General features: G+C 46.2%; 2 protein-coding genes, 1 long non-coding RNA gene and 2 other non-coding genes across 5 annotated transcripts; 3 read left to right on the forward strand and 2 right to left on the reverse strand.

The window, feature by feature from the left end:
• The first annotated feature begins 217 nt into the window (after positions 1-217).
• On the forward strand, positions 218-16,062 carry Gclm (glutamate-cysteine ligase modifier subunit). The gene is made up of 7 exons (XM_020154489.2): positions 218-369; positions 4,949-5,014; positions 6,933-7,017; positions 9,742-9,801; positions 10,659-10,861; positions 12,238-12,352; positions 14,326-16,062. The coding sequence occupies exons 1-7, from the start codon at positions 244-246 to the stop codon at positions 14,493-14,495; spliced, it is 825 nt and encodes a 274-aa protein (XP_020010078.1). The 5' UTR covers positions 218-243; the 3' UTR covers positions 14,496-16,062.
• Positions 16,063-21,145: 5,083 nt separating this feature from the next.
• Dnttip2 (deoxynucleotidyltransferase terminal interacting protein 2) lies at positions 21,146-32,047 on the forward strand. Its single transcript, XM_020171836.2, has 7 exons — positions 21,146-21,290; positions 21,976-23,597; positions 24,720-24,855; positions 28,202-28,297; positions 29,320-29,484; positions 30,741-30,850; positions 31,812-32,047. The coding sequence occupies exons 1-7, from the start codon at positions 21,219-21,221 to the stop codon at positions 31,903-31,905; spliced, it is 2,295 nt and encodes a 764-aa protein (XP_020027425.2). The 5' UTR covers positions 21,146-21,218; the 3' UTR covers positions 31,906-32,047.
• A 1,859-nt stretch (positions 32,048-33,906) lies between these two features.
• Positions 33,907-39,221, reverse strand: LOC141414973 (uncharacterized). The gene is made up of 2 exons (XR_012440007.1): positions 37,665-39,221; positions 33,907-36,005 (listed from the first exon to the last, which is right to left on the reverse strand). It is a non-coding gene; the product is annotated as an uncharacterized lncRNA (long non-coding RNA).
• Positions 37,249-37,355, forward strand: LOC141415178 (U6 spliceosomal RNA). Its single transcript, XR_012440193.1, has one exon. It is a non-coding gene; the product is annotated as a U6 spliceosomal RNA (small nuclear RNA).
• Positions 38,594-38,678, reverse strand: Trnar-ucu (transfer RNA arginine (anticodon UCU)). Its single transcript is given in 2 exon segments — positions 38,594-38,629; positions 38,642-38,678. It is a non-coding gene; the product is annotated as a tRNA-Arg (tRNA).
• Positions 39,222-70,567: the final 31,346 nt, after the last annotated feature.

The following is a 70,567-nucleotide window of genomic DNA, read 5'->3' on the forward strand; positions in this document are numbered from 1 at the left end:
TGCCGCGGGCCGAGTAACGGTTACGAAGCACTTTTTCGGCCGCGCTTTCTGCTTCGTCATCGTCTCCAGGAAACAGCTCCGCTGTGCCGAGCCGCCGCCGCCGCCGCCTCCGCCCGGCCGCCGGCCTCCTCCGCCAGCGCACACCGAGCTCCGCGCGGGCCGCGGCCTCGCGTTCCTCCCGCCGGCCCGCGTCCGGCGCGGCCGCCGCCGCCTTCCCGCCTTCCCGCCTCCCGCCCGGCGGCCATGGGCACCGACAGCCGCGCGGCCGGGGCGCTCCTGGCGCGCGCCCGCACGCTGCACCTGCAGACCGGGAACCTGCTCAACTGGGGCCGCCTGCGCAAGAAGTGCCCGTCCACGCACAGCGAGGAGGTGAGCTGCCCCCGCCTGTCCCCGCGGTCCAGCTAGGCCAGCTCTGCACGGAAAGTCAGTCCCGGATGTGCTAACTTCACACCCCATGGGTCCCGGGGGCCTGTCCCTCCCCACCTGTCCTTCCCCCACCCGTCCAGCTAAGGGACTGTTAGCGTTCAGAATGCATCAGCCATACACCCCTTCAGGTTTTGGGGTCCTGGCCCTCGCCCCATTTCTTGGTGCCACCTGTCCAGGTAAGGGGATATTACACAGGGCAGCATCTGACAGGTGAGATAGTGTTCAGAATGCATTAACTGTAGACCCCTGCAGGTCCCGGCGGTCTGGCTCTCCCCCATCTGTACTTCCCCCAAATGTCCAGCTACGGGAGTATTAGACAGGTCAGCGTCATGTACAGGAAATCGTGCTTAGGATGGGTTAACTTTACACCCCTGCAGGTCCTGGGGTTCTGACCCTCTCCCCACTTCTTGGGCCCCACCCCCACCCCCGGACTCCTACACACACGTCTGTCAGTAAGGGTATATTACGCAGGTCAGCATCTGACAGGTGAGAAAACTTTACATCCCTGCAAGTCCCAGGGTCCTGGCCCTCCCCCATTTGTCCCTCCCCACCTGTCCTTCCCCCACCTGTCCAGGTAAGGGAATATTACACAGACCAGCATCCATCAGATGAAATCGTATTCGGGATGCATTTTTTGGAATGTTGACACTGGTTTCTGTATTGCAGTAAATGATTAAACTTTCAGATCTGGTTTGGGAGCAGGTACACTCTTTTCTTACTTCACATTAATCTGCCTTGTTTTATTTGCCTGAAGATTAATTACTAGTTGGAGGTGGCACAGAGGAATCAGAATTAGAAACTTTTACACATTTGCTGCTGGCCAATCCTGAGTCACTTGTTAACTGTAACCTAATCAGGCATATTGGTAGTATGGAACAGTTTTAGGACTTAAAAAGATTCCCAGTGAATATGTACACTTATTATGTGTTGTTAAAGATTAAAAAAAACTTCTACAAAAATAATAAATAAACAAGCCTTTAATTATAGGAGAAAGTTGCCCTCTGTGTGTCTGCATAGCTTTAAAGTTGGCTAATACCTGCCTCCTGAGGCTGTGAGGATTACAAGATAGTATGAAAACACTCAGCACACAGGTATTTATCTCCCTGTCTCCTGGTTCACCAGAAAGATAAGCAAATGTGATTAAAAGAACATGTTTCCTGAATGCTGCCATATTGCAATGTGATCAGCAGTATTCAGAGAGGTTTCTGCTCTTTTAATGGGAGAAGTGGCTGTAGACTAAGCACAGCATCTAGCACCCCTCTGAGGCAACCTTGGGAGCCCTGGGTGGTACCTTTAATAGGAACCAGAATCCTTATCCTGTTCTGTCTTCAGGCTCCAGCTCAGTCTGTGTGCTTTGTTTAAACCACCCCACTTTGACTATTTTTTCCCGACAGTAGTTCTGTATTTGGTATATAGAGCCTTGCTTTCTTCACCACTCATCAGTAGGATTCAGGGTAGCATTTGCCTGTGGATTGGCAGCATGGGGTAAAACCTCTTATCTCACCACACACACTCTAAAGAGTAGCTTTCACAGTTATTGACTGCAAACAGTAAGAAACGCATCTTACCCACCAGGTGCATAGTTTTATATTTATGTGTGTGAACATCCATAAGTCAGAAACAAAGGTCTCACAGAGAGATGGTAACCCTTACATACTATGTCTTCTATCTTGTTTTATTTTGTAAAAATTTGATTCTTAATGCACTAATGTGCAGTTTGAGAGCATTGTTCAAAGGACTAACTGTGGTGTGTAGTGTTTTGTTTAGGGTGCGTCATAAGAGTAGAACAAGACTAAGGAAGCTAGGAACCACTGGGGAGAGCGCCCAGGGAGTGGCAGTGTCCTGTAGGAAGCTTGACCACTACTTAGAATTAGACAAACAAAGAACTTTTAACAACCAGAGCTCCACACTGGGATGTGGTTCTCCACACAATTCAACCTTGAAAAAGAGATCAAGGAAACTGAAAACCTTCTCTCACCATTAAAACAAAATTACACTTCAGATAGAGAGTTCAATTAAATTTCTTCAAAGGTCTCTTTAATTGTAATGTGGGCTTTTTTTGTTTGTTTTTATTCTGTGACCTTTGCTGACATGTTGTGTTTCACTAGAATTTTATGAACTCAAATGCTGAGTTTTTTTAACATGTATTTAGTTTTATTGTTCACTTTGACAGTGCTGAAGGTTTAAGCCAGAGTTAAATATTGTCTTTTTCATCTTAAGATTTTTCCTTTCTTTGTTGGGAGGGTATTCAGCCACTTGAATCATGTGATATTTTTTAAAAATTTATTAAACATGTACACTAATGTGTGCTAATAAATGGGTTTCATCATGATATTTGCATACGTACTTACGATGTACTTTGGTCAAACTCACCTGTCTATTGCTCTGTGTTAGTCATGTGGTATTTAAATTGTTATGCAACTCCAGGTCTGATGATAGGCCAAGTGTAGTGATATTTATCTTTAGTGATATTGTGTGTAGTAAGAATGAACAGAACAGGAACCAAAAGGGCAGGTTTAATGTTCAGTCAGTATAGGTAATATGTAATTTACAGATTAAAAATCACTAGGTTGTGATACACTCAATGAATTTCTCAAGTAATTAAATAACTTTGGACTTTTTCAATAATTTCTCCTGTAGAATCCAAGATTAATTAAGGAAATGATTGCAGGAAAGGGGCCAATTCTCTAAAAATATTCTTACCTTCCTAAATTGAGGAGTTCATGAAAGCTTTATGTAATAATGAGTCATTCTTCCACAGGAAAATTTCTTAGAATTCTGCTCAGATTTGAGCCAAAGCATTCTTGATAGACTTGCTAACTTCTCAGCTTCTACTAATTTTTAAATTAATGATTCTGTCAGAAGGATTACCAACGGGAGGCATGGCTCAAGTGGTAGAGCGCCTGCCTGGCAAGCTCCAGGCCCCAAGTTCAAATCCCAGAACAGCCAGAAGTTTAGTCTGTCCTTGCCATTGAGAAAGTGCTTTTGCAGTTCAGGGAGTTGCTTCTAGTTACTCATTCTAGTTACTTTTTCATTGATTACCCAGTGTGACCTTGGTCATTGTTTTAAACCCTGCTCGAGCTGGCTGGTCAGTAGTCATAAATGACTCAAAATATTGAGTCGTGGAACAGTATATTTTTTCTAATTAATAGAATAGAAGCCACTAGAGCATACTATCATTTTGTGAAATTTTCATTCTGTTACGTGAATTTACGTCTTCACTCAATGAACAAATCACTATCAAGTAAGTTTCAAATACACTAATGAGGTAAAATAGGAATAAACACTTCAGTGAACTTACAACATACTATAACATTAGTATAAAAATACACTTACAAAGATGGATTAGATGTGTACCTAAGTGTTAGAAAATGATATGTTCTTTTTATTTTTTTGTCTGTATTTGTCTTAAACTCAGAGCCATCCTGGTAATTCATTTGAAGACTTTACAGTACATAGGAGTTACTTGGTATGCCTGTTAACATGAAAAGTTCTTGCTGCTCTTGGAGAGAGTTCATCGGGTCTAGGATTAAGCTGGGGAGTGAATTTTTTATTTGTTTTTTTCCGGTGCTGGGGAATAAACCCAGGGCCTCACCAATGCTTGGCAAATACTCTACCACTGAGCCACACCTCCAGCCCAGGATCTTGAATTTTTAACAAACAGCACATATGAATCTAATGTAGCAGTTCCTCTGGCCACACTTACTCTCTGTCATTTGTTTGTCTTTGAGGAGTGTAGCATAGGGCTTAATCCAACTTTCTTTTTTATTTTGTTTGCTTGCTTTTGTTATTGTTTTTTGAGACAGAGTCTTGCAGGTTGGCCTCAAAGTTGGGATCCTCTTGCCTTCACCTTCCAAGGCTGGAATTCCATAGGTGTGTCACCACACCTGGCCCAAGTTATTTTATAACCTTATTCTTAAAATAATTTTTGTTTCTTTTTTTTGGAGGTTATTGGGGTTTGAATTCAGGGCCTCTGACAGGTGCTGTATTACTTGAGCCACTCCACCAGCCAATTGTTTGTTTCTTATGAATGTTTTAATGTCTCAAAAGTTAAAAGTTTTGTTTTGTTTTGTTTTTGATGGTACGGGGTTTTGAACTCAGGGCTTCTCATTTGCCAAGCAGGTGCTCTACCACTTGAGCCTTCCTGCCAGCCCTTTTTTGTGTTGGATATTTTCAAGATAGGGTCTCAAGAACTATTTCTCTGGGCTGCCCTTGAACCGTGATCCTCCTGATCTCTGCCTCCTGAGTAGCTAGGATTACAGACGTGAGTCACGGCACCCTGCAAAAGTGAGTTTTATTGGTATAAAACACTATAAAATAGACTACTATTTTAGATCAAGAATGTGTGAAAATTAAGAGTAGAATCAAAATAGGTCTGAGTTTATGTTGAAGTTAACAAAAACCTTGTAGAATGGATTTGCATGGTTTTTCCTATTGATAACTATTCTTCTCACTTAACTTGTACAAATATGAGAATTGAAGAGCCTTTGATGAACAGTTTCAAAATGCATTTCTTTTGCAGCTTCGAGATTGTATCCAAAAGACCTTGAATGAGTGGAGTTCCCAAATCAGCCCAGAGCTGGTCAGGGTAAGTGGAATGTGAGTGTGGAAATCTTGCAGGTCAAAGAGGAAGTGAAGAAAGCAGGAAGCATTTATTTTGTGGCAATCACTGTCTAGCTACTCCTTCTTTTGATATTTCATCCAACTTTTAAAGAAGCCTGTGAAATAACTGCATCCCATTTTACAAGGGAGGGAAGTCAAACAGGTTGTTAGCCATCAGCCTCTGTGCCTCTTTTGTCAGGATGGCCCCCTGGTCTGTAGGAACAGGCAGAGAATAGAAGGATCTGGCTCTTCAGGTAGGACTCCTCTGCTTAATCCCAAATTTCCTCACGTGACACATAGTCTAGCAGAGGGATGGTTATCAGACACATTGGTTGGTAGACTGCCTTGGTAGAATATCACCCCCATAATACAGTGGCTAAAATTCTTTTTAAAATGTCAGTTTCTGATGAAATAATAAGGAATTGTATTTCATTAGACAGCAGTATATGACTGAATCATGAATATTAATATACAAAATGTCTGTGAAATCCAACTCAACCAAAGGCTCATATTAAATTATAGACTACTTTAAAATTATAAGAGGACAAGTGCTGGATATAGCAAGTTTTTAATTACAGCTGCTATATAGACATTGATTAATGTCTTTGATTTTTATTCATCTGAAAAGAGCATTGCATGTATGCATGACTTCATAAACACTAAGCTCCCCGTTCTTGCTAGGTGTTGTAATGTGTTCACAAATCATGGGAAAGACACTGCTGTTTACTTTGTCAAATCTTGTTATGTAAGTTAATGCTTCTGACTGATATCATTGTCCTCATAAATTACTCATTATGATGCATTTGGATGGCACTTTTTGGTCACTTAAAAATGTTTGTGATTACAAACTATATATGCTATTGTCACATGATCCAGAGAGCTTGTTCTTAGGTATCTGCTCAAACAAGTTGAAATGTTATGCTCACAAAAAAACTGCACACAGACATTTATAGCAGCTTTTCTCACAATTGCCAAAAGTCTGGAGCAACCAAGACGGCCTTCAATATATGACCTATGGTGCATCCAGACAATAGGATATTATTCAGTGCTAGAAAGAAACGAGCCTTGAAGCCATGAAAGAACTGAGGAAACTTAAGTGCACATTACTAAGTGAGAGAAGTCAGTCTGAGAAGGCCACATGCTGTATGATTCCAGCTACTTACCACTCTAAAAAGCTGAACTGTGGAGACAGTGAAAAGATCAGTGGTTGCCAGGGTTGGGTGGAAAGGAAGAATGAAGGTAGACGCAGGATTCTTGTGACCAAGCTACCATGCTGCTACTCACTGATGCTCTAATGGTGGGCTCATGTCATTTACACATAACAGTAACAAGCATGACCCCATTGATGTGTCATCAAATGACACTGATGGGGGAGCAGAGGGTAAAGGAGAAATCTCTGTACCTTCTGCTCAATGTTGTTGTGAACCTAAAACAGCTCTACTAAAAACACACCTAAGTCCACTTACAGGTTAAACTTCAATGACATTAAAATCCAAAGGAACAGAAACTTTTTATAAAGTTTGTAATTAGTGTAGAAGGTTTTTACCATGTCGGTATTCAAGTGCATATTATTTTCACTGGTTTATTTTTAAGTAAAATTGCTGTGCTAGTGGTTTTTGCTCCTCATATCTCCCTCCCCTGCTTGTTTTTTTGTTTCGTTTTTTTTTTTTATCTTTTGGTCATGCTTCCTGCTGAGTCCTCAATCAAAATGAGTATATTTTTTTCAGAAGATGGAAAGACACACACATGGGTTTTGCCTTTACGTCAGGAATTAACACCCTATGAAACCCACAGACCTCAAGTTCAGAGTCCTCTTGTCTTAGGTCTTTGTGGACAACAGGGAATTTTACAATTAATCAGAAACATTGATTTGATGTTTATTGTCGATGTCATGTTCATTACAGGAGTTTCCGGACGTCCTGGAATGCACTGTATCTCATGCAGTAGAAAAGATAAACCCTGATGAAAGAGAAGAAATGAAAGTTTCCGGTAAAAGTCAGCCTTACTGTTCACTCCCTGTACAGTTGGAATGTGGCTTTGTCAGGCGTGGGAATAGCCTTTCTTTGCTCAGTAACAAACAAGTGCTTCGGTCACCAAGTGTGAGAAACACAAAGACTTTTTTAATATAGTTGTAACGTCACCTCCTAAGATGGAGTGATAGGAAATCATTGCCTACTCCTTCAGAGGAGTCAGAATAAAGTTTCAGCCTGCTATCCTTACGTCATGTAATTCATGTGTGTTCAGAGCAACAGAAAGGCGAGGGTGGAAGAAACAGCAAGGACAAAGGGGAGGCTTGGAAGCAGTGTCTCTAGAGCAGATACAAGTCCTCCCTCCTGGAGAGGTAGTGGTAAGCCATGCCCAAGGTGGCCTGGAAATAGTGGAAGGAAGTCTGGACTAGTTGCATGGAAAGGAAGGAAGTACATATTAGACCCATTCAGCACATGTAGTGACTGCTGCATTCCAGAACCAAAGGTGAGAAGCCATGCTGCCCTTGCCCTCAGCGTCCAGTCAGCAGGACAGAGTCATTGACGTCTTGAGCTTGCTTGATTGACATTCCTGTGTATGCAGAGAACCGGCTGCTGTCTTCCTGGGCTAGCAAGTGTCTATCCCTCTGGGCCTTACATTCCTCATATGTAAAATGGGATGCAGTCATTTCACAGCTTCCTTATACATTGGATGAAATATCACAAGAAGCATGCAGCTAGACAGTGACTGCCACAGAGTAAGTGCCAGGTGGCCATTACTTGTTGCCATGTTGTGTTTTGGTCATTGAGGCAGACTTGTGATGAGATGGGGCACTTTCTTTTGATTCTAATAATAACTACTATTTATTGAGTCTTACTTTATGCTAGGTACTGTACTTGTCATTTTATGGTGAGATTTCCTCTTGTAATTATCAAAACTAGCAAGATAGATCTCATCTCGTTACACTAGTGACATTAAATAACTTGAAAGTTGTCATACAGCTGGGTGTGGCAGCACACACTTGTAGTCTCAACTACTTGGGAGGCTGAGACAAGAAGATTGCTTGAGCCCAGGAGTTGGAAGCCAGCCTGGGCAACATAGTGAAACCCCATCAATTAGGAAAGAGAAAAGAAAGTTGTCATACAACCAGTAAGTGGTTGAACCAGATAAGCCTGCTTGGGGTATGCCTGACTCCAAAACCCATTTCTTTTTGTTAATTTCACATTGCTGACTGTAAGAAAGGAAGTAAAGTCAACTTTGTGTATGTGGTTGTTTATAATTCATCCTGATGGAGATTTTTCTTGGATGACTTACAAGTTGTCCTCAGTTCCCGAAGGGCTAAGATCAAAAGTCTCCGTACATAAGGAACTTTGCACCTTCTACGTATCTAAAAATGGCTTCTCTTTCAGAGGAGACATTTCAGATGGCCAAGTTCTTGGACCAAGGGATAGTGGTGGGGAAGGATTCCACACAATGTAATTATGGTAGCCAGCGTTGGACCAAATGGTGAACATTGACTTACCTGATAGGGAGTAACATGAAGAAGCAGCATTTCAGGTAGACCACCTAGCAGTAGACAGGAAGGGACAGACATAAGAAATGTACAAGAACCCATGTGTCAGATGCCGAATGCTAGTCACCTTTGGTAAAATTTCCTCCACTCTCCTTTCTGAGGGAGCAAGAAGCTCTCCTACTAGTCCTACTGTTTTTCTGCTGAGTAAATTTGGATATTTGAGCAGTGAGTTTATATAAAGTAAACATGTACGTATGAAACTGAGTTTAAATCAGGCCAAAGCCTCAGTCTTACCTGTGTTATAAGCTTTCTATATCAGGAGTGACTCAGCTTTCCTGGTAACCAAAGAAACACCAAATAATGTGGTCCTGGACAGGTACATAGTATACCTACTAAATTAAAAAAAATCCCTTCAGGATAGATTAAATATCCCTTACCCTAAATACTTGGGAGCAGAAATGTTTTAGACTTCAGAGGTTTTCAGATTTGGGGGCACTGGTTGAGCATCCTATCTTGTTAGGAGAGCAGTTGTCACTGTTGGTGGTCTGGTCACCTAGTGACATTGTTTATAAATTAAAAGGTAACAAAATGAAGAAGGCTTACAAGAAAGGTCAAATCCTTTCACTCATAATCACATTTCTGACTATACAGCCTTGGGAAATTGCTCAGTATAAACCTGAATGGGTAAAGTTACCAAGATGTTTTAGAATTATATATGTTACTAGGAAGCTGGAACTACTAACTTAAAGTTCAGTAAGCAGAAACTCATTTGGTGAACTATACTCTATCAAAATTACAGAATTATCTTCAGGTATTAAAAACGAAAGCCAGGCTGGGTACCTGTGGCTCACGCCTGTAATCCTAACTACTCAGGAGGCAGAGATGAGGAATATCTCAAGGTCTAGTTCACCTGGGCCTCCATAATGAGTTCCAGGCCAGCCTGGGTCACAGAGTGACCCAAAAAAACAAAATATAAGCAGTTTACGTGCATCTATCTCCATATTTCAAATACTTGATCTGAGCTGCCTCGTGGTAAGTGAAAAGTTAGTATTTGCTTTTGTTCTTAAACATACTTGTTGGCAGATAGCATATCATTTTAAAATTACAGGGGAATATACTTCTGTCTTAAAGTTATGTGACTAGGACAGGAAACTTGAGGGTTTTCTATAGGTTGATATTGTCCAGTTAGGCTGTGCCCAAGTGTAGTGATCGACTTTGTTTTCCTCACCACCCAGCAAAGCTGTTCATTGTGGGATCAAACTCCTCGTCTTCAACCAGAAATGCAGTTGACATGGGTAAGCAAAGCTTTAGCTTCTTTACATGTGTTACAGCTTGTGCCAAGTCTAGGCAGAAAGAAAATGAGCTGATTTAATTTTCAGAACTCCAGCCTGAGTTCAAACACCTTCTGTAGAATCCTCTTGACTTATTTAGGGTCATATTTAGATATATAAGAGAAATATAAAAATGTAACATTTAAATGCTAATCGTGTTTTGGAATAGAAGTTCTGCATCATCATAGTCTGAACCTTTTAGTACTGTAGGTGACATAACGAAGCAACAACAAAAACCATGTATCTTGTATCCAGTTTTAGCACTTGGTTAGGTTACTATGGTATTTTCTTTTAGAACATTCTTCCAGTATTTATATATGTTGAATACTTAAACCACTGGTCCTTTAATGCAACTGTAGAGTGAAGAGTAATCATTTCGAATAAAGTCTTAAATTCTTTTTTATAGAAATTACTAAATTATCTGCCTCTGTAAACACCGACTTAGTTCTCCAGAGCCTTAACTATGATTACCAGTTACAGAATATTAAGGAAGCATTCTCACAGTCATCCATATGGAGCACCCGTGAGCAAGTAGACCTGGAGGGAATGTAGATGGAGAGGACCTATAAGAAATGAGAAGGCGTTTGTCCCCAGAAAGAGAGCCTGTTGTGGCTATGGGCTCCCAGTGATGAGGCCGGTCAGAGAAACAGAGAGGAGGTGAATAGGTACTTGCATTGTGCTAAAGATGGAAACATTCTAAATGAAAGGTGTTGTGTAGGACAACAGTAGACGACTGTCTGGGCAGGATTTAGTGGACACCTTGAGGACATTAGTTGCACTTGTAATAAGCATCTATCCTGTTTGCCTCTCATTCTTGTCAGCTTGCTCAGTCCTTGGAGTCGCACAGCTGGATTCCGTTATTATTGCCTCGCCCCCTATTGAAGATGGAGTCAATCTGTCCTTGGAGCATTTACAGCCTTACTGGGAGGAACTAGAAAACCTGGTTCAAAGCAAGAAAATTGTTGCTATAGGAACCTCTGATCTGGACAAAACACAGTTGGAGCAGCTGTATCAGTGGGCACAGGTGAAGGACGTGGACCCTGGGCCCTGGGGAGGGACCTGCACTCTGCAGCTGTGGGCACAGAGTGCTTGCTCACCACTCCATGACTACTACAAATGTGGGGGTTCTCAGGCAGCATTATCTCCAGGAGCAGGGGTTGAGTTTTTAAAAATATGTATATCTAATTGCACTGAGTATTAATCGCATTTAAAATGACAGAATCAGTATGGCACAGTGGTGTTTGGGAGATGGAGATTAGGAGGATCACGGTTTGAGGCCTACCTGGGCAGAAAAGTCAAGACCTCTATCAACTGGTCACAGTGGGCATGGTGCATCCCAGCTACATGGGAAGCGTAAAGAAGAGTCACTGTCCTGGCTGCACGAACATAATTCAAGATCCAATCTGAAAAATGACTAAAGCGAAAAGGGCTGGTAGAGTGGCTCAAGTGGTAGAGTGTCTGCCTAGCAAGCATGAGACCCTGAGTTCAAACCCCAATACCACACACACAAAGTGAGAAGAATACTAGAAAATATGAAAGTTTTCATGCCAAATGAATTTAGGCTTTTTCCTTCAGTTTTATATATGTGACAAAGATGTTGCAGTTTTCTTTAGGTATTATGAGGCCATACATCTAATTTCCTAAGCAAGGAAACATTGTATAACAAATATTTTGCTGACTCTTATTTAAGGATGCATAAGACTCGGTGTGCACAGCTTGATATGCACTGGTATCATAAGTCTCTCACCCCAACTGTGCTCAAATAACCCACAAAATTAGAAGGGGAGTGGTTAGTATTTTACCTTTACTCTGTATTTTTCTTCTTTCCTTTACTTCATTCCTAGCCTTCTTTTCAGAGTGTTCAGAGTTTCTTACGGGTAGGAAGACCATAGAGAAACTATGGCCCCTTCTTCCTTTGACATGGTTGGTTGGACATGGCCAAGAAACTGGGAGAGGCCTGGGCAACCCAAGATGTGTTAACCAGGATGTACTGACCAGTGCAGCTGCTGGACGCCACTGAGTCCTCTGTCAGAACGTGTGTGATTAGTGGCCATATTTTATACTTGACATTAAGTGCACTTACTTGGATTATCCTCCACTTTAAGACACACTCCTGTTACTGACACCATTACACTTAGAACGGTGCTTGTTTCCAAGGTCGATGCATTAGATTGCTGCCTGGTTCCAGCAGGAAACTTGGTTTTCCCTCCTTCCCTCATTACCACTAGGATGGGCTAGAGAAGCACCTGTTGACAGAGATAGTCACATAGAATGTTTGTAGACTTGAATCATCACAGAGGGTGATTTCTCATGAATTCTGGAATTAAGTCCTTTTATTGTGTATTACTTTCTGTATTACTTAATTTTGTAAAGCTGTCATGATTTTATTTTCACTTCTAGGTAAAACCAAATAGTAACCAAGTTAACCTTGCCTCCTGCTGTGTGATGCCACCTGACTTGACTGCATTTGCCAAACAGTTTGACATTCAGCTCTTGACGCACAATGATCCCAAAGGTAGGGCCTATACTTTAGATGGGCCCCAAGCTTTCGATTTTTCCTGTTTTTTTTCTGAATGGTTAACACAGTTGAATAAATTTTAAAAGCATGTAGTTAATAAGTAACATAGTTCTCAGATTGTGTGTTGTTTTTATTTTAAGCAGCCAACTTGTAAAACATTTATCTTTGCTTGTTATCTAAAATAGAGTTGATTTATACGTTCCCTGAAGGCCTCTGCTCTAAAGTGGCCCTTGTCCCTCACTTTTCGTTGTCCACTGTCTTACGTGTCACAATGATGACTTAACCCAGTGGGGCACAATCAGATGCTGACTTCAGAACTGCTTCATTTGCTTTCCTTTCTGCTTCCGGCAAATCTAATCTACATTTGCCCTACTCCCTCGGGGTCCTCTTCTTGTTAAGGTCTGTGAACAATTCCAGTGAATGTTGCTTTTTCAAGGAGACATTTGCATTCTGTTAATGAAAAGTTTTTACCAACTTTGTGACCTTGACCAAGTTATCCCAAGTTAACATGTGGGTTAAATGAATTCATACATGGAAATTACTCAGAAAAGAGTCTGTACATGGTAATTGGGCTAGGGGCATGACTCAAGTGGCAGAGTTCAAACACCAGTACTGCCCAGTTAAAGAAAAATGAAGGGAGGGAGGGAGGGAGAAAGGGAGGGAGAAGGAAGAGGAAGGGGAAAAAGTAGCTAATGTTAGCTATTTGATTGATGATAGTCAAGTAGATAGCCATTTATTTGGGGGCAAGTGGGTCCTGAGACACCCCAGGTCACACTGTGATGGTCTCTTCCTTCCTGTCGTGTGGTTTCTCTGACCCTCATGGAATCTCTCCATCTTGATGGATTCATTCCACAGACAGGTGAGCACCTACTATGAACCTGGCATTGCTCTGGGTACTAAGTCTGAAGTCAGACAGGCAAACCCCACCTTCCTGGAATTTGCATTCTAAGGGGAAGAGACATAATGAAATCAGTGTGGGAAGTGTTAAGTGGCCATGTGCACAGGAGGAAAGCTGGCTGAGGGCAACAGTGTCTGTCTAGTCAGGGGTGGTGGTCCTTCGCAGGACAGTCAGCGAGGACTATGCTAAAATAACATTAAAAGCAAGCCACCTGGATGTTAGGAAGACGAGATACCAACAGAGATTTTTAGTGATTGCATGTGCTTACGAGGGTGTAGAGAGCAGCCTGCCAGAGCCTGTGCAGAGCCTTGGGTGCACATGCCCTCTGGGGATTGCATTCCGGGATGCTGATTGCAGCGGGGCTTTCATTAGCAGATTGGTCTGGGAAATGATAAGGAAGTGAGTTAGAATAGATCCATAGTACAGTATTGGGGGCCTAGTGGTGTGGCTTCCAGTCATACTTTAGCCAGGCACATTGGTGCATGGCCGTGGGTATGCAGTCCCAGCTGCTTGGGAGGCTGAGGCAGGGGGAATCACGAGTTCAGTTCTGGGCTGTCGTGTGCCCTGCTGCACTAGGCTCAGTGTCGGTTGTGTGGACCTCCCTAAATGCAACTGCAGGTTGCCTGAGGAGGGAAAGAGCAGGTCAGTTCATTGTGCAGTTACGGACTGCTTCACCTGTTTTCATTCCCGTCATGAACATTCTCTCAGGTAACGAAGTATTTTGTGAATCGGTTTTAACAATTGCCCACATATAAAGGGAGCGATGCCCACACACCTAGAAAGAAAGCCATGAGGAAGTGTGTGGAGTAGAAATGCTGTCTCACCTCTAACTAGTGGGGTAGGAGTGAGTTTTCCCTCTTTCTTACTCCCTGTGTCTTACAGGCTGCAGGTCAGACTCCTCTAGAGATCTTCAGAAAATACAAATGCAGCTTTGCTGCTGGAAGTCAGGAATCACAGTGGGACCCAGGGAGACATGCCTCTTAAACATTAGAGGTGCTCATCCCGCTGTGCAGATGCTCACCTACGTGAAGTGCGCTTGCTTTCCGGTGTAACTGGGTTTTGTCTGTTGCAGAACTGCTTTCCGAGGCGACGTTCCAGGAAGCCCTTCGGGAGAGCATCCCTGACATCCAGGCGCAGGAGTGGGTGCCACTGTGGCTGCTACGCTACTCTGTCATCGTCAAGAGCAGAGGCATCATCAAATCCAAGGGGTACATTCTGCAGGCCAAGCGCAGGGGCTCCTGACTGCAGCGTACCTCCTCGGTGAGAGCGGACCATGCTGTGCACGTCCAGCTCTGGTACCCAGGTGCCCCAGGCTCAGTCTCCAGTTCTAGTGCGTTTCCATCAAGGTCTGAACACTGGCCTTGCCTCCGTCAGTCCACTCACGTGAACCATACCTTTGTTTTCTAATTGAAATTGTCTATAAAGAAAATACTTGCAGTATATTTCCTTTATTTTTATGAGTAATAGAAATCAAGAAAACTTGTTAGATATATTTTGGCTTAGATATCAGGGTAATGTATATACATATTTTTTATTTCCAAAATTCATTAATTGCTTCCTACTCTATTGTATAACTAAACAATTTAATTACAGTCATTAAAACAAATACTGGAAGATATTTTTTCTGTCACTGATGAAATAATTATATCAGAATAACTGGAGCAGCTGGGATCTATGAGTAAGCTAAATAAAATTAATTCTTCAATGTGAGTGGAAACATAAATTTTCGTGTGTCCTTGCCTGCAGTTCAGCTGTGATGGTTTAACCATGTATTGTGCCATATTTTCTCTTTCCATTATTTCTAAAGACAAACCAAAGTAAACTTGAAAAAGGGTCTAGAAGCTTTGAATGACTGTGTTAGGGTCTGTAAAAGCAGCTACTTTTGTCTTTCTAATTCTTTTAACCTTTCCTTCAGGAAAATGTCCAGTTGCACGCAGGTCACGTGATCAGCACTGTGGGCTCTGTGGAGAGGGGACACAGAGCCAGTTGAGTAAAACATAATGTTTGTTCCCCATTAATAACTGACTTGGAGACACTAAAGCCAGAAGAGGCTGGGAGACCTTTGATGGTTCAGAGCCGGCACTGTCTGTTTAGACAAAGTGTTTGAGATGTGGTCTTTAACTTGCTTTATTTTATTTGGTGCTGGGGATTGAATCCAGGGCCTTGTTCATAGTAGGCATGCTGTCTACCACTGAGCTGCCCCTGCCTTGTCTTACCTGTTTTAGAGCAGAACTTTGAAGCTAGAAGAGAAAGAGGTCTTCAGCTGTGACCAATGTATACTGAGGGTCTCCTTAATTCTGCAGGTTAATACCTGTGACACAAATGTTTGAAAGCTTCTCTTAAAAATCTCTTGTATCTCAACATTTTCAAACCACAGACCTATATAAAACTAATTTTGCTCAAATTTTCTCAACTCTGGGAAAAGAACTGTGGTTCCATATTCAAAGTAGATTTTGCCTAACTAAAGCTTTGTGGGTTGGATAATTTGGTCTTCAGAACTGTGAAATCAGCTGGTTTACCTTCTAAAACTTGTTAGATCGTGAGTGTCTGGAAGCCTTCTAGCCTGTGTGTTCATTGTTTGTAGTGTTGTTAAATGTGTCAGTAACTCTTTAATTTTACACACATATGAAAAATACACATTTTTTCATATAACATAAGTCTTCAAATGCTACTGTACCCTGAGTCTGTGTACTGAACTGGCTGGGCTATTTTAAAGGGGTCTTTCACATCACATTTGTTTAAACCCCAGTACTTAAAACTGGGTCGTTTGAAAATAAAAAACATTGGTTACCAATGTACCCAAACTTCAGCAGAGTTTGCTTGTTTGTTTGTAATCTTCCCCTCCACTCTTGACAAGGCAGCAAGATTAGATTCATTTTGTGAAGGGGACCATGTGTGGAATTCTAAAATTAGTGGTTTTGTTCACTTTATACCCTCAATTTCTGTTACCGAATAACCTTAAAAATGAGTCATTTTAAAGGCCTTATAATTTTTCAAGCTGTTTCACATCATTTTTTCATGAGTTATCAGAATATAATAAGTACTCTTCAAATATTTAAGGATTTAATGCCTTAAAAGCCACAAAATTAAAAGGGTAATGTTGTAAAATAATGGATGAAGACTGATGCTAAGTTGTCAGTAGTGAACTGAACAGGTCTGTTTATTGGGAAGACATGAATCCAGTGACCCAAGGTAGAAAACTTACATAAGTTTCCAGTAAATACAAAAGGCAGCTGTAGCTTACTGCATTCCCAAGTGCTCTGGAGCCTTCCATTAGCACAACTCACTGACTTGGGATCATTTGTGATGAAACTGCCTTGAATTCCCTTCCAAGAAACTGGTCACCAGAAGGACCATTGTCTTATAAAATATGTTCACATGGCGTAAATTCTGAAGGTCACATTCTGAAGGTGCCAGGACGTGAATAGAATCCATTTAAGATAGCCAGTGCTAAAATGTGAATCACAAATGATAGCTTAAAATTTTCAGCTCTCAAAAAATGATCATTAGGATATCTGTGTAAAAAACAAAACTAAAAAGTTATCCAGTCTATTTCACATGAATGGCTCAGACTTTTCTCTACACCAGCCAAGCAGTAACTGACACGGGATCTTCAAGGCTCATCTAATCACACCTCTGAGGCTTTCTTCCTCGGTTTCCCACCCAGGATTTGTGCTCGCTGGGAATATGAGTGGCTGATACATTCACTGTCTACTGGCTGACTATTCATCTTTCTGCCAAATGTACACCTACAGAAAGGTGAGGCTCTTCTGATGTACTTTAATCCTCTGAGCCACTGTGTTTTCAACTTAGATATACCAGCCTATAACTCTGAACCTGTGTTTTCATCATTAGCTTCCTAATAAAACTTGAACCTCTTTTCCCCATAAAATTGTTGATGGGATTTGTCAGTTTGATTTTTGAAAAATATGTAACATGACTTTCACTGATATTTTTATAGTTTTCAGAATCAGAGCTACACTTGGGAAGGGAAGTGTTTTAATTAGATCATTCTTTTTCTTGTGTGCCTGTAGTGGTATACTAGAAGCTAAAACCAAAATATAAAGTGTTCTTAGTTAAGTATTCATAATTTTACTTCTGCCTATACTGTGAATTTAGCTAAATAAAACATGAACTGTATGTTTTTACATTGAGTTATTTCAAGTTGGGTGCATCCTGGAGCATTACATTGACTTTAAACTTAAACTGAGTGTGATTTGAAATTATGAGTAACTTAACTATCTGAACCATAAACCTGTTCATCCCTCCACAGAGTCTGTTGAGTGTCACTGTGTACCTAGGTGCTACAGATGGGCAGAGAAGAGTCCACATGTCTGCAGAGCAGAGGGAGATTAGTGCAGTGCAGAACTGCAAGGGTGACAGCAGCAGAGGGAGGGCGGGGTGTGGAAGGAGGTGGGCCTGTGGCAGGGAGAGGACCAGAAAGGCCTCAGCAACAGTGGGTCAGAGAAGGCATGGTGGGCACTGTGGGAGAGGTATTTGATTGTCTGGTTTGTAAATATCATTTAATGGACAATGAAGCAATTTATCTGTAAACGTGTAACTCCAACAAGAATGAGAATGTGTTCTTCAAAAGCTTGTTCCTACAGAAAGGAGTGGCTTCCCATGAGGCCACAGTGGGTCAGGTTGGAAAAGTCACATTTTATGAAAGAGGCTTGTAAAACTTGCCCACCTCCCCTAAAAATACCAGAATATAGACATGCACAGATCCACTCCAGAAAATTCAAAATGTGTGTGTCACAGATGACTGCTGTGTCTGTTCATCCATATCTTAAGAAGGAGTACATTGTACAATAAGGTTGTAATTCTGAATCAGATCTTTTTATTTATGTATTTATGTATTTTGGCAATACTAGGGATTGAACTCCAGACCTCATGCTTACTAGGCAGGTGCTCTTAAAGCTTGAGCCACTCCATTAGCCCCTTTTGTGTTGGGTTTTTTTGAGATAGGGTCTCAAACTATTTGTCCAGTGCCAGCTTCGAACCATGATCCTCCTGATTTCTGCCTCCTGAGTAGCTAGGATCACAGGAGTGAGCCACCAGCACCCGGCTTGATTCAGTCTCCTTTCCCTCCTTCTTGGCTCACTGTTGGTTCTTGCATTCTACTCCTTTTAAGTTCACTGTTTTCTTAAGAATGTTCTTAGTAGTTCTTTCACCACAGGTCTGTGGGGTAGTGTTAAATGTCCCCCAAAGATTCATTTCAAAGACTTGGTCCTGATGATGGTGCTATTGGAGTGGTGGAACCTCAGGAGGTGGGCCTAGTGGGAAAAAAGTCACTGGGGATTTAGGCACCCTTGAAGGGAATAATGGAACCCTGGTCCCTTCCTCTCTCTCATCATAGCCACCACAGGTGAACAGCTTCACTCTACCAGCTGCTTCCTGCCATGATGTTCAGCCTTGCCACAGACCCAAAGTTAAAAGAGCCAAGCAACCATGGACTGAAAACGTGAGGCAAAATAAGTATTTCCTCCTTCTAAGTTATCTCTGGTGTTTTGTCCCAGTGACAGAAAGCTAACGATCAATAAACTTTTTAGGACACATTTGTTTGAAAATACCTTTATTTTGCACTCAATCTTTGGTGTGTGTGGTACTGGGGATTGAATCCAGAGCCTCACACATGCTAGGTAGGCTCTCTACCACCAGGCTGTATCCCAGCCCTGCGGTCAATCTTAAATGATCGATGACATCATAGAATTCCAAATTCCTAAATACTCTCCTTCAGTATCTGGAAGATGACATTGCACCGACTTGCAGCATATCCACCCCTGAAAATCTGGATCTCCTCTCTAGTAGTAATCTGGACTTTCTTTGATTCTTCTTTTTTAATTAAAAATTTCAGTATATTTTGATTGTTAGGGAGTTATAACAATGAGAAGATTGAAACTGCCTGCAAAGCTTTCTTGCAGTGAATCCCTTAGGCAATCTGCTGGTGCAAGCCTGTGAGCTTTTATTTGCTTACCTGTTTGCTGTCTGTTCAGCAGCCCTGGGTTCTGGGTATTGAACACAGGGCTTCTACCTCACTATGCTAGTGCTCCAGCTCTGGCGGACTGAAAAACTCTCTAACAACACAAAAAATAATCCCAAAATAAAATACTGATAAACATGAGCACTCATCACAATGAAAATCTGTTCTTTGAAAGACAAAATGAGGATGCAAGTCACAGACTTGGAAATACCTGAAATAGATTTATATTTATAAACTGTTCATAATCAATTTTTTAATTGCCCTTCAGAGGACACCATCAAGATAATGAAAAGACAGCTCACAAAATGGGATAAAATACTCATAAGTTATATCTGATGAAGTCATATCTAGAATATATAAAGAGATCTTACTACTTATGCTACCCAATAAAAAATAAACAGTTAGAATGGCCTTTTCCTCCAAAGAAGACATCTGAAAAGCCAGGAGGAACATGAACAGATAATCCATGTCATCAGTCACCAGGAATGCAGATTTGATTACAGCAAGGTATCACGACAACAACCAAAAAGTTAAAAGACTACGGACAGATGCCCAGTGTTGGGTGAGGATGGGGAACGGTGAGCACCCACACTCTGGTAGAAGTCAACAGCCACTACAGAAAAGACATGTACACTTAGCAGACGACTGGATCTCTGCACTCCTGGTCATTTTCATGAGAAGTAATGCTCAGAAATAGATGGGAATGTGTGGCAGTGCTTCGCATAGCACCTGGAGACAGCTCTGCTGTCAACAGGTGAATAGAAGAACTGACTGTGAAATACCACATGACAAGAACAATGAACTCCTGGTGTTCACCATACTGCGAGTGAGTCTCAAAGGTACTGCAAAGGTGTCAGAGACAAAACAGTCCCTGCTGTCATTTCTGTGCATGAAATTTTAAAAACAGAGTTGATGTGTTGATTATGGTGTCACTGAAGGTTGGTCCGCTTCCAAGCTCCCTTGCTTGGCTGGCAGGACTTGCTTCCTCATAGGCTGTCAGCCTGAGGCCTCAGTTTCCCCCTGGCTGTAGGCCAGTCGTCTCTTGGTTCTTCACCCCCATGGTCCCTGCCATAGGACAGCCAGCCACCCCGGGGTGACCCATGGGGAGGAAACAACATGGAAGTCAGCTTTTTGAAAACCTAAACTCGAAAGTGTCATGCTGTTTTCATTACAGGTCACTAAGCCATCCTCCTTCAGGGGTTTGCAGGCCATCTTGATTTGTTTGGTTTTTCTCCCCCCTTTCTCACTGTTGTGCACAACCTCAGACTCAGGGTCTCTGCTGCCTGAAAGTCAGCAAACATTATTTAAAAAATTAAAAAACAACTTGAGAAGTCGGGGAGGGCTCCTGTCTTTGGAAACACTTCCCTGAAGGAACTGCCACCTGATGTGCCTCGGTCACTTAACTGTACCTCGCTTCTCAGGAAACTGATAGGAGCTGTTTAGCCCAGACGCCAGGTGTCTAGCAAAAGGCCTGTGCTGTGACTTTAAGAAAAACACTGTTGTCTGTTTCAAAGAGGTCTAACATATTTAGCTAAACAAAAAATACACGAGTACATTAAAAAAAATAATAATACAATAAAGAAAAAGCTCCTTTTGGCCACCGACCCGACTACATCGCGGTCGTTAGTATAATGGAGCAAATGGGCCGGGGCGCGGCTCAAGTGCTGGATTCAATCGCCACCGCCGGAAAAGTTAACTGAACGGATGACAAGTGGGAAGTGGGGCGAATGGTCTTTTTCCGGATTTGGGTAAGACAGGGACGAAGGCCCGGTGTCGCTGTCACCAGGACGCAACCGACGCTAAGCCCCGGAGCTGAGCGCTCCATCCCGCACCGCACTTGCCAGGGCTGCGAGGCCCAGGCCGGAACGAGAATCCCGCGAGCGCGGGGATCCGCCCGAAAAGTTCGAGCAGGGCACTACTCTGACGCACTTCCGTCGACCCATGCCGACGGAAGCCGCGGAGGCTGCCGGGAAGCCGGGAACATGGTGGTCACCAGGTCGGCCCGCTATCGGGCCGGTGTCCCAGTCCCGTCGGCTACAAGCACCTGGCAGAAGGTAGGAAAACCCTGGACCTCTGTTTCTCCTCGCTTCGCGGGGCGGCGCGAGGGTCGGGCGGAGGAGGAGGATGGAGGGTCGAACACGCCGCGGTGAGCCAGCCGGGACCTGGCCTGCCAAGGACCAGGTCTGCCGAGGACCAGGTGGCGCGGCGCCACCTTAAGCACGCTGCTGGCCTGGTCCTTGGGGTTGTCGCGTGCGGAGGCTTCGTGGTGCCTTCAGGTGCCGGGCGGGGTCGCCCGCCGCCGCCACGTGCGCTGCTGTCCCAAGGCGCAGAGCTGCGGCCCCGCGTGTCTGAGGCTCGGGCGGCCAAGCTACCTGAGCTTCTTAGCGCGTCTTTGCTCCGAGCTGATGTGTCCCCTCTCCCGTCTCCGACAAAAGGCGGGACGAGTACTTAAGTGGGGAAAACACTCTCGTTTCAATTACTTATTCCGCTTTTTGAAGTCAGAGCCAGGTCTAGGGAGGCACGTAAAGAAGATGGAGGCCCGGACCCAACAGTTATGTATTTTATTTAAGTCATGTGTTTGGGTTCTCGTGTGTGTGCGTGTGATCTTCCTTGATGAGATATATATATATATTTTTTTTTTTTTTAGTGCCCTGTTGAATTTTGCTCGTCGGGCAGCGCCTCATTTGCTTTGCCTTGTCCCAGCCCCACCTAAATGACAGTGTTTTCTTTGGTTTGCAGAAGTCTGCTGCTGAAGAGATTCAGGCACATCCAAAAGGCAGGACCGAATCTGGATATGATGGCCAGAGTCTTGGTGAACCACAGACGGAGAAACAAAGTTCAGCCCCCAGAATTCCCAAAACCAGAAGGAGGAAGGGCAGAACCGCAGACTCCCTGGCAGAGGTCATTGAACTCTCCGATGGAGATGCCTCTGAAGCAGAGTCAGGTTGCTCTTCCATGTCTGAGGTCCAGGAGCCCATGGTGAGAATAACTAGGAGAAGGCAGATCATCATCGCTCCCACCCCGGGGTCCACTTGCAGGAAGAGGAAGAAAATAACTCCAATAAATGAGTCTCTTACTGAAGAAGTTGTCTCTGAAGGAGAATCTCATGCCTCAGGTATTTCTAGGATTGTGGCTTCCACAGAAAACAGCTCTAAATCTCAACGAGATCCAAGCCAAGAATCACATGCACAAGCTGTCTCAGACGTTGAGTCATCATGCTCAGACATTTCATCCTCTGGAATTGCACCAGAGAGAACAGCCGAAAGTATGCAGAGGAAGTTACAGGTACAGAGGGAGAAGAAAGATACAAAGACTATAGCAGGAAATGAAAAGCAAATTGTGGGCAATTCTGTGACTTCAGAGGATTCAGATACCAGGCACACCCTTCAGTTAACAGCAGGATCATTTTCTCAGAAGAATAAGCCAAATTTCTATAATAGTGAAATTTATAATGACTTTGATGACTCCTCCCACAGAAATTCAGAAAATGTACTATCAGTGCAAAACGACCAACATTTTAATATAACAGAGGAAAAACAGGCCAGTGTTGCATCTTTTAAAGAAACAAGAAAGCAGAATTCTAAGAGTTTGAGTGAAGATGTTGGAATAACAGAGGAGGAAAAAAAAATTAATGAGGAAGGTTCTCAAGTGAAGAGCCTTTCTGAATTTCAGGACACTAGCCATCAGCAGTCAGTGTCTCAGAAGCACTCGGTCTCCCCAGTTAACAAAACCACATCAAAGTTCTCAAATCTGAACTGTGAGGCTATAATGAAATCATTAGCTCAAACATTTGCAGTTGTTAAAGTGGACAGGTGGAATGAAGACAGAAAGGGCACTGTAAAAACAAGTGACTTGACAAAGATCAGTGACCATGATGATAGTAAGGATGAAGAGCCCACAAGTGTCGGTGTTGGTGGAGACGAGAACAGTGAAAAGAGCTCGGATCATGAGTGTGACACCAAACTCTGCATGTCTGAGCTAAATACATCTCAGGATATAGGTGATTCGGTCTTACTAGTCCTCAGCAGTGATGAAAGCCAGCAGTCTGAAAACAGTGAGATTGAAGAGGAGGACACCGTGTGCTTTGCTGAAAGTAGTGACCCAAAGGAGTCATTAAGTGGAGCCTCGGAACATGGGTCTTGTGACAATGCCTTGTTTGTAATTGACACAACTCCTGGATTGAGTGCTGATAAAAACTTCTACTTGGGAGAGGAAGACAAGACAAGTGAGGAAAAAAAGGAAGAGGAAGAGGAGGAGGAAGAGGATGAAAGCAGTGAAGAAGAACCATTGGACTCTGACAAAAGTAAAGATGATGAATTTAGTGATGAGGAGGACTTACTAAGTAACACAAAGTCTAAGCTGTAAGTTTTATCTTTATTTTTAAAGCAAATCGGGAGGGGATTGTGAGGATTAAACTCAGGACGTCTTCCTTGCTAGGCATGTGCTCTACTGTTAAGCTCCAGCCCCAGAAGTAAGTTGTGTATGTCAAGTGGTTGATTTACCATAAAAACGTGAAGTATTAGGTCATGGGAATTGTGAAAGTACTGCCTTGGGTTCATTGTGAAGAGCAGTGCTGTCCAGCATCTCCCTTGTCTTTTTAAATATGTAGGACAGTTGTACTTTGCCCACGGGTGACAGCTAAAAGGTCTGTTGCTGATGCATTAGAATCATCTGTTGAGATTTTCCTGCGTGATTAAGGGCGGTGCAGAAGGGAAAGGAAAGTACTTGTTTAATCTAGATGTTAATTGTAGAGATTGAGAAAATCCTCTGTAGTCCTTTCAGTTTTGACTTGAGTGCACTCAGAATTAAGGATCACTGCTGAGGCACTGACATGGATTGAACTCAGTTTCCAGTGGTGGCTGGTGTGCTGGTCAGTTTATTTGGATAATCAGGGAAGGGAGTACCTTATTTCCTGAGTGCCCTTGCTTATAAAATTCTCATGACGCAGAGAGTTCTGATGTGGTAGGTCTGAGGTACCACATTTATCTTCTTACAGTGCTCCTGTGGGATAGACTCACCAATTTAGAGGTGCTACAAGTGGCCTTTGTTACCCAGGAAAGAATTTTAAATTTTGGTGACTTGGAAATTCAGAGTAGAAGAGCCTGTTTTTCTTACTGTTTTAGACATGGAGATGTCCATCTCAAGTTGTACTAAACTGCCAGGTACACTCCCTCCTCCCCTTCTGTGATGTTTTTCTTTATCAGATCTCTTTATGAAATCTCTTGGCATGTTATTACATGTCTATCTCCTTTTAGAAAATCTAAGGAATAAGTTTGTTTTCATTTAAGTTCATTATTCTCCCTAGAGTTTCTTATGAATGAATGTACTAGGTTAAGATAGGTTTATTTATTCAGTTTTTCAAGAACTCCATTGAAAAATAAGATACTCTTTTTTTTGTCATTGATAGTAAAAGGATTTTTAAAATGTAATCTTATTTCCATTTGATTTAATTATTTGCTTTTAAATGGTCATTTCTCTTTCAGTCTGAAGTTGACAAGTTCCAGCATAGACCCTGGTCTGAATATCAAGCAGTTGGGTGGTTTGTACATTAATTTCAATGCAGATAGACTGCAATCTAAGAGAACCCTAACACAGATCAAGGAGAAAAAGAAGAATGAGGTAAGGTACACCAAGTTCCTGTCCTCCTGAGGAATGCTCAGGCCTGGAAAACGACTCATTTTCCTGTGGTCACACCACACTGGCCTGATGGGCTTTTTTTTTTTTTTCCCCTTCGTCTCTCTGAAGCAATCACTTCTTTTTATAATGGTCTCATCTATAAAAGGTATTTGAAAAATAAATTAATTCAAGATCAGTATTTCTTCTTGATCCACTAGCTGTACTCCTAGGGGTTTTTTCTCCCTTCCCCTCTGTACTCCTAGGGGTTTTTCCTCCTCCCCTCCCCTCCCCTCCCCTCCTCTCTTCGTAAAGAATCTGAAGCCAAGTCTGCCTCCCCCACCTGAAAATGTATACAGGCATATAGTTTCTATCAGCATAATCTTACCTATACCTTTAGCCTTTGCCAGCATCTTATACTCCTTTCTCTCAAGTTTGTATTTTCTAGTTTGTGTGTATGTGTGTGTGTGTTTGGTTTTGGTGTGTGTGTGTGTGAGTGAGAGAGATAGTATTAGGGTTTTAACTCAGGGCCTCAAACTTGCCAGGCAGGCACCTTACAGCTTGAGCCGCTCCACCTTCCCCAGCAGGTGGAGAATTGTTTGTATTTTACTTCCCATTTTTCTGTGTTAATGCTCCTTATTCATACATACACATCAAGTTTACAGAATACTGTTTTACCTCAGCAAAATTCACAGTCCAAAAATAACATAACTGGGTCCCCTTCCTCCACAAGCTTTTGTTTACCCTACTTCATGCATAGAAATTAGCACAACCCACAGGTTTCTCCAGGACAAAGCCATCCCTTGCTGCCCCTAGCTTGGATTCTTCTCAAGCTCGGACAGGCCAACCTTATGAAGTCCTCACCCCTTCCCAATCTCTCTGGTCTCCCAGTCCAGCTAATCCTCTCCTTCTCCCTCTCCCACCGAAGGTTACGGCAGTTGATTCACAGCCAAGTTAACATTGGGTGGGCTCCTGACAAGCACAGGAGTGAGGAGACGTATGCAGAATTATTGCATAATGGCCTTGGGCTCCTAGGTTTTAATTTTTGAAGCTATGGGGAATATGTTTTCTGTAAAATGGATACCAAAGTGACATGAGGAAGGGAGGTGGGATTCATTGTTACTTAATCTGGAGCCAAATCATTTTTCCACCTCTGCATATGGAACACTTCTGGACACTTCTGGCTTTTAGGTTGTGCAGTGGGACAGCGGGAGCTGCATTAGAGCTTTGACTCGTCTATCCTTTGTCTTTACTTCTACAGGAAATGGCTGAGCTCCCTTTTCTTTGGGATTTAAACAAGTGAAAACCGTAAATGTTAACTATATTACTAAAAATTGAATTTTTCCCATTTTGAGATTTGGAAAGCTCACTGGTTCTAGCAATATGTATCCCGGCAGCAAGGACTTTTCTTTTCAGAACTAACTTTTTTTTTTCAGTACTGGGGTTTTTACTTGGGGGTCCATGCTTGTGAGGTAGATGCTCACTGCTTAAGCCATGCCTCTGTTTTTGCTTATTTTCAGAATATAGTCTCTCTTTTTTTGCTCAGGTCAGCGTGGACCACAATCCTATTTTACACTTCCTACTGTGGCTGGGATGACACGTGCACACTACCACATCCAGCTATTGTTGAAATGGGATCTCACTAAGTTTTTGCTTGAGCTGGCCTTGAACTGTGACCATTCCAATCTCAGCCTCCCAAGCAGCTAGCTTTAGAGGTGGGAGACACTGTGCCCAGCTTAAATTCTCTGTTTTTGTTACCGTTTCCCTCCTTTGTCTTTCATCACTTCCTATTACCTCATAGATGAATACTGTTCTTCCTTTCCCCATTCTACTGACCAGCATCATTTTAAGGATCTGGACTTGGAGGATCTCCTTGGCATCTTGTAAGATGATGGGAATAGCCTTAGTACTCAGCTCTTAAGAGGTTAGATGACATACTTTCTTTGATTAATGGAAAGTACTGTCTCCAGTTTGTTACTGTGGTAAACAAGAAAGGTAGCAAAATGGAAGACTGGTTCCTTTGTTCCTATCACTTGGGGGATTTATTTTTCTCCTATAATCTTAGATTTTTCTCTCCCTTCATCTGTTAGCAGCCTTGGGCTCCATGTGTCATCCACATTGCATTCTCTAGTCTTGATGACTCTTAATTTCAGACTTTATGAAAGGTCTGGTCTGGATCCAGATGTCTGTGCATTTAGATGTGATCAGGCACTTGACCTCACTGATTCTCCTTCTCTTCCCTGTCAGAGCTAGCTTCTTTTGTATTCTCTGCTAGGTAATGACACAGTCTCTTTCCCTTTTGCCCTCAGTCACCAAGCCTTGGGACCACTGTCCTTCCTCCTTTTTGAGACACTGTCATCAATTAGTACAGACCTTTGTTTCTTAGATTACTCCAGTAACCTGATTGATCTTGCCTCCATTTTTTTCTTCAAGCCATCCTCCATACTTCTGAAGGTCTCTAAAAACAAGTCTCTTAAAAACAAGTGTTATCCCAGCACTTGGGAGGCTGAGGCAGGACCATCACAAGCTGAAGGCAAGCGTGGACTCCATTGTGAGTTCTAGGCAGCCTGAGCTCCATAGCAACACCCGGCCTCAAAAATAAGTAAAATACAACTTGACACGGCCTCCTCCTTAAGTCCTCCAGTGGTTCCTCAGACCTTCAGAGCACCACTGTACACTGTACTCTAGTTCTGACCGTCCATCTGCTTCGTTCTAGCTGTTGAAGACTGCTGCCATTTCCTGAGCACACTCTGCCCTTCGTATGTCACTGTATTGGGACATACTCTTTTAACACCTCCCCCACTTCCTCTGTGCTTATGTAATACTCAGTGTGCATCTGATTCACTCAGCAGGGTTTCCCAGTCAGTCTCAGCACTGCGGAAGTGTTGAGCATGTAATTCTTGTTGTGAGATGAGGTCCTCTGTGTGTTGCAGGATGTTAAGTAGTATCCCTTAGAGGCCAGTAGCACTCTCCTTCCCTCCAGCACTGCAGAAATATTTCTAGGCACTGTCAGCTGCTCCCAATTGAGAACTACTGTCATAGAGCCTTGTGGTGTACCACAAGGTCTTGATCACCTGTTTGTAAGTGATAGGAAAGACAGCTTCTCTACCACCCGAAATCTCTAGGCCTGAACCTGAGTGTTAATTGTGGAATCCATGATTTCAAGTGGCAGTGCTGAGTTAATGCTTAGTGGTGCTCCTGTGAGCAGTGTTAGGACTCAGGCGTTTGATTTGGATTACGCTGGGGAAAATACTGCCTTGGAGCTCCTTGTAATCACACCAACAGGATGAGAATATTTAATGATCCTAAAATGTGGAAAAGTTATATAAAAACCAATTTTATATTTTTATAGCTTCTGCAAAAAGCCGTTATTACACCTGATTTTGAAAAGAATGATTGTGTGCCGCCATACAGTGAATCAAAGCATCAGCTTCAGAAAAAGCGCAGGGTAAGCACAATGACTTATTATTATGTGTACTGTATGTCAGCTCATACAACATGATCGTATGGCTAAACTCCATCTAGGTATCCACCTATAGCTACATGCAGTTACAAAGAAAGCTATTACAGGTATCTAAGGGCCATAAACTATGGTCCCTTCACACATTCAGTATGGATTTTCACATTTTCCAGCCACAGTGGTACACACACATACAGCTGTGTATGTGAGTATACGTGCTCGAGTTCTTGGGATTGAATCCAGGGCCTGCCACTGAACTGTACCCCTAGCCCCACAAACAGAATTTTTTAAAATAGATCTTGCTAACAGTGACAGCAGGCATACAGGTTAGCTTGGCTTTGATGTGCTGTTTACTACTGGCTAGGCCCTCTGTTGCACTCTTGTAGGAAACTCATGGTAGACAACCAGCTACCTTGGTCTGTTTAGTCTGACAAATGAGGGGACGGAAGCTATTTTATTTGGCAAAATAAAAGGCTTGCTTCCATCTAACATTTGAACTAATAGACATCAGGCTTTTGAGGGATCTTGGAGGAATGCTGGGGCTCATGCCCCATGATGTCATTGCTGCAGAGCGTCCTGGCACCACGAATGAAACAAATGCTTGCAAGGAGTTGAGAAATACTATGAACTAAGTAATAGGAGTTTGTGAACTTGTTTGCAGTGAGGAACTTCTAAGACATTTAGGTAACTGAATAAAAATGTTACTGTTTATGTAGAAGACGATGTTTTAGTGCTAAAAGTTAAACCTTACAGCGAGTCATAAGTTACCTAATGTGATACAAAATAGATTTTGAGGACCCTTCATTTATGAAACTGATAATGCTATGCCTAATTTACCAGAGAAGATGCTGTGATTTAATTTTTTTATAAAGATGGTCCTAGAGATAAATACTTTCTACAAAGCAACTTTTTAATTCATGAAATATTCTGTATAATTTTGGTGGAAACAAGTTATGTGTACTCTTAGCATATTAAAATTAGAATGTTTAATTTTGAAATCTGAATTTCAGAAAGAGCGAGAGCAAACAGCAGGCAATGGCTGGTTTGGTATGAAAGCTCCAGAATTGACAGATGAACTGAAAAATGACCTCAAAGCACTGAAGATGAGAGCAAGCATGGACCCAAAAAGGTTTTATAAGAAAAATGATAGAGATGGCTTCCCTAAGTACTTCCAGGTATGGAGAAAACAAAATAGTGGTTTTGTTCTATGGATTTTAATTTGGAAAGTACAGAGATCTTTCTGTTTACTACTAAGATAGATAAGTGTGTGTACACACCTGATGTGCGGACCAGGTAAACGACCAAAGCATAATTCAGACACCCACTGTCTTGTGATGGGCTCCCAGTGTAAAGAGGAGGGTTAAACATGGTAGTTGGGTTTCCAGGTCAGCTGTAAAGCTGAATCTTTGAGGTCATTATATGAGTACTACCAGCCTAAGAGCAAGAGTCCATGCAGGATGGAGGAAGAAGAGGGAGTCAAAGTGTTTCCACGTGAAAGCTTAGTTGATTCATCAAGTGTTCGTTCTTCAAGTCTTGGTTGTTTAAAGAATACCTTTTTGTCACCCATCTGGATTACTGGGATAGTCCTTATTCTCCAAGTATGCTCTCCTTCTGCTCCTTCTTCCATATTGTAGTCAGTCATATATTCCTACTCTGAGCTACTATGACCTTCAGGGTAGTCTCTCCCTTTGGCCCTTCATCGACAGCCCATCTTCCATCAAGGCCCTTTACTTTCACACACACGCAGCTGCTTAGTCTTCTCAGAGCACGAATGTACTTGGCTCTCCTTGTTTTCGTGGTGAAATTTGACCTATACGAATCCAAGCTAAAATGTCATCCTCTGTCAAGTCTCCCTCAACCTCCTTCAGGTAGCATTGGGTGCTCCATCTCCAGAGAACCTTAACGTTTCAGTTTGCTGTTTGATCTTCCTTGAGACCCAGGCCCCTTGCTGGCAGGGACTAGATGCTCTTTGTTTCTCCAACACCTAGCACAGCGGGCATTCATGAGTGCTTAGTAAAGGAAACAAGGAGCTGTCATTCAGCAGGGTCTAGATGGCAGTGTTTACAGCCTTAGGAAATCAGGTGGGCCTCTAGTAACAGCTATGTGTATTTCATTGAATTGGAAAATCAAGTTTACATTAACTGTTATACTTTTCTCCTTGGTTACACTATTCTTCATGAATTTACTGGTTGGCACTGAATTACATGAAATCAGTTTTGGATCTGCTATTATCTCCAATGAAGAACCAGTGTAGTGACTAATAAGGTGGTTTATACTTGCTTATAATGACAAGACTAACTTTAAGACTGGTACAGCGTCAGCTTGTGTTTTCCATCCTTTCTATAAATGTATTGTTACAACTGCTCTGAAATATAGAAGCAGGTTGGCATTCTGGGGTAGCATGACTTAACAGTTGATTGATTGTTCATAGATTGGAACCATCGTTGACAATCCAGCTGACTTCTACCACTCACGAGTTCCCAAGAAGCAAAGGAAGAGAACCATTGTGGAAGAGCTGCTGGCCGACTCTGAGTTCAGAAGGTAATGGGATGGGTAGTTCACTTTACAGAAATGTTTTTCTTCACAACATGCATAAACTTAGAAACTTTCAAGTAATTAAAATACTAAGTAACTCATTTAAATAACCCATTACATATTAACATGAATATATGTTTACATGAGAATAACAAAAAAATTTAGTGAAAGTCTCTTACATGTGGCATAAAGACAGTTCATATCTGCTGCAAATACCACACCTCCCTCCTGTAGTCTTGGGAACTCTATAAAGGGCAGGGGGTGCCCTAGTATTCTTGTGATGTGATGTGATGTGTGTGTGTGTGTGTGTGTGTGTGTGTGTGTGTGTGTGTGTGTGTGTGAGAGAGAGAGAGAGAGAGAGAGAGAGTGAGTTTGTGTGTGGTGTTGGGGTTTGACCTCAGGGCCTTCACCTTGAACTACTTCACCATGCCTTTTTTTGTGAAGGATCAGGATAGGGTCTTGAGAACTGTTTGCCCAGGCTGACATAAGGATTGTACATGAGAAAAACCAAGACGAAAAGGATACTGTGAGCCTCCTGAGTAGCTAGGATTACAGGTGTGAGCCACTGCGCCTGGCATAAAAATAATTTTTACCTAACGGACCTCTTGAAAGTATCTTGTCTACAGCTCACACTCTGAAAACCATTGGTCCATATTATGTTTTCTAAGGTTTTAACAGATGGATGATGTCATGTGTAAACTGTTGTGTTTTGTCCTTTCTGTGTCTTTATGTCACGCTCACATCCTATAATAATATCACCTGGTAAGTGGATCTAGTGATGTGTGATGGCAGAGACTAGAAGTGCCTGCCCACTGCTTTGCTCCCAGTCCTGGGTGGCTCCTTAGACGCCATGGCAACTTAGTGTAACGTGATAAACAGAAACACAGTGGCCTCGGGAGGGTACATCAGCCTCTGATGTCTGCTGGCTTCGTCATGCTCGGAACATAAAGATCTAATCTCTTTCCAGATATAACCGAAGGAAGTACTCAGAGATCATGGCTGAGAAAGCAGCAAATGCCGCAGGGAAGAAGTTCCGAAAGAAGAAAAAATTCCGCAATTAAGATTGGCCAAGCAGGCTGCAGTGTTGTACATTCCTCCTTGTGTGCTAAAGACGTCTGGAACCCAGCATACCACACAGTCAGTGTAGACCGGCTCTGTTCTTACAGGGATCTGGAAATAAAGCTTATGGAGAGAGAATCACAAGCCCCGTGGAATACAAGTGGGTGTGTCTCAGAAGACCCGTCCCAGGTTAGAACACTTAAGGGAAAAGAACCTCAGCCACTTTAAGATAATATTTTTATGGAGTTTTCAGTGCTTGATTATTTAAAGAATATTTAATTAAAACATATATAGGAAGTATAAAATCTTCCTATAGGTATTGAGAAGAACTTTTTTAAATGATCAAAGATGTGTAAGCAATACCATGATCACTATGTAGTGTGCATGTGTGTAAGGGGAGATGTGACAACCCTGAGAGTTCAGACCCAGAAATGGCGAAGTTGGGATGCAGAGGTTTGTATGTTCAGCACACACATCAGAGTAGGAAACAGAAGAATGTGTAAGTGTGGGTTAGAACCCAAGGACCATGGGAAGCTTCACAGAGCCCTGGGAGAGAGGGAGGCCTCACCATAAAATCTGAGGCAAAGTACAAGTCAGTCAAGAGCAGCTTTCCTTCCTTCACAACTGCAGTGGGGAATAATTGATTCTACCCAGATTGCTGTGTTTGGAATTTCAGAGGCACCTCGTGGTCCCAGCCAGGCTGCTTTCTGGCATGCTGGCAGTGTTGGTCATTTCTGTGAAGGCTGCTTACATGCAGCTTTGTACACTGGGCCTCTCAGCAGATGTGAAGTCTCAGATTTTACCTTCACAATCTAGGTGACAGACAACCAGTGAGTAGACTGACAGCAACATTCCTAAGTGAATTAGGGGCATGGCTATCTGTTGTCTTATAGAAAAATATTATTTCAAAAACTTGTTTGACCTTTGTCACATAAGGATTGTGCATGAGAAACACCAAGACAAAAAGGTACCAGACATCCTTTATCACCTTTCACAGACAAGTAAGGACTGACTGAGTTATCCTCAGGCCCACGGGCAATCTTACTGCTATAGGATTTCCATTGTGTTTTCTCAGTTATTCCATACTTTAAGACCTTAATAACAAAAATGTCATCTTTGAGTATTTATATTTGAAAGTCAAGATTTTAACATCTGTCTCCACTGGTTTTTTGGGTTTTTTTTTTCCTTTTTGTTTTGTTTTGAGGTTTAAACAGCCTCATACTTTCTAGGCAGGTGCTTTTTCATGAGTCACACCTCCAGCCTTTTTTCACTTTAGGTATTTTTCAGTATGGTCTTGCATTTTTGCCTAGGGCAAGCCTCAGCCCACAGTCCTACCTGTGGCCTCCCACATAGCTAGCATCACAGTTGTGCCACTATACCCAGCTTATTGGTTGAGATGGGGTCTCAGTAACTTTGCCTAGGCAGGCCTTGAACTTTGATCTCCTGACCTCTACTTCCCAAGTAGCTGGAATTATGGGTGTGGACCACTGCACCAGCCTCCATGGTTCATTCTTACCATTATTTTGTTATTTTTGTAAACAATTTGCTATGTTTGGATCTTAAATGTCTCCCACAGACATGTCGAAGGCTTGGTTACTAGCCTATGATGTTTCTGGGAGGTGGTGGGATGTTAGGAGGTGTGACCTAATGACAGCAGTCAGAAGGCTGCCCTTGAAAAGTTCATTGGGACCCCGGGCTCCTCTTCTACAGGCTCCTGCCATGATGCTCTTCTCTGCCACATGGCCAAGTGACCAGGGACCAAGACCTCTGAAACAGCCAGTTGCTCTCCTCTTAAGTGGATTAGCTCAGATGTTTTGCTGCAGCAACAAAAAGCTAATACACTTTAAAAACTTGTAACAAAGAAGGGAGTTTTGACAAAATATTTATTTTGTGAATTACTCAACTAAAAGTAATCTGAAGTTACCTATAAACATTTATTGTAAGTAACTAACTAGTAATATGTGGAACTTTACAAATTTACACCTTCCAAACCCTAAAGAGCATTATCTAAAATCGTAATTGTAAGTAAAGATCGTAAGGGAGGAAACTTTGACCTTTTAGTTTCTTCGTGATTCTGGCCTACAGATACCTGTATGCTTCGACATACAGTGGACTGGTCAGGTCCTAACAAACATTTCAAGGTGGAAATGGTGTAGGCAGAAGATGGATTCCATGAGCCCAGTGTACCTGATGACAGAGCTCAGCCCGTCTGCCTTAACACACTCAGCATACAAATCATCCTGCAACCAGGGAAGGAAGGAGTTGAATGTCCCCTGCAATTTACTGAATGCTCTCAATCACATGACTGACGGAGGTCACAAGGACAGCCTGGGAAAAGATTGACAGTCAAAACATGCCTCCTCCTGGATGAAGTCAGAAAGCCCCAAGTCAGACTTCTAAGTTCAGGACCATCCTGCTTTTTAAAGCAAAACAGCTCTTGAGAAACAGATGTTAGTGACCTTGGCCTGTGTCATGAACTCAGTCCACCTACTGGAACTATTACTGACCAAGAAAGTCCAGGAGGCTTGTGGTATGAAAGCCTGCTGCTGTCAGGTGTGCTGACAGCATGAAGCAGGGCCATGAGGCTGAAGTCCCAGTGAGGGCTGTCCCCGTACTACAGGTCTCTCCACACTCGCCTCCCCGCAGCTTGTCCATCCTACAAATGCTGAGAGCCTGCTATGTGCTTGGCAGGTGTCTTCCATCTTCCCCTGGAGGTCCATGACCTCAGACCCTGCTCCATCTGCTGTCCCCTAGTCACATCAGCATCACTGTCGCCTGGCCTGAGTAGAAATGGCAGCTTGCTTCCATCCTGACAGCATTGCTGACTTTGTCTAACCGAGTTTGTCAAAATCTGGCTGAGCAGTACCATTGCTGTCTTCTGGAAGTGACCTAGGAACAGGCACATGGGCTTTTCCTCCATCAGTGTGAGGATTGTAGACCTTTTGGAGTTTAGCTTTTCTATTGTAAGACAGAGGACGTGTTATTCAAGCATTAGAAATAAGTACTGAGTGGAAGGAAAGTACTCCTGTAACTGCTGCCTGCTTCTGACTTGGCACCCCTCTGAAGCAACTGCTACAAACTCATCCTTCAGAGGTTTGTGCACACAGCCCCAGGGAGAGGCACACATTGTCACTGGTGTCATCAGCACTACTTAACCAGGGGCATTTTATTAAAATGCGCATTTGCACATCAGCTTTTTAAATGTAATCCTGGACATTGCCCACTTAGTACAAAGAGAACGTTCTCATTAAAGGTCGGTGTTCAATTATAGACCTCTTACACCTTCTTCAAACAGACCATTACTGATAGATACATCACTTCCATTTGGGGGCCACTGCAAATGAGGCTGCATTTGGTATTTGTCTTATGGGAGGTAATCAAATGCCAATCTCGGTAAGTAGTAAAAATCTCAAAGCTTCACAAAATTAAAGCAGGTAGCACAACCAAGTAGGAATCCTACTTGAGAGTTGAAGTTAACACAAATTACTTTTGTTTTTTTTTTTCACAGTATTGGGGTTTGAACTCAAGGCTTCATGCTTGCTAGGCAGGTGCTCTACCACTTGATCCACACATCACCCCTGCAAAACATTTTTTAAAGCAATCAGTCTGTTTTCGTGCTCAGTAAAATAGTACCCAAAGGTTAAGACAGCCAAGAGGACAGAGACAACATGAAGACAGATGCGAAGGTTTTCACCTTATTTTAGTCACCCATTGGGTATTGGTCTGCTCCAGTGAACAGTCAGTGTGTTTGCCAAAGCAGCCTTCAAATTTCTGCAAAGTACCCTTGGGCAACTGCTGTAGCCCACAGGTTAGAGGTGTTATCTCCAGGGAGCTTAGAGGGCAGCTAGTAATGTATCTGTCAACTGTGTGACACCAGAATTAGTCAGAATTAGTGACTTTTAAGTCAACTCAGAGCAAATGCTGTGATTTTGCAGATAGACTGACACTGAGTTGATTCTGAGGACTTAGCCAGGACCATCTTACAGGATGAGGTTTTTCCTGGTTGTTAGTACTCCAGGTCTCTGTCACCATGCAACCTGGAGGTCTGGACGTAAACACTAAACACTGGCCTTGCGGCCTGATCCGGTGTCCTGTAACAAAGCTGTCGGAAGATGATTCAGACAAGAATGAGTCATAAAGGCCTGAATTCATTTGCCTTTTGCTCCTTTGTGCTGGTCCCTACCTGTTAAAAAACGTCTGAAACCACGAGCCTCCATAAACCTTTCATTTTCAGATGTTTATCTCAGGCATTGTGTCACAGCTACAGAGAGATTCTAACAGTTTTCCCATTGTATAAGAACTATTGTGGCAACATGCTTTGAATTGAAAGACTTTAAACATTATGATGATTGCTATGAAGCCATTTCTTAAAATACCAAATACCTTCTTAAATATAAACTATAAACAATAAGCCATTAGAAAATGTAATGGAAGAAAAGATCCTAACCACCCCCCCCCCCAAAAAAAAGAACCTTAGGAATAAAGTTAGCAGAAAAGTCAGGACCTATATGAAGAAAATTTAACACACTACTGAAGTTTTCAGAGGGTTGAACAAATGCTCTTAGATTGGAAGATCCAGCATGCCAATTTGTACGTTCTCTCTGTGTAAGTCTATAATATAACGACTCCAGCAAAAACCCCTCCTAAGTTTGGAGTCAGAAGAGCTATAACTAAAGGTTGTGTAAAAAGTCAACACAATGATGGGTGTGGTGGCCACACCTGTAATCCCAGCACTTGGGAGACTGTGGTAGGAGGATCATGAGTTCAAGGCCAGCCTGGGATACCTGGACTGTCTCAAAAAGACAACAGTAACAACAAGAGAGAATTGTGGATACCCACCCAGAGACCCAGCTTTTGTGGGCCTGCTTATTAGTTGAAACTCTTTGGTGTGTTTGTTTTGTTTTTTAAGAGTAGGTCTCACTGTGTAGCCCAGGCTGGCCTTGAACTTGTGGCCCTGTCAGCTCCCGGGTAACTGGGTTTAGCTGTGTATCCTTGGACAAGTTACTTTATTGTTAGGTAAAAACTTACTGTTCTTAACAATTCAAAAATAAGCAGGAAAAAAATATTTTAAACAAAAGTGATGAGGGAGGACTGACCCTACTGGATTTTTAAAAAGCAAATTAAAAAATTTAGGTAGATGAATGGAATCGAGAACCCAGAAGCCCAAGTGCATATGGAATCTGGAAATGATGAAAGTGGGGTGTCGAGTTAGTGAGGGGCTCACCATCTGTGATTCTGGGCATATCCCAAAGGAAGCAGATTGAAAAATCAAGCCGTTAAAAGGAAAGCATTTAATCAGAACAGTACGACCTTAGAACCTAGAAGCCAGAAAAGAAATTCAAATAGTGCTCACTTCAGCAGCTCATAAACTAAAATTGGAGCGATACAGAAAAGGTTAGCATGGCCCCTGTGCAAGGATGACATGCAAATTCGTGGAGCGTTCCATATTTAAAAACAAAAATCCATGTATTGCTGTAAGACACACAAAAAAAACCCCATAAAATCAGAAGACAAAAAGACTAACACATACCACAAAGGGCTGTTTTCCCTGATATATATTAAAACAAAACAAAACCCTCCCTCAAACCTACAAGAAAACATCTTTCTTACAATCATCCTGGTGGGTGAGAATGACATGACAGAAAAATGAGCACAAGTCAAGAACAGGTAAGTCACAGAAAGAGACAAAGTATCCTCTATGAAAGGCTCAGCTTTCTTTCCAATGAAAGGGGAAGTAAACCTACAACTAGAACCAGCTCACCTTTGATCCCTGGGGAGTGTGGAACAGGTGCTGTCTCTGTCACTGCTGACAATACAATGGTGCAATCTCTAGGAAGGCGACTGCACGGCCTGTCACGGGCCACGCATTGAGAACCTGGAACAAACCTGTGAGCCAGCGATTTCACTTCCTAGGAATGCATCCCAAGGACAAGAAGACAAGGATGTCATCTGAAGCACTTGCAGTAGGAAGATGATGACATCTACCTGTGCAAGTATGAGGAGCTGTTAAAGCCCTATGACACCAGGTAGCCCTGCAACAAGTCCAGCGCACCCCAGTTCTTTTTAAAGGATGCATGTCACACCTTAGTCAAACATTAACGGATATACAGAAAGACAATAGATGCAGAAGTGCTGACAGGTGCATTTGAAAACCCTGAAAATAGTTCCAAGGAACCATTGTCACCAGTGGCCTGTGGAGACATTGACAAGGCGTGATACAAGGTGCTTCCTTTTCCCTGGCTTTCTGACAACTTGCGATTTTGTATCTTTTGCATGAAATGCGGTTTTCATTGTTAAGAGATGCCTTTCCCCTTCCTAGTCTTGATCGCATTTAGTGAGGCGCAAAGGACCGGCGTGGCCATTGCTGCCCTGGCACGGAGGAGGGGCGGCCGTCGTGCCGCAGAAACGCAGGTCGCCAGGCCTCGGGATTCCGGGCTGGAGGCAGCGCGGCGGGTCCTCCTCCCTCATTGCCCAGCAGTGGTGTCGCCTTGGACTGGGGTGGCACTGCGGGGTTTCGCCGTGCAGGTGAGGTGTCAACGCGGACTGGGGTGTCTCTTGCCGGACCCGGGATGAACTCCGAGGGGACCCGGCCAGGCCGTCGGGGAGACGAAAGCGGCGGCTCTGTCTGTGCAAAATGAAAGGAGAGGGCGGCAGGGGCGGAAGACAGATCCACGGGGACAAAAAGAACCACGACTCCGCCGGGACTCGAACCCGGAACCTTTGAATGGCTTCACCCTCTAGAAGTCCAATGCGCTATCCATTGCGCCACGGAGCCACCTGTTGGAGCCTCCGCGCATCTGCCGTATTGAGCCAGAGGCTACGGCCCGCTCCCGTCGCCGCCCCGCGGCCTCTGTGTCGTCGGGTCCTGCCCGCCGGGACGCGGACCGAGACCCGCCATCGCGAGGCCGCGAGAGGGGACGGCGTGACGGCGGCGGGGCCCGATCCCGGCCCTCCCGGCCCAGGCCCCCGCCTACCGGGCCTCGGCTTCCGCGGGCCGGAGCTGCAGCTGCGCCGGCCGTTGCGCCGTTGCGCCGGGCGGTGACGCCGGGCACTTACGTCCCACCGTGAGCCGCGATGCCGAGCGGCCGCCCTGAAACCCGGGCCGTGAGCGGCGACATCTGTGTGCATGCTTGTGCGTGATTATTGGCGCGGGGCTCGGAGAAACGGGGCGTGGGTTGCATTTCACTCCTCCTTCCTCCTTCCCCCACCCCGACTCAGGGCAGAATTTCCAAGGCTTCCAGGCTCTGGCGGCCAGAGGGGGAGGTGCGCCTCGGACGCGCGTGGGCGTGGGCGGCAGCGGGGACGAGCGCGCGGGAGTCACGCGGGCGACGGCAGGGCCCGCGCCCGAGCGCGACCGCGGCCTTTCCCGGGCCTCAGGGGTCCGGGTCGCCGCGAATCCGAGGGGTGTCGTGGGGAAGCAGAGCGTCCCCACGCTCCGCGGATCCCAGGCGGCGCGACCCGGAAGCCGCTCCTCCGCGTGGACGAGGTAAGCCAGCGCGGCATGGTTGCTGCGCAACGGCCGCTGCCGGACAAAACTCGAGCTCGGGGCTCCAATCAGCGTGCGAGTCTCCAGCCCCGCCCACCGAGCCCGACTGCGCCCTCTTCAGGCTGATCCGCGCTTCTGCACCCACACGTTCTCCGCGGCGCACCCTTCGCTCTTCCCCGACCGCCCTCCCCGCATCTCCAGGCATCAGGCAAGCCGTGTGCAAAAGAGTGACAGGAGCTCCCAGCAAGAGCCTGAAGTGGTGGGGATCTTTATGTTCTTACAGGCAACTGCCATTGTCCACTAAAAGGTTAAATCGCACGTGAGAGTCACATCTTAGATTTGCAGACTAACCTAGCAGCTTCCACGGTTTCAAGGATGTGCACAGAAAGCCATCCAGCAAAAGCGGCAGCTCGAGGCTCAGCACGTCCTCACCGGAGCAAGGCACATGGGCCCCAGATGCATGCTTGCCCACAAGTGCTTTGCATTATAGGCGAGGAATGCCCAGCTCGGAGAACCTACCGTGTGGCAGGCAGCAGTAACCAAGCCTGCTCTTTGTTCCGCAGGAGACATTACCTCATCTCTCAAAATTGCTCACTACAAACACAACCCTGAGGAATGGCCCAAAGAAAGAGTGCTCGCGCTTGCATTCCTAGCACATCCAGCTGGAGCGTGCAGGCTCACGAGTGGCGAAGTGACCACCTGAACAAGCAGCAGAGCCGACTGGGGCCACCCTAAGGTCAAAGAAGTTCCTCCAACAGCATTGCATGTATAGCCCTGCCCTGCCCCTTTAAAATCAGTGAGACAAGTGTCTTCACGTTACCTGCAGGAAGAAATCTCGAGTGGGCAGGGTTAGCCCTTACGATGGGATCTTGCTTTAAGTCGTACTTATGTAAACAGATCTTTGCTGAACTCTGCAATATGCCGGGCACGGCCCTGGTTCTCACGGTTGCTCACAGCTCAGATGGGGAATGGGGAAGGGGGATGAGAGCCCCTGTGAGAAAACCATGCAGAGGAATTTTGCCGGGGAGCCTTGGAGCCCAACCTCAAATCTCAAGACACCATCAACATCATTCAGTAAAATTCAGACTTTTATAAAAGCTTTGAGAGGATGGTAGCGAAAGTACGTGCTAAGGAAAGATTCGATTTAATGAATTAGACAAAGGATTTTAGATATCTGCCTCCTTCCACCAGTTGAGACTAAAACCCTTTGTCTATGTAGTGGAAATAATGCTGGGATGTGGCAAGCACTCGTGTGACCCATCATGATGGTAAGTTTTGTCCTCGACCATTCAGTTGGAACCCTAGGAAAGTCGCAGCAGAACGTGTGTCAGGTGTTGGTGGTTTTCTGATTATTAATAAGCAGTTTATAACGCACCTGACTTTAGAGACAGCAGTGTTAGCACGGAAACAGAAGGAAAACGTGTGTTTAGTTGCCAACTGTGCAAAAAGACCCAGTGGATTTTGCCTTCTCATTTTATTAATTAAGAGCTGGCTCTTGGGACAGAAAGGCAGCAGTTATTCAACCTGAACCAAGAATTCCTGCAGGGAAAAAAGCAACCTCGTCCCTCTGGCCAGCAGGGGGAGCCAAAGCACGGGCTGTGCGGCCATCACCGTCCAGAGCTGACGTCTGCCTGCTGCCGCTGGAGTTCCAACACAGCCTCGCGCCGCCGGGCTTTTCAAGTTCAAACGCAGTGCCCATCTTTGCAGTACGCACTAACACTTTCCGTGTCGGTACAGCGGGATGATTTTTCAAGTTGCTCTGATGTTCTTTGTGCAATGCTTGGTGGCCATTTCAGTCCACCTGAAGCTCTAGGTGTTATATTTCTTGCGTGTCATATGGGCTTTGCTCTAGAGGGGAAGGTTCCTGGAGTACCAGTTTAAGCCATGAGGATTTGGGCATGACACCATTATTCCTGCTGTGGGAGCTAGAGTGAGAGTGTAAGACATAATCCCTGTCTCAAGGACATTGCAAATTCCCTGGGAGAAATTATATGAAGCAGTATGCAAACAAAGCAAGATAACATGTGAAAGATGCAATTGAGCATCCAAAGTGTATCTTTGTGCCAGCAAAGTGTATTTGAGTTTGCAACCCTACATAATTTTTTAAAGACAAAATCTCTGGTGGTAGAGATTAAGATTACAGGCTGTGGAGTTTAGACTCCTGGTGTTCAAATCAGGGCTCTGTGCCCGATTTGCAGGACTTGGTCTTAACTTCTCTGAGCTTTCTCTTCCACATCTGAAAAATCATAAACTCGTGAGGATTACCCGAGGAGAGGGGGTTAATCCTTGCAACAATGTTCCTAGGCCCTGGCACATGGCAAGTGTGTAACAGCCGGTGTTTTTATTATTATCAGCAAGCATCTCTCAATAAAGACACATATCCTTATCCTGCAGGAACAAACCACAGTTCAGAGCCATTTGTTGCAACCTTTCTGCTTCTCCACCCTGTTCCCACACAACTCTGTGCTTCTGTCCTAACCAAATAGAACATTTAGCTCCTTGGTCTGAAACGCCCACCTGGAGCTTCCAGGCTCCCCAGGGTTCTTCCTGCAAGAAGTTTGGATAATAATTGTTCCATTTGTCCAGCCACCTGGTTTCCCGAGATAAGGGTTCAGGCCACCCCTAGAGGACATATGAGAAAGGCAGAGGAGGAGGCAGCTTGATTCGGGGTCAGGAATAGGCAGTGGGAAGCCACTGGTTTCTCTCGACATGAATACAGCTGTGGTTCAGAGTGACTACTGTAGGAGGTGACAGGTGACATGCAGCTAAGTGGAATGGGGCTGGGGTCAGCAGGACTGTAACACCTGATTCATTTGTACTTAGTGTTTTTTGTGATTTCTTCATCCCTTCCATAAGCAGGGACTGAGGGTCTAATTGGCACAGCAGTGACCTTGGGGGCACAGAAAGGTGGAAAGACATGCACTTGGTTTACACCTAATAGAAAGGACGACAGATGCACAACTTGCAGTGATACAAAGAAAAGAAGTCTCCAGATGAGGTGCGTGTGTGGTGTAGCAGACTTCAGCGGGGAAGAGAAGACATCCTGAAGCCAGCAAGGGACTTAGGGATGCAGGCTGTGGGTGAAATGGCTGCGAGCCGGGGGTGGGGAGGTGTCAGTGGCAGGCTCGGGCTGTGAGGAAGAAGAAAGGACCAGGGAAATGACAGGCTGAGCACCGTGCTGCAAACTTAGCCTAGGTTGCAACACCTGCTGGCGGAGGTCATGGGGCTTCAGAGCCAGGTATGGATCAGTTCCACGGCTCTGTTCATCAACCCACTCACAAGAACACAAGAATCACAGCTGAGGATCATGGCAGCAAGGTCCAGCCCCCTAAGGAAGGGCTTGGGAATAGTTTGTTGGATGTCTCAAACTCATAGCTGTTATTCAGAGAAGAGAGTCTCCTCACAAAGGGAAACTGAGGCAAGAGCAGACTCTGATCACCTTTTACCTGCACACGTCAGAGCACACTCGCTCACTCAAGCCTGAGACTTGACTGGCTCTCTGCCAGTCTGTGATGGAGCCCTTCTTCTGCTGTGATGAAGAAGGGAACAGCTGTCCCTGCTCCCTGCTCACCTTGCGTTCGTGAGCAAAGTCATGCAGGAGAGCCTGGATGGGCCCCGGAAAGGGACTTGACTCACCAGTGGATTTAGATGCCGGCATCAGTGGGGTGGAGATCGAGAGCTTCAGTGCAAGGATGGGATTGAGCAGCCCATGTCACCTCCTCCAAGAATGTTCTGGCCTTCTTCCCCAGATGTCTGATGGAGGGGAGGGACTCCGGAGTGCTCTCTGTTCAGTTGTCTGTCTCCTCCCTGAGGCCATAAGCATCTTGGGGGTTGGGAGAAGGAAACTTGTTCCCCTTCTTCTTCATCTTTGTAACCTCAGTCCCTAGCCTGGTTGCGAGCTCGCAGTAAGTTCCCCTGGGTATTGATGGACTAAATGAACAAGTCCTGTAGGCAATGTGGAAGCCACACCTGGGTGATCTTCTGCAAGAGACCATAAGCTCTTGAAAGCTAAACATCCTGCTTTCACGTTCTTTTGTGATTCTTCCTGGATACAGCAGGCCCTCCATAAGCGTTTCCTGAATGACCTGTGGTCCATTGTGCAGGGTGCTGGGAAGAAGTCACACTGCTAATGATGGAACCTGGGTTGTTTCCAATTGCACCTAGGTTCAGTCCATCCCAGAAAAGGCAGGAAAATTGCTTCAGGCTGCCTTTCTCCTTCCAAGTCAGACAGACAGAAGGACCAGGCAGAGGACCTCAGCTAGGTCCTGACCATGCTGACTGATGGAGAAAACCCCCAGCCACAAGTGTCTACTGTGTCAGGGCTTCAGCAGTTTCTCCAAGCCATGTTTCTGTCCTAGACCCACCGATGGCACCAACAATCCTTTGTCCTGGTGGAGATCTTGCCGTCGTCAGCTTTCTGAATCTAATGAGAACCACTGCCCACCTTTTGGTTCTTCCGTTCACTGCCCATTGTGTTGGAAAGCCATTTGTTTCCCTTGTCTCCACCAAGTTCAAGTGTAACGGGGCAGACACCCGAATATACACACTGTAGTTTCAGCCTAGCAACTAACCCACTTTACTAGTCAGATGCTTTGAACTACACAAATTTAAAAAGAGTTTTAAACAGGCTCATTCCTTTTCTTTCTCTTTTCCTACCCCCTTCCCCGCCATCCTCCCACAAGAGGGAACTCAACAACGTCTTTGCAGCTCTGGGCAAGGTCACCAAGTTCCTCTACTTATCTTGCTGACCATGGGAGTGACAAAACATTGAGGGCAGCAAGAAAGGCAGCTCCAAACTAACACCAGCACATGAGGGAATAAGCAGGCGAAGGCCACCATCTGTCCCCAGTGTCATCTCTCAGCACATGCATCCAGAAACCCAAATCCTGGGTTTTCCCTTAAACCATCCTCCCTACCTTGGGAGGAGAGTGACAGCCTTACTGAGGTCTTTGTCCTCATTTTGCCTGGCAAAATTCATAAACCTTCACTTCCTTTTCTCCCAAACCCTGCTTCCTTATCTGTGAATATGCATTGAGTCTACGTAAGGATAGAATTTTTGCATCCAGTGGCAATTTTCAAAACCGGATCAGCTCCCCATAATCTCATCATGAAACCTGGAGGCCGTCTGTGTGGGCTCGGTGGGCGGAGAGAGGAGAATGTCTCAGAGGCAAGGCTGAGGCGGGCAGAATGGCTCGGTGGGTTTGATCCCGGGGAATTGCTTCACCTATTTCATACCTCTAAGGTGGAGATACTCATTTCTACTTCCCAGGACTGGCACGAGGATTGACAGCCTGACAGTGGCGTGCCAGTAAGGAATCCTAATGGTGACTTGTTGAGTTCACAAATGACTCCAAACCTTAGCAGCTTAACATGCTAACCACCCAGTGTGACCAACACAGTCAACTGGATGAACTCGCAGTTTCTGTGGGCCACAGGGTGGCTCAGCTGGGTGGCTTTGGCTCAATGGCTCTCACGAAATTGTCTGGGGCTGAAATGGTCCAAAGTTTGACTGGGGTTGGGGGACCTGCTCCAGGATGACTCAGGCACATGCCTGGTGGCAGGAGACCTCAATTCCTTCCCACATAGATCTTTCCGTAAGGCTTCATGTCCTAGAGGGAATCAGAGAGAGAGACAGTTTTGGTAAAAGCTCCAGTGACTTCCTGGCAGAAGTCACCTAATTTCTTTTATCACAGACTGTTGGTGGCTCAGGTTGCAGAGTGCCTGCCCAGTGTGGGAGGGGTCCTACCCAGGGTGTGAACACCAGGAGTGGGGGGCGGGTATTCAGCTCCATCTTGGAGGCTGCCCCCTTGTAACATGGCACTCATCGTCTTCCCTGCTCCGCTCCAATCAGCCAACACTTTGAGAAGGAAGACAGTTGAAGTAATTCAACTTTGTTCTTCTCATTCCTAATTACTTTGGTGGAGTTGGAAACCTCCATCATCACATCAGACACAAAGTCATGATTCAGAAATTTGGGATCAATGTCAGAATCAGTCCATCTGCACACAGTCCATCTGCAGGACATGACGCCACACTGGATGCTCCTTGTTTTACTAGTCTTTTTACAATATTATCGTATTGCCATTGCACTGGGGTACATTGTGACATTTACAAAAGTGCTTATAAGACATGGTAGTTAAATTCACCCTTGGTTTACTATTCTTAAAGCAATCCATTCCATGCATTTTGTTATGTCCATAAGATGTCAGGGAGACTGTCAAAGCCAGTGGTAAATATGGTGGCTGTCATTGCCTTCCTTGTTCTGGAATGTCTGGATCCCCGACAAGATGGCTGTGTACGTGTGAATTCATTTGTAGAGTGGGGGGGTCTCCATGACTTTTACTCAGCTGTTCAGTAGCAGACTGTGAAAGGAAAGAGTTAGCTAATGTCAAGTTCTCCAGCACCAGCAATAGGGAGGCAAGAGGGCCGGCCTTCCTCCCTGTTTGTCCAGATGATCCTACTTGGTAGCCAAGGATGTGCCATTTTTAAGCCTGTGGTAAACAGTAACAATAAACAGAAACCTCCAGGATACTGTCCTAACAGATTCCAGGCCGGGGCCTGGCCCATGACTCACGCAGGGCCAAATGAGCAAAGGGGCAGAAGGATGTAGTCATTGGCTCTTCTGGTGCATGTGACTAGGGCGGGCACTCGCCTGTAAGAGTAAGAGCCAAAGACCTCCACTCCACTCGGTTGACACCCACCCTGTCCCAGTCATGGCAGACACCATCAAGACCATGGCTCCACATTGCAAACTGGATTACAAAGAAGTGTTCAGAACCCAACTAGACACGACTTACAGGCCCGATTAGACGGACAGGGGATAGGGAACCTGGGAGCCTCAGAGCTGCAATAAGATGGATTTTGGAGCAGGCATAAGAATTCAAAGCAGAAGACCTGGAGGCAAAATGTGGGTGCAACCGAGGAGTACAAAAGAAGGGGAGACCAAACAAGAGCTGGGTAGGTAGAGACCATTCAAGTTGAGGACAGTGGAGAAGGAGCAAGAGGAATAAAGGCGTACCTTTTTTTACTCTGTACTAGGTAAAAAGAAGTCTGGGAGAAAGCCATCGTCCGTCACTGTCACGGTAGGTCCAGGGTCAGCAGAGTCCTCCTACCGAACTCCACCATCGTTAACACTGACCTCTACCTCACAGTCCAAGATGGCAGCTCAGACGCCAGCCACCGTCTGCACTCCACTCTGCGGTTCAGAGGAAGGAGTGAGGTAAGCACACGCTGTGCCTCTAAGCTGAGCTGGATCTCAAGTGCAGGCACTTAGGCTCCAATACCTCATTTTGTGGAGCCACTCCTGTGTGTTGTAGGATAACTGACAGCATCTTTGGCCTCCTCCACGGATACCAGTGTAATTCCTCATGTCCCCAGGGGTGACAAACAGAAATCCCTCCAGACATTGACAAACTCCCCTGGGGGCAAAACTGCCCAGAGCTGAGAACCACTGCCTCCAGTTACTTCCAAGATGACCGTGAGGCCGCCGTGTAAACCCTTGATCAGCACTTGCCACAGGGCCGAGAGAAAGAACCCTTCCAGCCCCACAGTGCGGGAAACAGGTGCGATAACACCAGTACCGGGGCTCAGGTGAACTTGGCACTTTCGCTTCGCACCCCAGATCCTAGCTCCTGGGTGAGGATGGAAGGATCGTGAAGGGCAAGACGTGTGCTTCTAACCACAGCCCGTGGCATCCTGGCCCTGAGGTGTGGACTGTCCTCCCAGAGGCCCAGCCTTCAGCTGAGGAGAAGAGCGTCAGGTCTCACAGGTGCTCTAACTGGCCTGGAGACAGGGTCTCCTAGTCACCCTCTCTGTGGAGCCTGTGGCGAGCCCTGGCATGTTAGCTCCCGTGAGAAAGCACCAATGTAGATTCCTTCTTCCCTCCTTCTCTCTAGCTTTTCCTCCCTCCTTGCTCTTTCTCTCCTGTTTCTCCCCTTCCCCTCTAGATGTGTTCGTCAGCAGAATCGGGAGGCCTAGAAACCTGGCATGGTCTTGTCACACCCTTAGGGTGAGTCACAGCCTTTCTGGGCCTCTCTCTGCCCTGTTTGTAAAAGGAGGGGCTGCCCAGGTGATGGAAACTCTGAAGTCCACTGACTGCTGGAAGAAACAGGGACAAATAGCATCAAGACAAGGCCTGGCTGGCCTCTGTTCGCCAGACTCCCCGGTGTGTAAGGTCCCAGGCTGGCAGATGTCACTTAGGACTGTCTTGGATAAGTGACACACTTGTCTCACTAAATCTGACCAACTCAAATCACACCAGATGTGCCTCATTACAAACCTGTCCCTGTGCCAGCCAGATGGATCCACACTTCCTGGCACCCAGCTAAGGGGTGACGTGGCTCTCGGGGTGACACAGCTGGCCACGAGAGGTGGCTCTGTTTCACTTGTCAACCCCCATGTCCTGTTTAAGTTCTGTTTCTCCAGTTAAAACGTTTTTGCTCCTTTACTTGCTCAGTAAACACTTCTTGGGCACCTGTTTGAGCCTGGCACTCTGTGGGGCTCCAGCAATACAAAAACACACAAGCCGCAGCCCCTCCCTGGAGCTGCCATGGCCATGATCTTCCTGTGCTCCACCATGGCTCCCTACCTAACTCTCCATTCTTCCTGCACTCCCCCCACCCCATCCCCATCACTGCCCTGCCCTAGTTCCTCCTGCCTCACCCTGTCCCTTTCCCTGTGCAGGTTTCAGTCTGAACAGAGACACACACATGCATGCAAGCACACACACACACCCTTTCCTCCTGGTCAGGTTTCCTCATTCATCAGGCTCAGCTTAAACTTCCGTCCTTGGGGAGACCTGTCCTGAGCCTCCAGCCCCCACCTTCAGACTAAGCAGCCCCTCCCCTCTCTTACACATTTCTGCAACTTTCCTTTTGCGCTCACCCTCTGGTAGCGCCTTTATGAGGCTCCTTCTCCTTCTCCAGACTGTTCACTGTCTGGCAACACAGAGGGGCAGATTGCTCGTCACTGAGGGATCAATTCCTGGCACCCAGCAGGCCCTCCATGAGTGCAGAATGAGTAAGTCTGTGGATGAATGAAACTGTGCCAGGGAGAGACCCTAGGAGTGAAGAGGAAGGCTGCCAGGATAGGGAAGGGACTGGGTGGCCAGCTCTCTCAGGAGAAATTTGAACCTTATCTTGAGGAAGGAATAGGCGTGAGCAAAGTGAGAAGAGAGGAAAGAGCCGCCCAGGCTGAATGAGCAGCATGGACAAAGGCAAGAGGCAGGGTTTGGAGAGAAGGTCAGTGGGCAGCAGTGGGGCTGGCACCATGGCTGGAAGGAACTATGAGCTCCTGGAGCACTGGCCGGGCCTCCCTTCTGCTCCCCTCTTCCCACCCACCCTCATCCTGCCCTGGACACCTTGCAGAAGAACCTTCCAGAACATCTGGCTGTAGAGTCCTTATGGTGGCAGGGCACTGTCTCCTCCTCTTCTCTCTTTCCTTTCCCTTCCCTTCCCTCTTTTCCCTTCACTTCCCTCCCTTCCCCCCTTCCCCTCTCTTCTCTCATTCTTCACCAAATTCAACTCTGTTTTCTGGTCTCCTTCCATGAGTCATGAGTTCGAGAACTTTATTCTCACTGTCTGTTTTGAAAGAGGCATTGAGCCCCAAGCAAAAATGTTTCCACAGCTGGAACAGCGCTCAGGGGAGCAAATGTGGCCAAACAAGGGAGAGGGGCTCCTGGTAAATCCCAAAGCAGGCACAGACTTAGAGGGACCAGTTAGCTGGGTCACTGGGAACAGAAACATGGCAAAGAAAGAACACGGGGCTGTGTGAGGTCTCGAGCCCCTCATGTGATGCCCCTCCTTCTGGGGCTCCCATTGCGAGTGGCATCCAGAGGGTACCCCGTGACCCCCAAAGGTTTGGGCCTGAGGGAGGAAGGTGGAGGCTGAGCTCAGGACAGAGGAAAGGGCATCTTGGATCCACACAAGGGACGGGCAGAGAATGCAGAACAGCAGAAAACACGACTTTGCGAGCTTTCCATGCAAGAAGGATACCATGGTGGGCAAGCACTCCACCACTGAGCTCCATCCCAGCCCCAAGGCTCTTTGTTGCTTAAACCTGAAAGAGAAAACCCCCAATAATGTCCCCCCATTCCTCCTGCAGGGAGGAGAGAGAACGCATTGGCAAAGTGGAGTGGGGTGGACGGATGCAGTGGTGAGGGAGCTGCAGGCTGACGACAGCTGGGGAGTGGGGAGCTGGCTAAGGTGACACTCCCTGGTGACAGCCTCAGACCTGGAAATGAGACTGTGGCCCTGAGGTGCAGTTGGGGGCCATAGGCATAGCACCCAAATATTTCATCTTGTCTCATTGATGGGACTTCATCTGCCTCACTCACTTGACCTTGTGATGGAGACAAGGTCAAACACTCATCTGTCACCTGGACTCCATTCCAGAGCTGAGGAAACCTCCAAGGGGTCTTGGTTCTTGTGAGTTGTGATGGGCTGTTGGGGAACTGAGGAAAGGGATGGCTTGGAGCAAGACCCAGGTGTGTGGCCCACAGCCAAGCCCAACAACAAAGTTGCCTCTTGCCCAGAGACTTTCTCAGGTTGGCCAGGTCTCCCGCAGAGAGGGATTGCCCTGGGCCACCTGGGCACACAGAACAAAAGGCCACAGGAAATGTGTTTAAATTTGGATTAAGTGGTTTTTTTTTTTTTCAATGAAACAGAAGAAACAAGGAGGAGGACGGGTCCTGGCAGGAAACTTCAGGCTTACGGAGGGAGGGTGTTGTGTGGGGGATATCACTTGAGGAATGGGGAGGGGGACAAAGAGGTAGTGTGACAGGAAGCCTGAGGGGAAATGAAGCCAGGAAATGAGTAGGAGGGAAAGAGGGCCATGGAGGAAGGGGGAGAGCCGGGCCAGGAGGAGGTGGGAAGACAAAGCGAGAGAGCGAGTGTGGTCTGAGCATGTGGAGTGCCGCAGAGGAGGTGCGACGGCCAGGACTGCTGCCAGGTCCTTGTTAGTGTCCCCTTGCCGCACAAGCAGAGTTGTCCTCTGAGGCTTGTAGATTCTAACGACCCTTAGCCTCCGAGTAGGAGAGGACCAGCTTTGCCTTGGCTGACAGTCACCCTCCACCTGCCCGCTGCCATGGATGAGCACCTGCTCCTGGTCCCTGCTGCACGTCTGACTGCTGCACAGCACTCAGAGACACCAGCCGAATGGGGACTTCCAAGGAATACAGGGAGAAGTAGCCGTGGAACCTTGTTCTATGGGGGTCCTCACAATGCTGCAGGAACAGTTCACAAGGTGACAGCAGGGTCACTTTAGATGAGGTGAAGGACGGAGGGCACAGATGTGGCCAGGCATGGCTACTGGGAACAGGACAGGCAGGACAAACATCCTGATCTCTGGGATTCTAGTTTGGCTCTAGGTTACCATCTAATGAGCGGTGACAGACAAGTAAGAGGACAGCTTTCGTGCATGTGAATAAGCACTTGCTGCCTTGGTGGGCTTCTCTTCCTTGCTTGGGACCAGGTCTTCTCAGATCTGATGGCGACAGTGCGGGAGCAGAAATCTAGCTGGTACTTTCACTTGTCCATAGTTGCACAAGACTTTTGGGTCTTTTCCCTCTCAGCAGCTCCCACACTCCAGGCTTGGCGCTGTGCTCCTCCCACCAGCCTCCCCCCTTACTTCACCTTCCTTGCCTCGAAGAGGAACCTTCAAAACATGCCGGTGTCGGCCTGGTACTCCCCACTTCAGATGTTTGGATGAGAAATTGGTTGTTGTGTTTTTGACTCCCAAGAGTCAAAGCCACAAAGATGCTTGCCATCTTACCTGACAAGAAGCTGGGGAAGGGCTCCCAGTAGCCCATTCTGTGATTTAATGACCAGGAGCTCTGGCGTTCCTATTCTGGACTGCATCCAGACATCACAGCACCCAGCAGGAGTAGGGACATTTCTCCCTGTGTGACTACAGCAGGGAGGGGACCTTTCCCAGGGCCACAGCAGGTTGTGCCTGCACTTAAGCTGATGTTCCATCCTAAATCACTGGTGAGAGAATGGGATTTCCTGGTCAAAAGAGGGGGTCTAGCCCAGTGAAGTAGCACATACCTGTAATCCCAGTACTCAGGAGGCAAAGGCAGAATGATGGAAAGTTCAAGTCCAGCCTGGTCTACCTAGCGAGACCCTGTCTCAAAGGAAAAGGGGAGGAGGTTTTCTGCTGGTCAAGGAGTCGAGGTGAGTGGTGAACTGGTTGATGATAGGCAACCACAGGTGTCGGTTACAAATAACTTTCTCTCACTTTTAGGGAAAAAAATCTCATTCTGTAAGAAGACACCCAAGGCCCCTTTGCCATCAGAGCCTGGTCCTCCATCCTCATCAGTCTCCAGCCACAGCATAGCATTGCTGTGACCTTAGGTCACTACCCGAGCTTTGTTTACCTCCTGTCTGGAAGCCTTGGCCCATGTAGTCTCTGTTCCCCCCACCACCTCATTCTCAAGAACAATTCCCCTCTGCTTGCACTCTCTGAAACTCACGGCCTCTTCCCAGGCCTTCCTTGGTGCCTCCTGCAGGTTGAGTTGGAAGCAGGCCCTTTGCAAGTGGCCCAGTCATAGCAGACGGGTACAGCCGTGAAACCCAGGGTTCAGACGCAGGCCATGGGGTCCGAATTCTAGTTCTGCTGCTCGCTGGCTGGGTGGCCTCAGGCAGGACATTGAAACCCTCTGAGCAATCTCATCAATTCTTCTGTAAGACTGTGAAAGTGAGTCTAAAGTAGCGCCTTGCTCTCTGGATGCTTGTAGGGGTCATAAGGTAAGGACCCAGCACAGCGAAAGGGCTCAGTGAGTGCTTGCTTTTATAATTTGGCAGTGGGAATCTTTAGCATTTTCATGGAGAGGCATCTGTTGACCCACACGGAGCAGCCTAGTACCGAAACGTAACTCCAAGGAATTTATTGGATCACTTTTCAAATCCTACATTTCACCACCCACCACCTGTGTATGGAGAGGCCCCTGACATCTTTATTTTTCTTCAGTGCTGGGGATCAAACCCAGGGCCTTTCACATGCTGCACCCTCAGGTCCCTCTGTATCCTCAGGGCTCCAGTCTTCAGGGTAGACAGACAACATGGTGTACACTGGGGACAGTTTTGAGGCCTCCTTGGCCACCACCTCTGAACACTGTATCTAAGGATTGCCTCTGGAGAGAAATTAAAGGCACCTCTCCCCCTCCCCCCAGCTCTCTGGAGCATCTGGTCCTACACCAAGAGGGAGTGCTCCTGGCTCCTGCAGGACAACCTGGCCTCTCCGAGCTTCCAAGCTTCCAGGGATTCCAAATTAGGAACCTCTGGGGAGTCCAAAGGGGAGATGACTGATGTACCCACCAAAGAACCCCCAGTGTTGGAGAAAACCCTCCACGAGGTAAATGATCGTTTGAAGGTTCAATCAGCTCATAGAACTTCTGATGTAATAAGAAAAGTATGATTTGGCCTTTGCCCTAACTTGGAGTTTTTAGAGTGATTGTGTTGACACGAGCATCTTTTGTTGTAATGCTTGGTCTCTGACACTTGGGGTTTTAAGACCCTTGGGATCTCTGGAATAATAACATTTTTTTGTGTTAATGAGGCGACTTGGTTGGAGAAGGTGAAACTAGAGGGCTTCAGGATGGAGTCTGGTCCCAGAGGAACCAACCATGATTAGAGGGTTGGAACCTTCAGCCCACTCCCTGACCTCCGGCAAGAAGAGTGGGGCTAGAGGTTAAATTCAGTCACCAATGGCGCTGATTCAGCCGTCATGGCCACGTTCGTTATGAAATCACCAAGCAGCTCTCAGCGAGTTGACTCAGCCATCTTCTGGGTTGGTGGGCTCCACGTGTGCCCAGAGGGTGAGCATTCATCCAGAGACCTTGTGGAAGCTCCGCTCCCCGTCCCGCTGCCCTGGCCTCCCCTTGGCCTGGCCTGGGTGGGGTCCTGCACCGTAACCATCATGCACAGAAGACTTCCCTGAGTTCTGGGAGCAGGCCCTGCGGGGAGGACTGTGGAAATCCCTGATGTGTGGCCGGTCAGCCAGAACTTGGGATTGTCGTTGAGAATAGGGCCAGTCTTGTGAGACAGCCCTTATCCTGTAAGCAGCAATTGGTGTGAGACTGAGTGAGGTCGTAGGAGGCTCAGTGGTGTCTGCAGAGAACTGGGGGGTGGTTGGGCGTGGAAAGCCGAGGCACTGAGTGTGAGAATTGCTGAGCACAGAGCAGCAGGCTCGTTTTGTGTTCGCACTCTGTCTGATCTGCAGACAGGGAGTTCCGTGGACTGAGATCAGCTGTGTTTGTGTCAGTTCTGGGTTTGGGGTGGACCCTCGAGTTTCAAAGTCAGCATCTGCTGAATTCTTTATAAACTGCAAAGGCCTATTCTGTAAGGCCAACTATGTTTTAGGGTTGGGGCTCTAATCTGCTCTCAGGTAGTTAGCTAATTCCTAAAAAGATTTTAAAAATCCAGAAAAGAGCTAAGAATTGTGAGCAGCCTCTGTCTCTCACAGAGAGACTCAGAGGACCTGAGGGAAGACCAGGGGCACAGGCTTTATAGCCAGCCTGACCTCACCTCGCCACTTCTGAACTGCATGGAAGGACAAGTCACTCAAACCTTTTCTGTTTTTGTTTTTGTGAGACAGGGTCTCATAAAACTCCTGCCAGGGCTGGCATCAAACTCACCATCCTCCTGCCTCAGCCTCCCAAGGGCTGGGATTACAGGCGTGCACCACCACACCCAGCTCAAGCCACCATACTATTTCTCATATGTAAAACGAGAAGAAAACTCTTGTCATGCAGTATCTGTGAAAGTAATTTAATGAGATGATATACCGGCCCACGTCAGGCACTTAGTACAGTGACACAAACAGCAGCGTTCAAAAGCCAAGGAAGACTCACTCCGGGACGTTCTCAGCCCAAGGACCCAAGTGCCCAGGTGCAAACACTAACTCAACCCCGGCAGAAGCAGGACAGGAGGCCCAGAAGAAAACACAGCAGCAGCAGGGAGCCCTGTCACGAGGACAGCGGTGGCTCAGCAGGACATGGGGGGCCAGGAGACAGACGGGTGAGGAGTAAATGCTGTGGACACCCCAGGAAGACTCAGGACGGACAAACTGCTTCTATTGTTGTACTTTCTTTTTTATTCTTTTGGTTTTTGTACTGTTTGTTCTCCTGCCCCTGAAGGCAATTCCAGGACTCTGGCAAAATACACGTTAGTGCCTGTTTCTATAATTACAGTGACCTCGTTGGGGTATTTTGTTTTGCCCTGTCTTCATTTTTGTCATATTCCTGGTCCCACGTATGATGGTTGTTTTGACATCGTTGATATCACCATCAGCTGCTTGTTGAAGCACTTTTCACCTCTGGAGGAATCACTAGTGAATTCTTCATGAGTGAAAGCAAAGCTGGAAATTGCAAGGCAGTTTCAAAGGATGCTTTGGGGGCCTCCATCTGGAGAAAACTCAAGGCTGCTCTCTCCCGTCAGCTCCTGGGGAGGGCGATGCTGGATGCTGTCTTAGAAAGCTGGGCCTAGGTGGGCTTCCACCGAGAGCAGTTTACGCTGCATGCCTGCCGTGGGCTGGGTCTCGAGTGAGGTTTTGGGGCTTCAGGAAGACAACACAGCCTGGTGGTAACTCTCATGGGATTTTCAGGCTCTTTCCAAACACCCCATTTGCATTCTCTCCTGGCAGGCTTTGTGTATAGGGTGTACACGAGGAAGAGGGAAGGTGCAAATCAGCACTCTAACCAGAATGGTTGGTCCCCGGTGAACCACTGTAAACTTACACTAGAAAGTGACTTTGTGTGAGCCAGCTGTTTGTCACCGTGACAAAATACCAGAGGGTATTTAAAGAAGGAAGGATTTACTTAGTTCTTGTTTTCAGAGGTTACAGTGACGAGGCAGAACATCATGGTGGAAAGGAATGGAGGAAGAAACCTGCTCACCTTAGGGCAGCCAGGAAGCAGAGAGAGGGAGGACAAAAGAGAAAGGTTTGGGGACAAGATCTTCCCATCAAGGGCACGCCCACCAATGGCCTCCTTCCTCCAACTAGGTCTGCCTCCTAACAGCCCATTCGGCTGTGAACTCACCAGTGGATCGACCCACTGAAGAAGTCAGGGTCTGCCTGACCCAATCACCTCTCCACAGCACCAGCCAGGGCCAACCCTTGAACACATGAGCCTCTGGGGGGAACCCTGCATATCTAAACATAACAGATGGACCCACAGGGCAGAAACACTGAAGGCCAGGCTGCCTCCTTCTTGGGGGCTGTCCCAAGTGTCTCCCCACAGGACTCATAGGAACCCGTGGTTCGTGGGCACCTCAGCAAGAAGGCTTTGCAGGTGGTGGATAAGTCCTGAAGCACAGCGTTGTTACACCAGAGACCTCCAGGGCTGGGCCCACAGAGAAGTCATAGCATGGACGTTAGCTTCTGCTAACATATGGCTGTCTTTGTAGGGCCCTTCCATACTCACCACCTCGTGCAGAACAGGCATGAACTGTTCTCCCATCCCACAGATGAGGCTCAGTAAGGTTGAACAGCTTTCACACAACCAATGAAGCGTTAAAGTTTGTATTCCAGGACTCCTGGCCCCTGTCAATCATGGTGGCAGAGAAATGGCAGCTGCAATGTTGGAGGTCGCCAGCAGAGGGCAGAGGTTAGCCGCCTTTCCAGGGATCAACGCCAGCATTACCAGTGCTGGGACAGATGGAAGCCAAAGCTCCCTAACAAGATACAGAGACACAACATCACCACCGTGACTTCTTTGCTGTTTGCTGTCAAAAAAAAAAAAAAAAAAAGAAAGCTTACCCAAGGCTGGGAGTAGAGAACTCTCCTGGCATGCCCAAGGCCAGGGGATCTGATCCTTAGAATCACAAAAGAAAGAAAAAAAAGCATAAAAGCATACCTAAATTGAATCCTGAAACAGACGATAAACTAAAATTCACGGTTGGTCTACTAAACACTCATAGTAGTGAGCCAGAGTCCAAAAAGTTAAAAGAAAGGCTGAGTAACTGTTCCAGGCTACAGGAGATTAAAGACATATACAAGTAAATGAAATAAAGATTGATCTTTAATTAGATCCTGAGCTGGGCAAAAAGCAATGGAGGTAAAGGGCGTGATTGGCACGATGGACGTGATTTGAATTTGGACTATGGTTTAGATAACAGTATCGTGTCAATATTGTTTCCTAACATGGATAATTTTACTGGGTTTTCATATGAGAAAGTCCTTGATTTCAGAAATACTTAGGGGGAAAGGCGCACATTTGCTTTTTTTTGTTTGCGTGTTGCTAAGGTTTTGAATTTGGGGCCTCATATTTGGTTGGAAAACCCTACAGTACTTGAGCCGTGCCCCCAGCCTCCCCTACTTTTTTTTTATTATCACGTTATTGCTGTACTGCTGTACATTGTGGCATTTACAAAAATTCTTACAGTATATCATAGTTGAATTCATCCCCTCCATCATTCTTGTGCAAGAAGTACCTCAACCATATCACCTTCTTGACTTCCTTCTTTTACCCTCCCCTTCTCTTGTGTGACCTCCTCTCAGTGTGACCTGTTTGTCATAATATTGCTGTATTTGTGGTAGGTCTCTATTCCACATATGAGAGTAAACATGCAGCCCTTGGTCTAACTTCACTTAAGATGGTGTTCTCCAGTTCCATCCATTTACCTGCAAACGACAAATTTCATTCTTCTTTATGGCTGAATAACATTCCATTGTATGTAAATACCTCATTTTCTTAATCCATTCATCAGTTGTGGTGCCATGATTTTAAATTAGTAAGAAAAAACACAGAGTGATAAGGCCATAAAAACATGGAGCAAAAATGTGAATCTGAATAAAGGGTACATAGGAATTCCTTATACCAACAAGCTTTGAACTCATATCACACACACACAGAGGCCATCCCAGCTATCTACGGCGTGGCCTAGTGCTAGTCTCACCGGTTGGAGGCAGAGAGCTCCCTGGGTAGACGAGTCAGGACTGTGGCTTCTGCCGCTGTGGAGCTCTGACCTTTGCTCTGAGCTGTACACAAAGCTCACCTGATAACAGAACTATCTGACTTAGCAGGTGACCTTTGTGCAAATGTTTTGTGAATGTAATTCATGCTTCTACACAGAGGACCTAGTCAAAAACTGCAGAATGGAGCTACAGGGCCTGGGACACAGGGGACATTCCAGGGCCTGTGAGATACAATCAAAGAGCAGGATTCAGAGCAGGTGGAACCACTGCGCACAGCGTCAATAGGGCCACCCTTCCAGAAGGTAAGATGCTAGAATCTGAATGAGTCCAGGCAATGTTAACAGTAGCAGCTGTTAATGGGGACAGAGGTAGAAGGCCACTTGACAGTGTGAAATAAACCAGCCATCTCTTCCACCTACCCATCCCCAAATTCTCATTCACTGAGCCCTGGGATGTGGGGTGGTGCTGCTGGGATGAGTTGCAACCCTGTAGCAAGTCATTGTGTCATTCTCCCTCCTTCCCCTCCGAGGTCATGGCTATGCAGTCCACATGAGACCCACAACCACAGTATTTTAAGAGGCCCAGGGGTGATCCCTAGCAATAAAGGAAATGCAAATTAAAACCACATTAAGATTCCACCTCACCCCTGTTAGAATAGCCATCATCAGCAACACCACCACCAACAGGTGTTGGCAAGGATGCGGGGAAAAAGGAACCCTCTTACCCTGTTGGTGGGAATGTAGACTAGTACAACCACTCTGGAAAAAAATTTGGAGGCTACTTAAAAAGCTAGACATTGATCTACCATTAGATCCAGCAATACCACTCTTGGGGATATACCCAAAAGACTGTGACACCTACACACCCATGTTTATTGCAGCACTATTCACAATAGCCAAGTTATGGAAACAGCCAAGATGCCCCAGCACTGTCGAATGGATTAAGAAAATGTGGTATCTATACACAATGGAATTTTATGCAGCCATGAAGAAGAATGAAATGTTACCATTCGCTGGTAAATGGATGGAATTGGAGAACATCATTCTGAGTGAGGTTAGCCTGGCCCAAAAGACCAAAAATCGTATGTTCTCCCTCATATGTGGACATTAGATCAAGGGCAAACACAACAAGGGGATTGGACTTTGAGCACAAGATAAAACGAGAGCACACAAGGGAGGGGTGAGGATAGGTAAGACACCCAAAAAACTAGATAGCATTTGTTGCCCTCAATGCAGAGAAAGTAAAGCAGATACTTTAAAGGAACTGAGACCAATAGGAGAAGGGGACCAGGAACTAGAGAAAAGGTTAGATCAAGAAGAATTAACCTAGAAGGTAACACCCACGCACAGGAAATCAATGTGAGTCAACTCCCTGTATAGCTATCCTTATCTCAACCAGCAAAAACCCTTGTTCCTTCCTATTATTGCTTATACTCTCTCTTCAACAAAATTAGAGATAAGGGCAGAATAGTTTCTGCATGGTAGCGAGGGGGTGGGGGGAGAGGGAGGGAATGGGGGAAGGGGGGAAAATGACCCAAACATTGTATGCACATATGAATATAATAAAAAAAGAAGAAAAGACAGAGGCTCAGGGGTGGCTAGGGTCACCTCTAGCTGTGCAGTAGGGGTTGGGGACAGACAGTATCATAGATAAAAGACTCAGGAGAAAGTCTAAAGTCACCACCACAGGGGTGTCCTAGAGAAGCGATGGGCAGAGGGCAGCGGGAGGCCTGAGGTCCAGGCCAGAAGTGTGAACGGTCTGTCGGTCAGTGCCAGCCCTCAGATGTTAACCAGAGGTTAACCTGGCAGAGACATGAAGGGTAGACTCAGGAGGAGAGCGAAGACCAGAGGCGGGAAATAGAGAGGAGACCCCAGCAAGAGCCTCCACTAAGAGGAGGCCCAGAGGTAGGGGACATGGCGTGTGCAGGAGAGAAGTGAAGCTGTGGAGCTAACGGGGGAGCTGAGCTTTACAAAGACTCCATTTCTTCTATCAGACTCCAGCCTTGAACTATCTCCGAAGTAGATAGAGGCGTCCAAGTTGGCAAACGGCTTTATGCGTGTGTACATAGCATGTTGATGGTGTGGGATCAAACTCAGGGCCTTGAACGCTAGCAAGAAACTCTATCACGGAGCCATGCTCTCAGCCCCTGCCAAGATATTTTTAAAAACTCAGTCCATTAAATATACTTCAAGGACACTTATCCCTGAAAACTAAGAGGTCTCCCAGGCAGGAAGTGGGCAGAGGGAGCTGGTGAGTGCTAGTTAACGTCCAGCAGCAGGCAGGGAGTCAGAACACCCTGGTTTATTGCATTTGTTCATTGCCATGTATAAAATTCACCCTCAACGGCCAATTTCAAGCTTGCAAAATTCCAAAAACAGTAGGAACTGGCTCTTGGGAGCCACGATTAGCTGAATGGAGGCCAAATGACAGGAAATGGCTGGGGCCACGGAGGGGACCAGAGGAGATGTCACTTCTCAGAGAGCCAAGAGTCCGTGTGGAAGATCCCCTGGGCCTGGTAACTTTGAGCACAACCACCAAGCATCACTAACGGGCAGCTCTCCCCACGGGGTGGCAAGTGGAGATGGGTGGAGTTTGCTCCAGGACCCCACGCTAAGAGGGTCAGCTAAGAGGAAGGGGTGCAGCTTTTGCACACCTCTCTGCTTCTGCTGCCCGACCTCCAAGCGCTTAGCTGCCCTGAGGTTTCACCCCTTGCCTTTCCAAACGAGGACAGAGCTAGAAATGCCTCCAGCAAGACACACAACCCAGAAGAACTCCCCTATGTCCAGCCTAGGTTCTGCTGGCGCAGGCCCCATTTCTGCCTGCCCTCCCTTCCTGGGGAATGTCCCATGTCCCCAGAGCTGTGTTTGCCAGTCAGCTGCAGAGAGAGAGGCAAAGTGAGAGAAGCCACAGCCTGTAGGGCTTTCTCCAGCATGCGTTGGTCCCTCACTGCTGCACGGCCTGCCCTGAGATTCTGTTTCCTTTGACTTAACACTGGGTTCCTGTAACTTGTAGGCCCAGAGATCCTGAGACACCCTAATTATCTGCTTTTTAAAACCCTGGTGCTGACAAAAGACACTCAACTTGGAATAGATTTGGAGTTGTGTCCCTGGCAAGTGACTTCATCTGTTGGAGTCTGGTTTCTCCCCTATAAAATGAGCAGATGAACTAAGTGAACGTAAGTGAATTTGGCTCCACCGTACGCTCCGTGCTAAGTGTCTTTGTCCCAATAGGAAATTCATCATGAAATGTGTCCACCCTATTTCATTAATAAGCTGTTTTGGGTGACCAGAGACCTTCATGTCTGGACGGTGCTGAGTCCCCAGGATTGCTTCATCTGGTCTGGTGGCTGTAGAGGGTCCTGGAACTGGTGAAGGATCATGGAGGACTACTGATATCCCCTGAAGAGCTCATGTATTGAAGGCTTGGCCCCCATCTGGTGGATCCAGTCATTGAGAGGCAATCCTGAGGGATCTGACCTGATCAGTGGATGAGGACTTTGATTAATCCTTGATGGATTTATAATATGATTAGCGTTATTGGAAGGTAGGAACTAACTGGAGGAGGTAGGTCCCTGGAGTCCTGCCTGGAAAGATGTACCTTGCCCTGGTCCCTTCCCACCCCTTCTCTCCCTCCCTCCTTCCTTCCTTCCTTCCTTCCTTCCTTCCTTCCTTCCTTCCTTCCTCCTGTCCACCATGAGGTGAGAAACTTTGACCTGCCACACCATCCGACCACAACGTACTGCCTCACCACAGGCCCAGAAATAATGGGGCCAGCGACCATGGACTGCACTCTAAAACCATGAGCAAAATAAATCCTTCTTCCTTTTAAGTTGCTTCTCTAGGATATTTGTCACAGTGATGACAAGTGTGACAAACACAGCTGTTGACGGCTGGTGTTGGCACGGGGAAGGCTATGGCTGTAGGGAGGTGAGGTTTCACAAATATTTCTGAAGCCAGGCAGGAGTCCTAGGTCCTGACCCTGACCTCAAATTGGGCTGACCAGGGCCAGTTGCCTGCCAGAGCCTGTGAGAGGTGGATGGTGTGAGGGCATCGCACTCAGATTTAACTGGCTGATTATCCACCCTAGCAAATAGTCTTCCTGTGGCCCAGAAGAAACTTAAGTGGCTAATCTTCAAAAGTTACTTTTTATTATAAGAGTAACAAACTATGACCGTGGAAGATGCATACATTTATAAATTATAAACAAGAAAATTAAACAGCCTTTATCTAAAGACGACTTCTAACACCAATTTAATCCTTAGCCTGCTAACATTTTGTATCATTGTATTCTACTCAGTCTTATAAACTGCTTGTTTCAGAAAGTTGAGAGTTCTCATTAGCGATTTTAATTAGTGATGTATGCAATGACTTTTTAAGGATAAATAAGAATAACTTACCCCTTCTTCACTTCCCATATTCCTGCAGCCCTGGGACAAACTTTAAGCAATTTCTGTTTTGAGTTCATTTGGGGTTTACCTCCACATTTCTTAATAAGATCTTATTTACTAATTTAGCAACTTTATTAAATTTACAGTTTGGTAACTGTCCTGCTACACTTGTGCCCTCCTGTGATGGAGGGGACACTTCTCTTCCACTGCGATCTCCTTCCTCATTCTTCTAAAAATAGTAAATTGCTGTGCTCAGCTGGTTCTCTAGCCTTCAACTTCAGAGCACACAGTCACGCCCCATTTCCTCTTCCGTTCTTTCCTCCTTGGCACTCACACCTGCCTCGCCCTCACCCTCTTCTCTTTTTTCTTTCCTGTCACCTCTTCCATCCATCTACATTCTTGTGGTGAAATCACTGTGTTTGTCTAAGGTTGAGCACGGTGGCCTGGTGGAAGGGAGTTAGGTCCTTGGGGGTGTGCCCTTCAAGGGGAGATAGGAACCCTGGCCTCTTCCTCCCTCTTCCTTTGGGGTGGTGTTTGTAGGTAGGTTTTTGCCTCAACCTTGGAAGTCTGGAAGGAAAACACCTTTTCATTTTAACCTAACACATTTTTTGCTTCTGTGCATTACGTCCTGATGGATCTTGGATCTCTTTCTTTGCCCTTCCCAAGTATCTCCAGCTCAGAATTTGATTTTCGATCCTGCTCCCATTCTGTGTTGCTGTGGAATTTTTACGACCTGTCCTCAGATATCACAGAGTGTCATTTCCACCATACTGTTACTCTGGGAAATCATAAGTTCCCACTCAGCTCAAGAGGAGGAAAAGCCACCCCGCTATTTAATGGAAGGAACGCCATGGTTACATCATAAGAAATAGCTTGTGGGGGTAGATACTATTGCAACCATTTGGGGTACAGTCTGTCACCAGACCTTGACCTACGTTATATTATGTTTCTAGGTTTTCCTAATACACGGTCACCATTAATTATGAGGCTTTACCTTCTCTCATTTCATCTTCTTCACGGTCCTATGAGGCAGAGGAATCCTTTTTACATGTTCAAATGGGACTGGTGTGTGTTTCCTTTATGGAAAACGTTCTTTGCAAAGCTGTGAATGTTTACTTACCTGGCTTTCCGCCTCTCCCCCACAGTCAGAAGACTGGATAATCCAGCCCAGGCTTTCCTGCCATGGGCAGTGGGCTGAGCTGAGCTGTAGATGCCCTTATGAAGGTCTGTTCTAGGTGCCACAGACCCCATCACCCTCTGTCACCACTGCACTCACACATTTTATACCTCGGAAGCGTTTGTTTTGAGGCTTTCTGCCTCATAAATAAACTCAACAGAAGTATAAATGGCAAATAAATATGGAAAAAGTGCTCCCCATCCCTGCCATAAAGGAAATGCGAATTCCATCCCACCCCAGTGAGAATGGCTGCCATCGAGATCACAAACAGATGTGGGGAGAATGAGCCCTGTACCCTGTTGGTGGGGATGTAAATCAGTCCATCACTATGGAATCAGAATGGAAGAGAGTCCTCGAAAACTAAAATATGACTGCCTGTGATCCAGGCTACCTCTCCTGGAAGGTGTCCAAAGGACTGTGAGTCAGGCTACAATCAAGACAGCTGCACACCTGTTACAGCACCACCACTCACAACAGGCCAAGCTGTGGAATCAGCCTAGGTGCCCGTCAACGATGGCTGGGTACAGAGAATGTGGTCCGTGTGCACCATCGAGTTTTATCAGCCAGAAAGAGAGTGAAATTTTGTCACTGCAGGACAAGGTGCAGAACTGGATGTCACCACCTGAAGTGATATGCACCAAGCTCATAAGACAGATATTGCATGTTTTCTCCCATATGTGGAGTCAGATTTAAAAAACAGACATGAAAGTTGAAGGAGGACTATTGGGGGACAGTGGGAGGACAAAGGGGGACAGGAGAAGGAGGCAAGGAGGAAAATATTGAAAAACATACTATGTATGTTTGAAAATGTCATAATGAAACCTATTAATTTGTACAATTAATTTTTAAATAAACTTAAATAAATGAAAGTATCATACTTGAAAAAAATTTTTGAATGAAAAAAAATTAATAGTGATACCTTTCTTTGTAGTTTTCACAGAACTTTCTGGAGAAAAGCTGCCTTCTGGGGTTTCTTCCTTTTTTAACTTATCCTCTCTCGAGATCAAGTTGCTATTTCCTGCTTAATCGGCACCTTCAGCTCTCTGCTGATAGGAAGAACAGAAATGGACGATAAGCCCAGCTCCCAGAGGGCTCAGCTGCCCCATTCCAGCTCTCCCTTTCCCGGCCCTGTCCTTTTGGAAAATCCCACTTGGAGCAGAATTCTTTCTTTCTTTCTTTCTTTTTTTTTTTTTCTTGTGGTACTAGGGCTTGAGCTCAGGGCTTACACCCCGAGCCACTCCACCAGCCCTTTTTTTTTTTTTTTTTTTTGTGAAGGGTTTTCTCCACAATAGGATCTTGAGAACTATTGTCCTGGCCTGGCTTTGAACGGCGATCCTCCTGATCTCTGCCTCCTGAGTAGCTAGGATTACAGGCGTGAGTCACAGCACCCGCCCAGCTAGAACAGAATTCTTAAGGCCTCAGGCTTACTGTCAGTGCTGGATGCACAGATTGGGATTCCCGGCAGGAGCAGGGGAAACTCTTCAGTCTTTTTCAGCTCACAGCCTGGCCTGGGGCGGGTTTGCACACAAAGACCTTGTCACTGGAGGATAAGGTGCCCAGTGTTCCCATACTGCTGAGAACTAGTCCTGAATATTCCTGATGGCTGGGAGCGTAACGCTCACTTTGTCCCTTCAAGGGTTCTTGGTTTCTTTCCAGAATGTCAGCAGATAACTGTAAGTGTTAATTAAACCATGCAAAGAGCACTAGCTAAGAAGTGGTCCCCAGCGGCCTCCCTCCAGCCCTCAGAGAAGCTCAGCTGGTGCTGGAGGGGCAGAGGCTCTGGCTCTTCAGAACACTCTTCCCGTTGGGGCCTGCATTTTTCTTTCATGTTGAAAGAGCTGTCCCCCCTCAGCACAGCGGGTGCTTAGCAGCAGGAAAGGCCTGCTGCTCTGTGGGTCACAGCCTCCTACAGCAGGCCAGTGGGGTAGAGACCCATCATATTCCATTCCTGCCCCCTCTGCAGCCCGGATCTGCATTTCTGTCCCTCACTCCTTCGCTGTTCGTTACTGGTTACCATCTATTCTGAGTATTGTTGAACACAGCACTCTGACTTAGTGGTGTGAAATAACAACCCTCCGTTTTTTTTCTCTTTCTCCTCACGAGTCTATAACTTGGGCAGGATTCTGTAGGAAAATTTCCTCACTGCTGGAGCAGCTCAGTGTTGGCTCTCCTTCCAAAACGACTCACTGCTAGCTGGCTGTTGGCACTGGGCTGAGGCCCTGGGCCCTGGGCCCTGGTTCTTTTCCATATGGGCCTCTCCATGGGGCTCGGGCTTCCTCACAGCATGGTGGCTGAGTTCCAAGTGTGAGAATCCGAAGAGAGAAAAGCAGGCAGAATTGTGTGGCCTGTTGTGACTTAGTCTCCGAAATCAGAGTACATACTAGTCGAAGCAGTCACAAAGTCCCACACGGATGGAAGGAGGGGACATGAACCCTACTCTTCTCGATGGGAGAGTGGTGGGGTTCTAGAAGATAAATGGGAACAGAAATATGGCTGCAGAATTTTGGGGAAATGTAATATGCCACACTACATAGGACGTAGCCCCAGAAAGCACGCTGTTGAATTCTGCATGTTTGAAACATCACAGAAGTAATGTACAGAATATATCCTACTACGAAATTGTTCCCTCAGCATTTGTGATGTTCGGATGAGGTATTCCACTCTCATTGCAGCGACTTACCTTAGTTGTGCTTTCGTTCTTGAGCTCATCTGCCATTTCGTACACTGCTGCTTTTCATCCTCAGTGAAGTCCGGCCATGCCCGTGAACCCAGGGCAGCAGTTCTCAGCCAGGCCTGAGCGTTGGAGGCATTCAGCAAACGTCCCACACGGCGTGTTTTTCAAGACTGGGCTAAGAGGCGTGGCTACCAGCATCCAGTGGGCCGAGGCTTGGGTACCACCGACCATTCATTCTACAAGGCACGGGATGGTTCCTCTGTAAGATGCCAGTGGTGCTAGGGCTGAGAAACCCTACCTTAGGGTTTATATTTGGCAGTGAAATTCTTAGGTGTTTAGTCTGAACCTGTGATCCTCCTGCCCCAGGCCTCTCAAGTGCTGTGATTATAGGCATGAATCACCAACCCTGGCTCTATTTTTTGTGGGGGGCAACACTGGAGGTTGAACTCAGGGCCTTACATTTCCTAGGCAGGCAATCTACCACTTGAGCCACTTGAGCCACTCTGCCAGCCCTGTTTTGTATTGTTTTTTGTTTTTTTTTTTTTTTTTGAGATAGGATCTCATGAACTATTTGCCTGGTGCTGGCTTCAAACCTCCATCCTCCTGATCTCTGCCTCCTGAGTAGCCCGGGATTACAGGCATGAGCGAGCCACCAGTGCCCAGCTCACTTAGTTATTTTTGAGACAGGGTCTCGAGTTATGCCTGGGTTAACTTGCACCAAAATCCTCCTATTTACACTTCCTGCATAGCTGGGATGACAGGCGCAGGCCACCACACCCAGCTTTTATTGGTTGAGATGGGGTCTCAAGAACTTTTCTTGCCTGAGCTGGCCTCAAACAGCCATCCGCCCAATCTCCCAAGTAGCTATATTTTTTAGCGGCTTTGATTTGTGTAGTCCTTCACATAGTCTGGATACTGATCCCTTGGTAGTTCCATGCGTTACAAATCTTCCTCAGTGTGTGGTCTGTCTTCTCACTTTGTGGTTCTTTTGATGAACAGATGTATTAAGTTATATGAGGTTAAACTCATCCATCTTATGCTGTCTTTTATCTAAGAGGCCTGTCCTTCTCTGACATTCTGCCTTCCAAGGCTGGCAGCACCTCGGGGGGTCTCATCCCTTCCAGTTGGCGACACCTGGCATTCCTCTTGCTGGTGCCAGTGTGACTGTTGATCCTCCTCTTCCCCTGAGTTTGCTCCATCCTTGTGAGTGCCTGGCTTCAGACTTGAGTTCCTGGCATCCATCACTTCCAATTCCTTTTCCTCCAGTCCTCTCCACCCAGGACTGGACTCTGCTCTTGGGGACCGGCCTCAAGATGAACTGACTCCCCTGGAACCAGCGCATCCCACTGGGTGTCAGCTCTTCTGAAGATGGCGCTTCCATATCGGCCTTGCCAGGATCGAGCCCCAACTGTCTATGTTATTGGGATGTCTCATCTGCACCCATCTAGGACACTCGCCTTTAGGGCTGAAGTCAAGAGGGGATGGGGACAAAGAAGCCTAGGGATGCCCAGAAACATTGCTGCCCACAAGAGGGGAGCACTGAGATGAACCTGTCCACTCCGACAGGTCCCTTTAAGCCAGGCCTGCCTGCTCAGTCCCCGAAAAGCTGACCGCAATGAAAAGACAGGCTTGGCTTTCATGTCCATCTGGGTTTCTCTTTGACACCCAGCACTTTGTAAGAGTTTTGGGGGAAATTTGGGGAACTTTTGTTTCCAACAGTTCCTATCTGCACAAGAAAGGCACTTGTCCTGGTTAAGCTGCCATTACCCAAACACAGAATTTGGATAAAGTTGAAGAGACAAGCTTCCAGATGAACAACTGTGAGGCCAGGGAGAAGGTCAGTCAAAGTGGGAAACAAGGAGAAGGTGAAAGTAAGAGTCCAAAAAGCCAACCAAGAGGATGGAAGGTCGGTGAGGGGTTTCAGATGTAGCTATGTGCACACACGGGGCATGCCAAGCCCACAGGTTCTGTAGACAGCAAGGGTCCTCTCACATACTAGTTGTGTGTCTAACGCAAGTGATCCTCCTAGAGCCCTGGCTTTATTGTTAATTACTATTATTATTATCATCTGTAAAGTGGGGCTGATATTATTTACACGATTGTGTGACGATTAAATGACAACAAATTGACAAAGCCTTTGCCTAGTCTTTGACATAGAGTAAGTGTTCAAAATGGCAGCCGTTATTCCCAACCGTGGTCCACGAATGGAGTATACATTGCCAAGTTCCTTTGTGGTTGGCACTGACCTGGGGTGAGCAAACCGTGGCCTGTTGGTCCAATCCAGCTCTCTAGGTAAATGGCCCATGAGCTAAGAATGGTCTGCACATTTCAAAATGGCTGAAGAAAACCAGAAGAGTAATGAGGTTCAGATTTCACAGTCCGCGAAGTTTTACTGGAACGTAGCCATGGCATTTCTGCTTCCATAAGGAAGTTTTCTGGCTCTTTCATAGGCCCAGCAGCCTAGGGGGGATGCTGTCGTCAGCTGATCTTGCGGGGGGGCTGTCTCCTCCCCTGTGCAGGTCTACACAAGCTGCTGTCCTTCTCTTCCTCTGGCCCTCTGCCGGGGACCGAGGGAAACTTTGGGTCAGGCAGCTTCTGTTGCAGTGATACTTAGCAATGAGCCTTAGCCATGTCACACGGGGGAGCCAGGACAAGGTTTTGTTGAGATTTAAATGAAATGACACATGGAAAATACTCTAACTACAACAGGTATTAATCATTCAACAAACAACAGTTAAATGACATCCAGCAAGGGTTAGAAGTACTTTATTCTTCTTTGTATGTTTGCTAATGTGCACCATGATCACTTTTTAAGAACAAAATGTTTCACTAACCAGACCAATTACAGTTTTTCTTTTTTTGGTAGTGTACTGAAGTTCGAACTCAGGACCTCATGCTTGCTAGGCAGGCACTACCACTTGAACCACTCCACCAGCCCCATTTTGTGTTGGGTTTTTTCCAAATAGGGTCTTGTGAACTATTTGGCCAGGGCTGGCTTCGAACCACCATCCCCCTGATTGCCTCTGAGTAGCTAGGATTACTGGCGTGAGCCACTGGCGACTGGCCAACTCAATTACATTTTTAAACTAAATGAAGTCAGCCTCATTTTCCAGTGGTGTTGGGAGCTGCCCGGCCCTGTCGGTAGAGAACACCCCATCTTCTCCCTCTGTTGTCTTCTCTTCTTTGCTTCCTGCTCATTGTCCGTTTTCCTTTTCCTGTTTCTGTGTTTCAGCTTTGCATGGCCAGATCAGAAACCAGATGAAGGTCATCGTGTTGGAAGCAGTCAAGGAAGCCTGAGCCAGGGTTCTGAGAGAATCACAAACCAGAAGCTGACCTTCCTCAAGGTCATGGTACAAGTTGAAGTAGACGGAACACCATGGGCCAGTTCCTCAGTGACTGTTGTAGAGACCCAGGATTGGGTAGGGGGCATGGAAGAGGGAAGACAGAGGGAAGAGGAGATGGATGGAGTGAGATCAAAGGATGTTTTTATAAAGGAAGGGACAAAGTGTCAAGGATACTGGGGCAATGCTGACTCCTCCCGCCCCAGACTTCCTAGCGAGCCTTCCCTGGTGAAGGTGGCAGAGAAGGGCCTTTCTAGAGGAAAGAGGTGACATCTGGGGTGGTGTGTACCTTTCGGAAAGCCCCAGAAGACATAGTGCCAGGGTGAGAGGGGATCCTGGGGGTGAGTCAGGAGGAAGGACCTTGAAAAGACTAAGGGGTTAGGAGGGAGGAGTCACGTCCCGAGGGGTTTACATTTCGGGTGGAGGCCAAGTGTGACAGGAACCTGAGTCACCTGGGATTAGCAGGCCCCAATTCTGAGTGAAACCCTGGAGTGGGGTTGTTTTATCCTGGGCTCAGGGGAGGAGGCAGAGGATGAGTGTGGGAAGCGTGAGGACGGGTCCAAGGCAGCTGCAGCCACATGATGGCCCCCAGCCTTCGTGCATCACTGAGTTGTCCTCACTTCCTGAACGGCTCACAGGCTGAGTAGTAACTTAGAGTGCTGAAGGAAGAGGCTCAGGTTTCTGAAGACTTCCTGTCGACGTGAGTAACGCCGCCCTGAAATGCCCTTTCCCTGGGTGTCTGTGTGGCTTATTCCCCCTTCCACCAAGAAGAGGGCCCTTCCCACCCCTTCTGTCCCCTTACCCAGCTTCATCTTTCTTCATTTCACCGACGTCCGCCTGACACTCTCAGTACCTACCATTCCCACCAGAATGTGAGCCCCAGAGGTCAGGGGTCACCTTCTGTGTCTATGCAGTTGCTCGGGCTGACCTGGGGCAGAGCTCCGTTCAGTGACGAGTGAACGAATGGATGAGTGAGAACTTGGTTAGCCGGGCACAAATGCCTAGTGCCCTGGTCCTTGGGATTTCACCTCACAACCGTTTCTCAAATGGTTCTGCTAAGCCAACCATTGGGTGGTCTCTCTTCACCATGCCTCGTACACAAAAGGCTATTTCCTAAAATTCAGTGCCCACATGTCTCTGCCAAAGTTTTGCACAATTAAGTCTGCAAACCCATCCTCAACTGCTTGCTTCCCCTCTCCCTCCCACCACCACTGTCTTGCCCTTCCTCCTTTTCTGCTTTTCTGATGTTGGCCAAGATAGGAGAACCTGCCATTAGAGTCAGAAAATCCAGCCTCCACCATGACTCCAGGGCTTGTGGGGGGCAGATCATTAAGTGTGGTTATTGATGATCTCATAAGGACCAGAGGCGGCCCTGTTCTCAGAAAGTCCTCCTTCAAGGAATGCTAGCTGAGTATAAGCTGAAGGTTGGATAGGAGTAAGTTGAGCAAGGAAGCTGTGGGCCAAGTGTGCAGCAGGAGAAGTTCCTGAGGTCAGAAGTAGGACCGCCATGTCAGGTGCCTGGAAGCCCCGTAGGAAGTGGGAGTCATGGTGTGCGACAGGAATCCCAGCCTCAGTGCGTACCAGCTGTGTGCTGTGTGTGATCCTTCCGAGGATCAGTTTCCTTACCGTGAATGAGCAGCACAGCCGCAGCTATGGGGCTTAGCAGTATACAGAAAATACCTAGCA

Source organism: Castor canadensis, chromosome 12 (assembly GCF_047511655.1).
Source record: "Castor canadensis chromosome 12, mCasCan1.hap1v2, whole genome shotgun sequence".
In the NCBI taxonomy this organism is placed as follows: domain Eukaryota; kingdom Metazoa; phylum Chordata; class Mammalia; order Rodentia; family Castoridae; genus Castor; species Castor canadensis.

Excerpts from the sequence above, each read along its gene's own strand:
- Dnttip2 (XM_020171836.2), top strand. The coding sequence starts at position 21,219 with ATGGTGGTCACCAGGTCGGCCCGCTATCGGGCCGGTGTCCCAGTCCCG. Across the intron at positions 21,291-21,975 it reads CTACAAGCACCTGGCAGAAG|AAGTCTGCTGCTGAAGAGAT; the intron begins GTAGGAAAACCC and ends TTTGGTTTGCAG. Across the intron at positions 30,851-31,811 it reads GCCGACTCTGAGTTCAGAAG|ATATAACCGAAGGAAGTACT; the intron begins GTAATGGGATGG and ends ATCTCTTTCCAG.
- Gclm (XM_020154489.2), top strand. The coding sequence starts at position 244 with ATGGGCACCGACAGCCGCGCGGCCGGGGCGCTCCTGGCGCGCGCCCGC. Across the intron at positions 370-4,948 it reads CGTCCACGCACAGCGAGGAG|CTTCGAGATTGTATCCAAAA; the intron begins GTGAGCTGCCCC and ends TTTCTTTTGCAG. Across the intron at positions 7,018-9,741 it reads AGAAGAAATGAAAGTTTCCG|CAAAGCTGTTCATTGTGGGA; the intron begins GTAAAAGTCAGC and ends CTCACCACCCAG.